Source organism: Cupressus sempervirens, chromosome 4 (assembly GCF_028749045.1).
Source record: "Cupressus sempervirens isolate cs-2001-9-10 chromosome 4, ASM2874904v1, whole genome shotgun sequence".
Taxonomy (NCBI): Eukaryota; Viridiplantae; Streptophyta; class Pinopsida; order Cupressales; family Cupressaceae; genus Cupressus; species Cupressus sempervirens.
In genome coordinates this window covers 687,388,343-687,460,431 of record NC_143121.1, presented here as the reverse complement: position 1 = coordinate 687,460,431, position 72,089 = coordinate 687,388,343, and the positions used below count along the sequence as shown (strand labels likewise).

At 32.8% G+C, this 72,089-nt stretch overlaps 1 protein-coding gene across 1 annotated transcript; it reads left to right on the top strand.

Moving 5' to 3' along the window:
• The first annotated feature begins 45,063 nt into the window (after window positions 1-45,063).
• On the top strand, window positions 45,064-46,386 carry LOC149563133 (cytochrome P450 750A1-like). The gene is made up of 4 exons (XM_089828073.1): window positions 45,064-45,348; window positions 45,797-45,864; window positions 46,072-46,154; window positions 46,217-46,386. The coding sequence occupies exons 1-4, from the start codon at window positions 45,064-45,066 to the stop codon at window positions 46,384-46,386; spliced, it is 606 nt and encodes a 201-aa protein (XP_089684199.1).
• The last annotated feature ends 25,703 nt before the right edge of the window (window positions 46,387-72,089 follow it).

Here is a 72,089-nt window from a genome sequence, read left to right as displayed (position 1 = left end):
TGCTGAGTGATAGGCAACAGGTGCCGAGTTAGTTCAGCACTCAAAAAAATAATAGTCGGCAACAATGGATGCCGAGTAAGCTTGGCTCCAAACAAAATGCTCGGCAACAATAGATGCTGAGTGATCTCGGCTCCAACTGAGAAAGAGGATGCCGAGTGTTTTGTTCAACTGAAAAATTATAACTTAAGAAATTCCAACGTGAATGCTTTCACCATTAAAACTAGAGAGCCAAAGCTTTAAGCTTTCAAAAAAATTACTCAAATGCAACATACAAGAGAAGAGCAATGGATTCAAATATGCTTGCTTGCCTTCTATTCAATCTTTGATTTAAACTATTACAAAATCTGAGAGCATTCGGCTTCAACTAGAAAACCCTAAAACATCCCTAAACTGATAAAACTTCAAACTTCAATAAACTTTAAACCTGCAACTCTAATGGCTGCATACAATAGTGCCTAGAGCAATCACTGCTTCAACAGGACAAATCCAAACAACAACTTACAGAGAGAACAGGGGAAACACGTGCAACTACAGGCACAAACTTCTTTTCTTCTTTCTTCTTCTATTCTGCTCTGCTCTGCAACTTCTGGTCTGCTTGATTTTCTTAAACTCTAAATGAATGAATAAACATTCTTTTTTGTCACATTTCATTTTTCCCCTCTTTTTTGATTTCAAAAAATCTCACCCACCGTATTTATGTTTCTATCTGTTTTGGGCGTTAGAGGTGATAGGTGAGCATTTGGCTCAAGGGGCAAACGTACGCTTCATTTAATATTCCAACACTCTCCCTTTATCCTGAGCCAAACAAACAAGGATCATTGCTAATCCAAATCAATTATACCAAGACACTATCTTAGGTGTACAAAAGGTCCAATGCCTAAAGGCTTAGTAAAGATGTCTGCTAGCTGCTGCTCAGACTTGCAAAAATCCATCTTGATATCCCCATTCTCCACCAACTCTCTGATAAAGTGATATCTGATCTCAATATACTTGCTTCTCCCATGGAAGACTAGATTCTTGGACAATGCAATTGATGAGATGTTGTCACAATAAATTGTGGTTCCATCCTCTTGCCTTTCATTCAAACCTGTCAAGATCCTCCTTAACCAAATAGCCTAACATGCTACTGCATTTGTTGCTATTTATTCAGTTTCTGCTGTAGATTGAGCAACAATAGGTTGCTTCTTGGATGCCCATGAAATTGCACTCGATCCCATATGAAACAGGTATCCAGAAGTGCTCTTCCTATCATCTAAACTTCAAGCCCAATCACTATCAGTGTAACCAACCAACTTGAAACCATCATTTGCAGTATATAAAATCTCAAATCCCTTGGTACCTTTCACATACCTTAGGATTCTTTTTCCCACTTGCCAATGGGAATCCTTTGGTGTTTTCATAAATCTGAAAATCAGACTTACTGCATGCATTAGGTCTGGCCGAGTAGCAGTCAAATACATTAGAACTTCCAACCATACTCTTGTATAATGTTGGATCTACTCTCTTGCTAGAGTCTTCCTTGCTCAACTTCAGACCTACTGCTATTGGTGTGGGGGTTGCCTTATTGTTCTACATTTTAAATCTCTCCAAGATCTACCCTGCATATTTTTCTTGAGAGATGAAAATGTCATTATGCATTTGTTTTACTTCTATGCCTAGAAAGTATTTCAAGAGACTTAAGTTTATCATTTCAAATTCACTTTTTATGGCCTCTTTAAATTCACCAATTAGAGCTTTATCATTACCAGTAAAAATTAAGTCATCTACATACAAGACAACAATCAATACATTACCATCTGCTGCCTTGATGTAACGAGTGGGCTCACCATTGCTTTTGCTAAAGCCATTGCTAATTAAATATGAGTTAATCCTACTGTACCATGCTCTTGGAGCTTTCTTGAGCCCATAAAGAGCTCCCTTCAATCTATATACTCTATTCTCTTCACTTGCAACTTCATAACCAGGTGGCTGCTCCACATACACTTCGTCTTCCAATACACCATTTAAGAAGGCAGACTTCACATCCATTTAAAATACCTTCCACTTGTGCTTAGCTGCAATTGCTATGATAGCATGCACAGCTTCCGTTCTTGCGACCGAGGCATATGTCTCATCATAATCTCTTCCATACTGTTGTTTGTAGTCCTTGACTACCATCCTTGCCTTATGCCTATCAACTTTTCCTTCAGCATTGCATTCGGTCTTATAGATCCATTTCACTCCAATCACTTGCTTTTTGGAAGGCAATTCAGTTAGCTCTCATGTCTCATTCCTTTCTATAGCATCTATTTCCTTATCCATGACCTTACACCATTTCTTTTCCTTAATAGCTTCTTCAAAATATATTGGATCACTATGAGAAAATAATACAAAATTAATACTCTCATCATAATCTTCATACCTTTCATCTTGGTATATCTCCCTAAGACTCTTGATCTTTCTTGGTAATAGGGAGGAGAGTGTGGGATCAGAATCTTCACTACTACTGCATTGCCGACCAGCTCGGTCTTCACTAGTACTCGGCACTAACACTCGGTCATGCCTAGAGGAGCTCGATAGTGACTGAACTTGCTTTCCTTTTCTTCTATTTGCTCCTTCTTGCTATTCATCAGCATCTTCTTCACTCATAATTGACACTTTACTTGATGTGCTCGGTGACTCATCAGTTGAACCATACCAAGACTGATTTTCAAGAAATTCCACATCTCTTGAAAGAGTCATCTTGTTGTTCAATGAGTCATACAATCTGTATGCCTTTGATTCTGAGCTATACCCTGTGAAGATGCACTTCACACCTTTGTCATCCAATTTTTTTCTTTTCTCTTTAGGCACATGTGAATATGCAAGACATCCAAACACCCTTAGGTGTTCAACTGTCCATTTTCCTCATGCCCATGCTTCCATTGGAATTTTATCATGAACTGCCTTTGTGGGACACGTATTAATTAGGTAAACTGTTGTTGCCATAGCCTCTCCCCAAAATTCAGTTGGGAGACTTTTCTCCTTCATCATGCTTCTTGCTATTTCAAAAATGGTCTTGTTCTTTCTTTCAGCCACTCCATTCTACTGTGGTGTATAGCTGGCTGTGAGCTCTTTCTTTATGCCATGTTTCTTACAAAAGTTTACAAAACAATTGGAGGTATACTTCCCTCCTCTATTTGATCTTAGGACCTTGATATAGTGTCCACATTCTCTTTCAGCCTGGGCTTTAAATTCTACAAATTTATCAAATGCTTCAAATTTATTCTTTAAGAAATACACCCATGTCCTATGACTGAAATCATCAATGAATGTCATAAAATATGTACTCCCCCCAATGGAAGTAACTTGCATAAGATCGACTAGGTCGGTATGCACTAACTCTAATGGATATCTAGCCCTCCTAGAATTTTTAGAATTAAAGGGAAGCCTATGTTGCTTACCCAAAATACAAGCCTCACACTTGTCACAAGAATTTCCTACACGTGGCAAACCATCTACCATTCTTTTATTTGATAAAAAATTTAAACCAGCATAGCCAAGATGACCATACCTGAGGTGTCATAGTTGTGAGGGGTCTTCAATCACACTCCTTAGAGCTGATTGTGTGGGAGGTGTAGCACCAACTTGAGATGAGGAACATGTCTCTATCTTCAATGAAAACATTTTGTTCTTTGTCATTTGAACTGCTGCAAGTGAGTTCTTGTTCCCATCCTTTTAGTGAATGACACACCTATCATTTTCCATCAGCACTTTGTATCCATTTTGAATGAGCTGACCAATGGTCATCAAATTGTGCTTCATACCAAGTAAAAAATACAAATTTTGTATTTCCTTCTTCTCACCTTTCTTGGTGTGGACCATAATAGATCCTTTGCTTGCAACTGGTAGGGTTCCATTGTTACCCATCTTAATTTCAGATTTGAAACTCTTGTCAATGAATAAAAATAAGGTTTTATTGCCACTCATGTGGTTGCTACATCCACTATTGAGGTACAAAACTTCAGGGCTTCCTTCTTCACCAACATTACACATGATGAAGGCAGTGGCATTATTTCCACTTCCCATGTTAACATCAGCCACATTTGCTTGTCCTAACTGATCACTTTGCTTCTTCTAGAATTCACTTCCATAATGCTCATATTTATGACAGTAGTAGCATTCTACATTACTCTTGTTTGAATTGTAATTTTTCTTACCTCCTCTTGAGGTATTTTGAGAGCTACTTGCTCCATCTGCTCTTCCTGAGCTTTCTGCTGTAGCATTCCTTTGTCGTCCATTTCCTCGGCCTCTACCTCTAGAGTTTCTGCTTGAGCCATTTCTTCCTCTCCCCCTTCCTCTTGGATTTTTTTGAGCCTTGAATGCTTGCTCCTGGGAAGATGAAGAAGTAGATCTATTGACCCTATGCTCATAGGTTTGAAGTGTACCCATCAACTCATCCATTGCCAAAATAGTGAGGTCTTTTGCCTCTTTTATGGTCATGACCAAATTTTCATAATTATGAGGTAAAGTCCTCAATATCTTTTCCACTGCTCTTGATAGTCTTTTCCATTTGACTTCAATTGGTTAATCACATTGGAGGTCCTTGAACTAAAGTCTGCAACTGATTCATTTTCCTTCATCTGAAGGTTCTCAAACTCCCTCCTTATGTTCTGTAGCTTTACTGTACGGACTTTACCAGTCCCCTTGAAATTTTTCTCAAGGATATCCCATGCTTCCTTTGCATAATTTTCTGCTACAATCTTTGGAAATATTGTCTCTGTCATTACTGCTTCAATAAGACTTAATGCCTTAGCATCCTTCCTCCTTGACTACTTCAAATGAGCCTTCTGTGCATTTGTGAGGGTAGCATACTGAGTTGGGTCTGTCACATCATTGAACCCATTAACAACAAACTCCCACAAATCATTTGCAACCATTATGGTTTTCATCTTCTTTGCCCATGTATCATAGTTTTGCCCATTGAATGGTAGTGGCTGCTGCCATATCTTTCCTGCATCTCCTGCCATATCAAATATCCCAAGAAAACAAATACCCTAACTCACTATGGATGTGGGGCCTCAAAGCTCTGATACTATGTGAGAAATATATTAAAATTTAATTTAATACTCACAACCCTAAACCTAAAAATCTTACTCAACACTTAAAAATTGCTCGGCACATGGTGCCGAGTGCTAGTTTTACTCGGCACTTGAAGGTGCTGAGTGACAGATTGGTCGGCACTTGATGGTGCTGAGTGGCAGGTTGCTCGGCACTTGATGGTGCCGAGTGACAAGCAACAGGTACTGAGTTAGCTCGGCACTCAAAGAAATAATACTCGACAACAATGGATGCTGAGTAAGCTCAGCTCCAAAGGAAATGCTTGGCAACAATAGATGTCAAGTGAGCTTGGATCCAACAGAGAAAGAGGATGTTGAGTGTTCTGTTCAACTGAAAAATTATAACTTAAGAAATTCTAACGTGAATGCTTTCACCATTAAAACCAAAGAGACAAAGCTTTAAGATTTCAAACAAATTACTCAAATGCAACATACAAGAGAAGAACAATGGATTCAAATATGCTTGATTGCCTTCTATTCAATCTTTTATTTAAACTATTACAAAATCTGGGAGCATTCCACTTCAACTAGAAAAGCCTAAAACATCCCTAAATTGGTAAAACTTCAAACTTCAATAAACTTTAAACCTGCAACTCTAATGGCTGCATACAATGGTGCCTGGAGAAATCACTACTTCAGTAGGACAAATCCAAACAACAACTTACAGAGAGAACAGGGGAAACATGTGCAACTACAGGCACAAACTTCTTTTCTTCTTCCTTTTTCTACTCTGCTCTCCTCTGCAACTTCTGATCTGCTTGATCTACTTGAACTCTAAATGAATGAATAAACATTCCTTTTTGTCACATTTTATTTTCCCCCCCTTTTTTGATTTCAAAAAAATCTCACCCACCATATTTATGTTTTTGTTTGTTCTGGGCATCAGAGGTGGTAGGTGAGTGTTTGGCTCAAGGGACAAACATATGCTTCATTTATTATTCCAACAACATGAGGAAGCAGTGCATGGTAGAATTGCTGAATGAGAAGAGGATCGAGTCATTCAAATGTATAAGAGAGGAAGAAATGCTTCTCCTTGTTCATTCAGTGTGGGAAAAATCTGAGCAGGGGAGGAAGCCGGTTAATCTCACTTGATTGTTTGCATCATTTACCCAGGTAGTCATGTGGCAGATCTTGGTAGGTACGAGAATATCTCTTGACAGTGACACCAACAAGCATGCTCATGTCGAAAAGTTAAAGATGATGGCTACAGATGTTGCGGTTATAGCAAGAACTATGAATATTGGAGAACTTGGATTGGATGGACTTGCAAGGAGTGAAGGGGCGCATGAAAAAGGTGCACAAGTCCTTCCATAAAGTGGTGAGTAAAATAATAGAGGAGCACCAACAACAGAAGGGGCAGCAGCAGTCTGATACAAAAGACAACATTGACCTTCTCTTGGAGATGAAGAGCCTCGATGGAGTGCCAATTGAAGAAGAAAACATCAAAGCCATCATTTTTGTACATTATATATGTCTACTTGTGATTCACAATACACTTATTTCTTTTTTTGATTTTTTTTTGGGATAGATTGTGTGATAGCTTTTAATATCAATGTAATCAATCGTTTTGATAGGTGCAAAGGAAAAGAAAATCTATTTTTTGTCTTTTTATGGAAGGCTTGAACATCACATACTAAGGCTTGATTTCTAGGCTAAAAGTGTTAAATGGTCAAAATTCACTTTTTTTTAGAAGCTTAATTTCTTCTTTAGTGTGTGATCTTTAGACTGGAAGTATTTTGATGATAATAGATCATATACCAATTTTTGATATTAAAAACCATCTTACAGTCAAATTCAAAACAAAGAAAATATTGATATGAATTGTAGAAATCTAATATTACTAATACATTTTTATAGGATATGTTATTGGGTAGAATTGAAACAACAACTACGATGTTAGATTGAACAATGAGTGCAATTCTAAAGTACCTTGTTGTGGCTGAGAAAATGTAAGATGAAATAGAATCAGTGATAGGTAGGGAGAGGACTATAAGTCAGAGTGATGTAGGAAGCATGGAATACTTACATTGTGTTATAAAGGAGGCAGTGAGGTTGTACGCATCGGCACCCTTGCTAATACCACACAAATCAATATAGGATTGTACAGTCAGTGGGTACTTCATTCCTGCAAGAAGCAGGCTTGTTGTGAATGCCTAGGCTATTGGAAGCGACCCATCGATGTGGGAAGATCCTCTAGAATTTAGGCCAGAGAGATTAATGGGTACACATGTTGATCTTGTGAAGGACAAGGACTTTTTTGATATGTTGTCATTTGGGGTAGGAAGGAGAGGATCCCAAAGGATAGGCATGGCCGTAGCAAATATGAATATTCTGTTGGCTTAGCTTGTTCATTGTTTTGAATGGAGTGTGGAAGGGGATGTGGATATGATGGAAGTCTTTGGAGCCGTCATGCCCAGGAGTGTCAACATCCTCGCTCGACCTACACTCAGAATGCCAACCTGCCCTTGAATTGAAAACCGTATCTACCATTTCCTTGTTCAATTTTTTATATTTGGCTATTTGAACTCTCTGCATTCTCGACTGATTTTCTCCAGTGTTTGATATGTCTACATGTTCCCTGGTCTTTCTGGAGATTGACTTTTAATAGTTTATGTAAGTTCCCAATGTTTTCCAAGAAATAAATATTGTATGGGACCTATGGCTATCACATTTTAATTTAATATTGATGCATAGTAGAATATAAGGATGCTTTTTTTCAATCGGTGGAATATATGGTTTCTTAATAGTGTTGGTGTTGATCATGTTGATCAAGATAATATTGAATGTGTGGATTCTCTTTTATATTTTGTTTTTATTATGTTGATATTTATAAAATATAAAGTTTTAAAAAATTTCGCTCTTTAAATTATTACTTTTAGTGACATAGATTATTCAATATGATGGGAAAGGTTGATTAGGAAAAAATATAACTTTATTTAAAATTTTATTCACTAATATTCATGGATTAAAGAAATACAATACCAATTAATTTATCATGTTTGATTAATACTTTACTTTTATCTCTAAGAATTTTTAGAGTATAAAAAGTAGCAAGAGGGTGGTAACTTGTGGTACAAACAACAAACACTAGACAATGTTAGAAGTAACAAAACCTAGTGCCGAATAGCCAAGTACAAGGAACCTCAACTAAAGTCTACCTCTATAAAAAACAAAGGCCCAAATGTGGAGAACCCACCAACCATGGTCTGCATTGCTAACTTGGATCAGCATAGGACAAGCCCGAACACTAGCAGCATTCTTAAAACAAAAACAAGAACAAAGACCCCAAAAGAGTCCTTTTAAACAAATAAAAACCATCCATAATAGTAAGAAAAGAAAAGGACGAGGAGACTATCCCATCCTCAAAATACTTAATAACCAATCACATGCAATACATAGTTTTTTCTTCTTTCACCAACATAGCTAAGTAATGGATAGCCCATTCTTCTTTCACCATCATACACAAACAAAGATGGTATATTCTTCTACTACCATTTTGGCCAATGGTCTATAGCCACGAGATCCACCGATTCCGATCAGCATTACCTAAAATTTCCACCCCTCAACATACTCCCTACCCACCTCAATAGTAAAGGGAATCGCCTCGATAGAAGTTTTGGGTGGAAAAATCAAAAGCCCATTTTTAGGGTAAAGAGACTATGCAAAAATTACATGCCCACTACCATCCCCTTCAACATATGTTATTTCAACCACCAAAATCACAAGTATGAACTCTAGCTTGACTAGAGTCAAAAGAAACTTTAGGGAAAACATAGAGGAAGAACCCAATAAACTCCTAATCCCCTACATAGGAGGAATATTCCTCACTAGCAGAAGAGTAATAGGAACAATCCATCTTGCATATCTCACTTCCACCTCAAAAGAAAGATATCCCACCTCAATAGGGATAATGTGGAGGAAGAGACTCCCCAAAGAATCCTTCTTGAGAAACCACTCCACCATCCAAACAACGACATTATGGGAAGGATTTCCCCACCCAATATCAACCACATCCACACAACATATCACCACCTCAATAGATGATATCTCAACCCCAATAAGAGTTGTGTAGTTGATAAATAATAACATGACCCAACCCTCAAAGAAAAAAACCATCTTAAGGTGCCTTTGAAACCCAAGGTGATATTTGAACTCAATAGAAACCTCCAGGGAGTAATGTAGGTGCAAGCACAAATTCCTCTAGAGAATCCAAAGGAGGAAGAATTTTCAACTAGGAAGCACCCCAAGAAATAAAGTTGCACTCAACCAAAAGTAAGGAGCCAAAGAGGCCCCCCTAAGGGCTAACAACAATCATTAGATAGCCAAAAAGAAGGCCAAGTAACAGTGCCCACTCAAGGATCTAAGAAATATGCACCTTTGAAATCATAAAAAGAGCATCAAATCTCAATAAATATATGGAATACATAGATCCACCACTACCAATTGCTAACCCATCAAAGGTCTTCGGATCTAAGAAACCCAAAAGCACAACATCCATAGTAGAATTGTGAAGGAGAAAAAATTTGACTTCTCACATGAAAAAACAAAGAGGGCATCATCAAGGAAGGTCACCCAATGTTCCAATAGGGCACCAATCATGCCAAAGATCCTCCCTCCATAAAGAAACACCTCTAATAACAAAGCATCCCTTGGATTAAAATATCCCCCAAAAGAAAGAAGCATCATCCCTATCTCTATAGAAACCACTCTCAAACCATGGCAGAACCAAGGAGGCATGGGTTTGGGAAGCACCCACCATTCATCTAGCTTGATATCATTAGATTCCTCACCACCACCATCTCTAAGAGTGTTATATTATTTAATACTTATAATTAAACTATTTAAATTTTAACTAGTAGTAAGAATATTTATACTAAATAAATTAAATTTTGATATTTTAAAATAAAAAAGAACAAAAATGTATGACATGTGGTATCAATAGAATTTGAAGTAAATTAATTTAGATTAATTGTATATAAATTTTATTCAATATTTTGAAGTAAGATATTTTAGATATATACTATTTTATTATTATTATTAATTGAGATAATTATAATTTTTATATAACTAAATAATACAAGAGCAGATAAGTTGCTTCTCCATAGTAAAGAAAATAAGTATCAACTCATCAACACACTACCCTTCAAACTTTGACAAGTTATGCATTGAAATTATTTAAAGTTTCAAAGATTTTTTTTGAGAACATGGAATCTATCCAAAATAATTTTCTCTATATTGGGACTGAGGATAAAAATCATACTCATTGGTGGTGTGGGATAAAGTAGATATCATCTTTTGGAGGCTTGCTAACTAGGCATTCAAAGAATTAAGGACATGTATACCTTACTCTTCTAGTCAAACAAGTGTTGAGATTACTAGAGGATACCATTCAAACAATTTAGATTTTATCTTCAATTATTATATCTATTCTTAAAATAATTTTGTGACTTCTTGGAAGCCCAAAATGTCTATCCTTTTAGTTTTTCTCTCTATAGTAACTTATAGAAATCTAGGAGTGTTGTTTCTAAGGCTAACAATGGAGGCTAAGGAATGGTAGCAATATGGTATTTTGGGATGATTTATGGGTTGGAAATTTGCCTATTAGGTGAATCCCTTAGGCTTTCCCTTTTAGAAATTATTTTATTAGGAAGTTTGACTATTGTCATTCTAATTACTTGGGGGATTGTAATTAAAGAATACTATTGAATATACGAATATTTCATTCTTATTGGTGCATCCTTATTTGATAATATTCACATTTCAATGTGTGTGTGTGTGTGTGTGTGTGTGTGTGTGTGTGTGTGTGTGTGTGTGTGTGTGTGTGTGTGTGTGAGTGTAGATATAATACAATAGATATCACCTTTTGGAGGCTTGCTGACTAGGCATTCAAAGAATTAAGGACATGTATACCTTTCTCTTCTAGTCAAACAAGTGTTGAGATTACTAGAGAATACCATTCAAACAATTCAAATTTTATATTCACTTATTATATCTATTCTTTAAATAATTTTGTGACTTCTTGGAAGCCCTAAATGTCTATCCTTTTAGTTCTTCTCTCTATAGTAACTTATACAAATCTAGGAGTTTTATTTCTAAGGCTAACAATGGAGGCTAAGGAATGGTAACAATATGGTATTTTGGGATGATTTATGGGTTGGAAATTTTCCTATTAGGTGAATCCCCTAGGCTTTCCCTTTTAGAAATTATTTTATTAGGAAGTTTGACAATTGTCATTCTAATTACTTGGGGGATTATAAATAAAAAGTACAATTGAATATAAGAATATTTCATTCTTATTAGTGCATCCTTATTTGACAATATTCACATTTCAATATCTGTGTGTGTGTGTGTGTGTGTGTAGAGAGAGAGAGAGAGAGAGAGAGAGAGAGAGAGAGAGAGAGAGAGAGAGAGAGAGAGAGAGAGAGAGAGAGAGAGAGAGAGATTGAAATGTGAATATTATCAAATAAGGATGCACCAATAAGAATGAAATATTCTTATATTCAATTGTACATTTTTATTTACAATCCCCCAAGTAATTAGAATGACAATAGTCAAACTTCCTAACAAAATAATTTCTCAAAGGGAAAGCCTAAGGGATTCACCTAATAGGAAAATTTCTGACCCATAAATCATCCCAAAATATCATATTGCTACCATTCCTTAGCCTCCATTGTTAGCCTTAGAAAAAAAACTCCTAGATTTCTATAAGTTACTATAGAGAGAAGAACTAAAAGGATAGACATTTAGGGATTCCAAGAAGTCACAAAATTATTTAAAGAATAGATATAATAAGTGAATATAAAATCTGAATTGTTTGAATGGTACCCTCTAGTAATCTCAACACTTGTTTGACTAGAAGAGAAAGGTACATACATGTTCTTAATTCTTTGAATGCCTAGTCAGCAAGCCTCCAAAAGATGATATCTACTTTATTATGTCTACACACACACACACACACACACACACACACACACACACACACAAGATGGTATAGAGTAATTTGAGTTGTATAATGATTTTTGAGAAGGGTGTTGGGACCAAAATCCATGGATATTCAATCTAATATTGTCATTGATGGCAATAAACTCTCATAGAGTTGATGGATTAACCATATTAGCAAAGGAATGAATCTAGTAGTTAGATTTATGAAGGGATCAATTTAATGATAATTTTATAGCCAGTTATAAAATTTGTGATGTACAATGAGGATTTTTTACATTCCAAAGTGTGCAATTGATATGGAAGCATTATTAGAGTGATATCATTGTATTTTTTGAATTGCATCATCTAGAATGAAGAAAAAACATAGATTTGGTGGCTAGAACCAATGTTGGAAGATATAACTGAGTAACCAACAAAGTCAGCTATGTTAAATTGATAATATATTAGGCTCAAAGTCAAACGAAGGATTAATTATTTAGTAAATTATGTTTGGTCAAAATCATAACAAGGAAATAAACAACTTGGCATTATCTTGAGAAGATTAAATTTCTTCTAGATCCACCTAATGATAGTACTTTAAGGTTTTTTTCCATTTCCTTAAGAAAAGTATATAAGGAGATGAAAGATTGAATTACAGGGACTTTTGGTGTGTTATGGCGAATTGTGATGTTAGTGAAGTAGTGCAAAAGTGTGTTTAATGAAAATAAGAGTAGAGAAATTAAATAGAAGTGTTTTAGATATATCAAGTAGTAGATTACTATTATTAGGTCACTTTCACTTGTTGGCTCTAATAAATTTTCAAGTAAAATCCCTTAACTAGGTCACTCCTAATAGGGTGAGAAGGGTCCTAATAGTTTTGAAGAACAAATCCTCTAACAAGATGACTCTCAAAAGGAGTTTAAAATCTCTTAATAAAGTAGATACTAATAGGTATTTCTAATATCTCTTAACCAAGATAAGATACTCTTAAGTGAGTATGTCCTTAACTAAGTGGATGTAATTTCTCCTATTATGGAAAATTTATCATTGCAATAGTGAGATTGAGATTTGTGGATACTAATTCCAATTGTGGTTTTTCCCTTTGATTAAGTATGTTCACATGAAAAATAATGGTGTTATCTTTTCTCATGTGTGGACATTTGATTTACTTTACTTTTATGCACTAGTTTTCATTACATGTTGTGTATTTTAGAATTTTTTTTATGGTTTTTGATTTTTAGTTACACTAATTCACCTAGCCACTCCACCACTCCCCCTCCCATAGTGCCTTATAGAATGAAAAATTGGTATCAAATCCAAGGTTTCTTATCAAAAAGCTATTCACGAGCTGGTGGCTAATCATTCTCTGGATATCCTTTGTATCTAAGAGACCAAGCTTTTAGTGAACTCCATGTTTAGATGTGCTCCTAAAATTTGGTTTCTAGGCCAATGTCACTATGTTGGTGCTTTGAGGAACTCTGGTGGTCTTGCCATTTTTTGGGATCCTAGGAAAGTTACACCACTTTATTGGGTGTCATGCCTCTTGGCTCTCTCAATGGTTGCATCCTCTATAGAAACTAGAGAGATGATTCTTGTTACTAATGTGTATTCTCCTATTGATCTCCTTGGCAAGCTTAAGCTCTAGGAACATATTAGGCATGTCAAAAGTTGTCATCCTTTCTTGCCTTGGATTGTGGTTGGAAATTTCAACTCTATTCTTAGTCTGGAGGAGAAGAGGGGTGGGCTAGCTCACTTGTGTCCTTCTAAACTTCTTCAACAAAATATTGATCTTTTACATCCCTCTGATGTCAAATCTATTAATGGGTTCTTTACTTGGAACAATTGAAGGGTTGGAAATGATGTCATCTTGGAATTCTTGGACATGTTCTTAGTTTATTGCTTTTGGAATTTTGGCTCTCTTTCTCTCTCTTCTAAAATTCTTGATTGGAGAGGTTCTAACCACTGGCCTATGTAGCTCATAGCTAGTTATGTTTCTATCCTCAAGAAGCCTCCCTTTAAGTTCCAGCTAATGTGGCTTCTACACCCTTCTCTCCATGATTTCATGGCTCACATGTGGAGAAGGGAGGCCCTTCCTATGAAACTACTATGTTCTCCTTCTTTAAAAAACTTTAGTATGTTATAAGGAAGTTGAAGCATTGGAATGGAAATTGTTTTGGTTATCTCCACATTGTGAAGAAGAGGGCTCAGAATTGTCTTCATGTTATTACCAAGCAGATTCAAGATTTGGGTTTTTTTGAAGCTCTTGTCATAGTAGAATCCCAAGCTTCTAGTGATTTAGCTAAGTGGATCTTAGAGAAGAAATTTATTGGAAAAAAATGGCTCAAGCTGACTAGCTTCAGGAAGTGGACAAGAACACTACATTTTTCCATAAATCTATGTAGGCTCAATGTAATAGGAGTTACATTTCTTCTCTTGTTATTTTTGATGGGACACATCTAACCTCCTCTCAAGCTGTATCTAGGGAAGCTATTCAGTTTTACTCTGCTCTCTTTTTAGATGATTTACCTCTAGCGAAGATTGAGGAGACTAAAATCTTGTCCTATATTCCCTCTACTATGACCAAGGAGATGAATGACCCTCTTATTAGGCTAATTTGTATGTCTGATGTGGAGGGGGTGGTCTTTAGCTTGTGTAAAGGAAAAGCTCCAGGGCTTGATGGCTTCCATGTTGAATTCTTTTAGGAATTTTGGGATATTATCAATCATGACCTTTTGGATGTGGTTTAGGAGTCCCATTCCAACAAAGAAATTCTCCAAGGCTTGAATGCTACTTTCTTAATCCTTATTCCAAATAAGGAAGAGGCTAATCAGTTGGACTTCTTTAGGTCCATTGCTCTTTGTAATGTGGTCTATAAAATCATTACTAAGCTCCTAGTAGAGAGGCTTAAGTTTTGGCTACCCATGGTTATCACTAAGGAACAAGGGGGTTTTGTGGTAGGAAGATAAATTTTGGATGGGCTGGTTATTGCTTCCAAAGCTATTCACTCTATGTGTACTTCTAGGGAATGTGTCATGTTCATTAAGCTTGATATGGCTAAGGCTTATGATAGAGTCAATTGGGGTTTCTTGAAGAAAGTTCTTTTTGCTTTTGGCTTCAATTAGGAATGGGTTAGATGGATTCTGAGCTATGTTACTACTTCTTCCTTCTTAGTCCTTCTTAATGGTGAACTTTCAAAGCTTTTTGAGGCATCTAGAGGTCTTTGCTAGGGAGATCCCTTCTCTCCTTATTTGTTTATCATTATGGCTAAGGGACTTAGAAAACTTGTCAAGTCTCATGTTTCCCAAAATTTGATTCAAGGATGGAAATGGGGAAATGGTTTTCTCACTTTTTCCCACCTCTAGTTTGTTAATGACATGGCCCTTGCTCGGAGAGCTCAAATTCAGGAAGCTAAAACCTTTTGGCTCACCCTAGATACTTATTTGGCTACCTCTAGGTAGAAAATTAATGACCACAAGTCCTCTATTTTTTTCTTCAACACTCCTAAGCCTTCTCAATGGAGGATTGCTAATATCTTGAGATTTTATATTGAGTCTTTCCCTCTAACTTACTTAAGGGTCCCTATTGTGGTGGGAAGACATCCTAGGTTTTTCTAGCAAAGCTTGCTCTACAAACTTCAACAAAAAGTCAATCATTGGACTCATAGGTGGCTCTCTACTACTGACAAGGTGACACTCCTACAATCTATGATTCAAGCCCTTCCCATATATGAAAGCATGGTTTAGGCTACCAAGATGTATTTTCTTAAGGAATTTGATGCTCTCTCTTGCCAATTTCTTTGGAGCAGCAATATACAAAATACCAAATGAAGCCTCATCAACTGGGATACCATTTGTTGGACAGAAAAGGAAAGGGGCCTTAGCCTTTGTTCCACTATCTTGTGTAGTCAAGTTGTTGCTACCAAGCTCTATCGGTGCTAGTGTTCTAGTCAGTCTCAACTTTGGGCCCATATCCTATCACACAAGTATTTACCTATGTTGAACCTTTAGATATTTCCAAGTTTTCTCTCGAGGGAAGAGGCTCTATGGTGTGGAATACTCTCAAGATTGGTGCTCACCTAGTGAAGAGAAGTCTATTTTGGATATATAACAGAGGCACTAAGGCTCTATTTTGGAGTGATTCTTGGAATGGGAATCCTCTCATTCACACTTGCAGTCTCTTTGTGATTTTTTCCTTTTTCCTAGATGGAATAAGGTGGTTCATTATAAGGAGGCTTATAACTTGGGCCTTGCTATGGGTTACAAATGGAAGAATTCTTCTGATTGGCCTCTAGGTGGCTCTCTAAGGGATTGGTTGGAACAATCTTAGATGTTGGCTTCTAGGGAGTGCAGCTCTTTGCAGGAACCTAATGTTTTGTTTGGGGGAGGTGCTTCTTATGGTAAGTATTCTATTTCTTCAGGGTTCCTTGCACTGACTAAGCAACTTTCTAGCAAGGTGTAGGTCTCTTGGTGGAAGAAAGTTTGGAATAGTTTTTTTTCACTTAAGTGCAACTTTTTCCTCTAGAATCTAGTTTAAAAGCATTGTCTTAATTGGGAGATCTCTGCAAGAGAGGCTTCTAGGGGCCTTCCATCTATTTTTTATGCCATAATAGTGAAGAGACTATTTCTCACCTTTTCTTCCAATGCCCCTTTACTAAACAATTTTGGTACTTCTGGTGGAATGTGTGGGGATGCACGTGATGGCATGTTTCCTCCTTTTCTAAATTCTAGGAACATTTTGGTCATCCCCTGTCCAAGACTTCTTTTCTTCAGGTTGCTTGGACTATTGGCCCTTCCCTAATTTTATGGCGTGTTTGGTTTAAGAGGAATAGGAGGATCTTTCATGATGTGTAGTTTGAAATTAGGCACCTATGGGGGAAAATTGTTAATTCTCTTCATGAAACTCTCCTAGCTAAATGTAGCTTTAGACGAGGTTTAGATCCTAGAGATGCTAGTATTTACTCATGCCTTTCCTTTCCTCTTTAGGGAGGCACTCCCTCGGTCCCCTACAACTGCTCTGGGAATAGAGCTAGGCAACACTCTCAACATGTTAATTGTGAGGCTCATTGGAATTCTCCCAAGGCTAGAGTTCTTAAAATCGACACTGATGGTTCTTCTAAAGGAAATCCTGGTTTGACTGGTATCGGGGGAGTTGGACGTGATAGTTCTAGTTATAATCAGTTTCTATTTTCTTCATACAAGGGTTACCATACTAATAATCTCATGGAAGCCCTAGCTATCCTGGTTGTAGTGGAACAGTGCTATCAATGTGGGTGGAGAAGAATTATCTGTGAGACTGACACATGGGTGGTTGTGAATTTATAGAATAGAAGGAACATTGTGCATGTGGACTAGCATTTGGCTCTAGTTATTTAGTAGATCACTTAGTTATGTAATTCTCTAGATTTTGCATCTTTTATGCATATCCCTTGTGAGTGGAATGGTATGGCTAATTGTTTGGCTAAATGGGCCTCCGAGAATGGGCCAACTTGGAACATTATTGATCATAGGATGCTTCCCCTTGATTTATCTCAGATGATGGATCAACTTGTGGACCAAGATAAAGCTCCATAGTTCTCTTTGTTTCTTGTGTTGTTCTACTCTCTTTGATATGCAATAAAAATTTTACCCCTCTTTTAGCTAAAAATCCAAAAGATATTAAGTACATTTTTTCATAGGAAAATATAAATTTAAATTAAGGTCAGGTTTATTCATCATATCAAAAGAGTAATTTAGTTTAATTGCATATCAAAATAATTAATTTAGATCTTAGTATTATATCTTCAATTGAAACACATGGATTGGATACTTATTCTTTTGGTCTAAGTATGATTAAAATTATACCTTTAGTCTAAACACATCAATTGAATAGTTATTCTTTTCGTGGATGATTTCATCAATAGCAATTTCTTAAGGCACGAGTTTTCTTCATTGGGTGAATGAGGGAAAATTAAATCATTGAAAAGGAAATTTATGATAAATAGTAAAGATTAATAAAAAAATTGAATTAAAATATTAATTTTACTATGAAAAATATTTCACTAGTAGAATATCTAGTATGCTTCTTAGTCCCAACAATTCTAAAGCATAGGTTGTTTATGCCACATTTTATAGATATACTCAAGAACACTTAAAAATAGAACCACTAATGATAAATTCTATGAAATTAGTGTACGATGGTAATGCAGCTCATGCACCACAAGTCTAAATATTTTCAGTAAAGAATTTTTGGGACAGACCTGAAGATGCTTTACAGTATAAGTTACACATGTATGATGACATTCACAAATATTGAGCAACATTACTAGAAAATATAACAAGTATGTATCAATAAAAGACAACAAAATTGGAACAATTATACACTTGATAGAATATAGCTGCTCCAAAACATGAAAAGCATGGTGAGAATATAGTTGTATCCTATTTCTAACAAATTTTACGTTATCTACATTTTTTTTAACCTCTCTTACTTATGCCTACTTATGTAGCTAGATTGTAATAATGGGGATTGAGATACCTCATAAAGAACATGCCGTTATCATAAGTCTAGTTGCTTTAGAGTTGGAGTGTGAGGATAAGACAAATGTAGATGTACCAAATTCTTCATCCTCAAGATCAAAATTAGGAATCTCTCCCATAGTTAAAATTACACCCAAACAAAAGAAAATATTTGGTGTAGAGAGACCCAATATAGAAAAGGAAATACCAACCATATTGATGCTTATCAATAACTTAAATCCATACTAGACAGGGTGGAATATTAAGGCAGATGTAACTATGAAGAAGGATATGCACTAGTATGTCAAAGATATTAGGCCTAGGCAAGTATTGGTTTTGACATCATCCATAATGAAGGAATAGAGACTCATGTTAGTTACTTCAATGAAACATCAAAAATTTATTATGCTAATATGCACATTGGAGCTGTCTACATGATACCCCATGGCATGTTGAAAAGTGAAAATAAGTTTTATTAAAAGCTCAATAGTGGGATTTAGATAACGTTATCAACATATTCGAAAGTTCTCTATTGTGAGGATGGCCTATCTATCCCAAATCATCAAATTCACTTTCACACCAAGTTCAATGCAATTATGAAGATGCCAACTAATCTAGACATTGATCTTGTTGGAATTGTCTCCCATGTACAAGAAACCTCAATAATTAAAAGAAAAGATGGAACAAAGGTACCAAGATGTAAAATCAAGATGATGACCAGGTCCAAAACTAGAATCAATGTAACATTATGGGGAGCAGTAGTTGAGTGAGAGGGTGCAGGTCTTCAACAAAAAATACGACCTCTAGGAAACTATAGTTCATGCTATTAAGAATGGAAGGATATGTGAATTTAATGGAATAATCATAACTATCTTAAGTAATACATCTTTTTTAATAGACCTTGTGATACATGAAATTGAACAACTAAAGCATTGGTATTAGAAAAACATTAACAACCTCCATGTAGACATGGGACAGCTTATTTCCACACCTTTACCAACCACACAAATGACAATTAGTGATATAAAACAATGTGGTTTAGAATCATCCAAAAAAATTCAATGCACATTGAAGCAAACACTAATATTCTTCAATCAAGAAAAAGTTTGTTACCCAACTAATTCTAAAATAGCTAAGAACAACTAGTGCAAAAAGGGGCTAGAAAAAGTAAATGATGGAAGTTGGTTTTTCCCAAAATGTAACAAAGATATTTATGAATGTAATTATAGATACATAGCTCAACTAAAATTACAAGATCACATGGGTGCAATATGGGCTTTGGCATTTGACAAGGCTATAATAAAGCTGATGGACATGCTATTAGAGGAATTGTATGACCTGCAATTTGACAACAATGATAAAAAGAGTGCCAAACAAGCCATTAGATCTACAACATAGAAAATATGTCTTCACAATAACATGTGTGCGTGAAATATGGGTAAAAGTACAAACATGTGTCACCCTTTTACAAAGGAAAAGGCTAACATCAAAAAAAGTGTTAAACTTCAACAATGCAAAAGTCATATTTCTATTTTGAATTTTAAGTTGGTGTAAACTGATGAAATGTGTATAAAAGGATAAAGTTTATGTATGTTATTTTTTTTAAATTAAAAAAAAAACAAAAATAGTATCTTTTTATAATTTTCAATGATCTTTTTTGACAATGTTAAAAATTGAGTAAATTAGGGGTTATAGTTCCCACCACATAAATAATTGCAAATAAATGTATTTTCATCTAAATTTGAACTATGTTGTTAACGACATGGGTATCTAGAAATATCAAAAAGAAATTTTCAATAATATTGTATATTTTGTCTATTATAGCTATTTAAAGTTGAACTTTTCATAATTCAATGGTTTTTGGTTACCACCACCTTTTCCCTAGTAAATCTATGTTAACAATTACAAATGTTATATATTATTAAAGAGGACTCTCTCCTCTAAAACAATTAATCATTTAAAAAAAAATTCATTATCATCTACTAATTTTTATATTTTTCTGAATGTGCATCATCTTCAATGTTGAAATACATACCTGCATTATTTTGCAATTATTGTAATCGATATTCATTCAACTCTAAACTTTTTTTTTTTTATATTGGCATAATTTTGACTACAAACTCTATCCAGTGGTATTTTAATTTTTTTTTGAATCCCTAATTCTGATGATGAAATTGGCCTCTAAAGTATTAAGTTCTTCAAAATTGCAAAAACCATGAAAGAAAGTGCCGCATAGGATGATACCTAGATAGTTTCGGTTGGATCCGATACAGTCATACCAGATCTGGCCGGATCCCATCTGGCCAGATTACATCAGCACAAAAACCCACGCAAGAAAGGGCACCCATATGACTTGGCTGGTAAACAATTGAAATAAAAATCTTGATTATTATTTTTTAAAATCTCTAAATTAAATTTAGTTAAATTAATCAAATAGTAATATATCTTTTATTTTTTTACTCTTATTTCTAATGTAAGTATTTCATGTGTTATTTCAAATATATTTGATAAAAATATTCAAGATAGAAAATATACAAAATAAATAAACATTTACTTAATATAATCATTTATATTTTTTAATTAAGAGATATATTTTAAAATATGTATTAATTTTGAATATTAAATTTAATTTTTATTATAACAAGGCCCCTTGTATTGTTTTATTTTTTTATTAATTCAATAAGATAGATTCTTTTATTTTAAAGCTAAAGTTTTATTTTTAAATTGTTAAATTTAATTTAATAAAGTTTAAACAATAACATAGGTTTTCTATTTGAAATGAAATGTTTTATGTTATTAATTGTTATATTTAATTCAATAGAATATGTTTATTTATTTATATTAAAGGTAAAGTTTAATTTTTAAATTGTTATATTTAATTGAATAAATTTAAAACAATAAAATAGGTTTTCTACATGAAATGTAATGTTTTAATTTTTTAAATTGTTATATTTAATTCAATAAAATATGTTTTTTATGTTATGAAAACTATATTAAATTTATTAAATAGTTAAATTATTTATTTTTAAAATATATTTAATAAATTGTTTAATCTAAATTTAGCAACATGGTTCAATGGAACTACTTGTCTTAAGATTTTGTAGTGTTACAAATAGTCAAATATAATAACCTTCTAATGTTGACAGTTTTTCTAAATTGTCTATGATCTACCAGTATTTATGTAATTTAATTTGGAAGTCTTTTGTATGCAGGTGATATCAAGCTCTCTATTCATGTTTTTGCACAATGGGGAATAAAGTGAAAAGAGCAAAAAGATATGATCAAGTCAGAGATGACCAGAAGAAAGGATGGACAAAATGTAATATAAAGCTAGCAATTGAAGATCCATTAATTGAAGTTAAAGAAGATCTTGTTGAAGTTCCTAGAAGAAGTAGGACATTTGGAAAATATGGTTTAGGATTGGAAAAGTTGATGGAGATGGATGAAGACTCTCTTTTAAGAGAAATTGAATCAACTGAACACATGATGCCGGAAAGTACAATTAAGGTACATTTGAAATAAATGTGGAAGGAATTTTTTTAAAATAAATCTCTAATTGGTAAAGCACAATTATTTGTCAAATTATTTACAAAAAGAGAAATGAGTCCTATCATAGAGTTGTTACGTGTGAACAATAAGAAGAGCTATGGAGATAACGTGAAGGCAATAATAGTTTAGAATTTGAGAGATTCATTGAATGTTGTTGATAATAGAAGTTGAGTAGCTAATTTAAGTGCTGCATGGAGAGCATTGATGACTATCATTATGAAAAAGGACTTGTCAAAAAAACACCAAGTTCAAGCAATTTCTAAAATGCTCAATCGATCTAGAAGAATTGTTCAAAGATACATAAAAAGGAAAAATTTGCTTGATGAGAACATTGAAAAGAATTGGGTTAATATTTGTTGACTTCCTCAAAAGGATAGAATTTTTGAAGATGTTAGAAGATAGGTTGTTGAATATTGGACCAACCAGTCATGTGTTTCTTCCATTAGAAGAGACACTATATAGATCAAAGATGAAGAGACAGTAATGAAAATAGCACATCCAAAACACTTCATAGACACAACACAAAGTGAATTATTTGAAGCTTTCAAAAAAGAATTTTCAAATGTGAAAATTTGCCAATAAATGTTTGAGAGGTTGCACCCATGTTTTGTATGCATAAATAAGGTACATGAAAGTTGTTGTTGTTGAAATAATTTTGAGTTTCATCTTTATTTGCAATCTTTTAGAAAAGCTATGGCAACACTTAAGCCAGATGTGATAATTCCTAGAAGCACAATATAATTTTTCAAGTCTTTGTTATGTGATAATGCTGAAGAGTCAGATGAATTCAATGTAGAATGAATAAAAAATGCATGCACAAATTGTGGAGAGTGTCAAAAATTTCCATATGAGATGGACAATATTGATGTTCCAACACTAGTTGTGTTGAATAGATTTGAGTATGAGATGTATCGAACAAGGAATGGAGAAGAATACAAAAAAATAGCTTTGAAGGAGAGAAATTTTCCATATGGTGAGTTTATGGATAAATTTAGAACTATAATTTATCAACACATTGAGCATTGTCATGGTGCAAGATGGCAAGCTAAACAATTTTCGGATTCAAAAAACTGTTTTCCACAAGGAATTATTCTATCAATTGTAGATTTCTATGAAAATTATACTTTTTCCCCTCAATATGAAATTCAAGCTAAATATTATCACTCAGATCAAATTGCAATTTTTGTACAAGTTTCCTATAGACATGCAGAATTTGAGGTGGATGGGGTAGAGAGTGTCGATCCAAATGAACACATTATCATCAAGGAGGTCTAGTTTTATTTTAGTGATGATAGGATTCATGATAGGAGCTTTGTAGGTCATTTTTTTGGAATTTTCTTTGATGATCTCACAAATCGTGGGATAAATGCTTCAGAACACTGGATTTGGTCTGATGGTTGTGCTAGTAAGTGTATTTGAAAGTTAAAATTTAAAATTTCATTCACATATTTGATTAACAAAACAATTAATTATATATAAATTTGATTACTCATAAATTTATTTCAATTTTTTTCCAAGGATAATTTAAGTCTGCAAAAGTATTTAATTGGCTTGCAACACAACATGCAAGAGGAAATGTTAAGTTTCTTTGGAACTTCTTTGAAAGTGGTCATGGAAAAGGAAAGCATGATGGAGTAGGAGCCTGTGTAAATCATACACTTCACCAACATGAACTTTCAGGTATAATTTATTGTTATGTACTAATCAAATTTGACATATATGACCATCTACTAGATAATTCTTTTATATTTTGTTAAAATTGATCTACAATTTTCTTTCCTATATAGGTGCAAAGATAGAAAAAGCAAATCAAGTTATTAAATGGTGCAAATCTCATTTTTCTCCTCGTGATACAACATATAATAAACATTTTTTTTGGGAAGTGAAAGGTAAGATTTCCATTTTTCTTTGGCATGATTACTTTAATATTTTGATTATTGACATAGATACTTGCCAATTTAATGTGTTACAGATATTGATCAATCAAATCCTTACAATTGTCAACCCATTGTTGGAATTATAAGATTGCATCAACTGATGACTACCAAACAAAAAAAACCTCTAGTAATTCAAGTAAGAGAAAAATCATGTTTTTCTGATGTCTACATTCAAAATAATGCAATGGGTCAATGTGAGAATATTGTGATTGGGTATGTCTCTAAATGGACATGGATAAACATAATCAGATGTACCCCTTATGAAGAAGATGACAATGACATAAACATTCATAATCCTATTTATTCAGCTGATTATGAACATGTTTTTGATTTAGTTGTTCCAGGTGAGTTTCTACAAGCATGTTTCATTTTAATATTAATTTGTCTTCATATATATTTATTTATAGTTTCCATTTTTTTTTACATTTGTATGCGACATCTTTGTTGTCAATGCAGATCCTGAAAATGTGGAAGGTGTGGATTATTATTTACTTAGATGCAAAAAAGTGAAAATCAAGTTGATTGGACCATGTAGAGATGATGATAACTAGTCTTATCCAACTAGTTCAATTATTATAGAAGGTATAGATTATCCTCTTATGAGATGTATAAAACTAATTAGAGAGTGATAGATTAATTATTCAAATAATTATTTCCTTTTTATGTTATTAAAAGTACTAAATGACTTGTATAAATCTTATTTTGTAGGCACCTATTATCAGCAAACAAAAATTGACCACAATGGTGTCCAATTTATTGAATACATGCCTAGCCAAAAAGTTTTGCATTACAGCCACTTGGTTTTAGCCACAAAGATTCAGTTTGACATTATGCCAAAAAAAGGACATAGCAAACCAAAGTGGAGGTTAGATATCGAGGACCATGAAAATTTGTTGGAGATTATTAAAGATAAAGAGGATCCCAACCATATGTATCAACAACTTCTTGAATGATCTAGATAGGCTTAATTAAACCTCCACTAATTTCAAATTTATATATACATTTATTGTTTTTCAATACTTATACATGTTTAAAGACCTATGCATAGATTATTGATGTGTTTATGCTTAACATGTTGATGACTTGTATGTGTCAAATTTATGATTTCACATTATATCTAAGATTCATGATTGGTATCTAGAGATTACTTATGCACAATGCTTATGATTTGACATAGATTTATGTATTTTCCAACATATCCATGATGTATTTGTTTGTGTCTAATATCTAGATTATTTATGCTTTTATGTTTGACATGTAGATAAATGGTTATGACTTGATTAAGTATTCTAATTATATGATTTGAATTTTTATACATGTAACGTAAAAGATCAAATAATGTAACTAATTCCATACATTTATATTTTTCAAAGATTTAATTGAAAAACAATTAATGTAACTAGTCCCATATATCTATTTGAAATCATACATGCAAGTTTAAAATTATTAAAATAAATGGTGATCTTGTTCTAATATCTAATTAATCGGCCATAAGTTATTGAACTAATATAGAACTAGCAAAGTCATAAGGAATCTTACCAATGTCATGAAATTCTAACAAAATATAACTAATTTTCCAAATAATCAAGACTTAATGTCATAATTAATCTAACTAATTTATAATTCTAGACCAAATATAATCTAACCAATCTAGAACTAATAGGTCATCATAAGTAACCAAACTAATGTCATAAAAAATCTAGCTAACATTTAACTAATTTTTTATAAGTAATCTAACTAATTTCTTAAAATAAACATGGTCACATAACTCATGAAAAAATCATATATATCAACTATAAATGTAAACGTTCACATAACTCATGAAAATATAAAATATGTCAACTATAAATGTAAATGGTCACATAGTTGTAAATGTAAAATGGGCAACTATCAAACATGTGTGCTATAAATGTAAATGGTCAACTATCAAATATGCATATTGTAAATGTAATATGTCCCATAGCTATAAATCTAGAAATGATATCATTGTAAATCAATATCAAACATCATGTATATGACACATATGAATATCAAAAATGATCATGTCATGCTCTATGATTTGATTGACTGAGATGAGATCACGAACCCTATGTCCAATATAAAAACAAATGTATCATGAGCATGTGTACAAATTCAATTTAAATAATAGCATAAGTACAATTAAATTTACCTACAACTCAGGATGAATAGGGTCGACAACTGTCTGTCCATCTCCACCCTCACAAGCTACAAATGTAGTCTATATGTAATAGAAGAAACAAATATGTCAGAAGTTTTACTTTAGTAAAGTTTTAAATGATAGGTCTGTAGGTCCAATTAAATAAACATGTTTGTAAAGTTTTACTTGTGTCTCCTTCTACACAGGATGTTTAGGTGTCTACAAGTCCCCATATGCCATCATCATTGCAAATATATGTCTACCTATCTCACTCAAGTTTGTATCACTAAAGTTTACATCTCCAATGTTAAGTGTAGGATCCATGAGCATATATGTGAACAATGAACGTCGTGGTGGGTGAAAACCTACTTCGGTAGGGGGGGTTGCATCCTCCTCAACTGTGGTCTATGGTGGAGTTGTAGCTACAACATATATTTCTTCCTGCCCTTGACCACCCTATGCCTCTGACATACCTCTAATCATACCAGCCACATATAATGGCACTGCAATAATTGGTTGTCCGATCAACAACTATATAGCTCGATAGGCTAAAAGAAGATCATTGGAAAAACATGTACCCATAGCCCTCAAGTTTTTTGTTGAAGACTCCACAGAGACATCTACTAGAGATTTGATGTCAACCTCATGATACATATCATCACCTAAGGATGATGTAGAAGTGTGAGCACCTGTAGAAGTAGATCGTGACTGTGTCATGTATCTATGAACTTGGTCAGAAGATATCTCATGCACCTGAGTAGTAATAGTGGCAATGCTCTCATACACATCTCTACGCATATCATCTACCAGTCTATATTTAGCTATAGCTAACTCCAAATGTTTTGGCATAACCATAAGGTTTGGACCAATCAATGCTCATTTATTAAGGAGCATAGGAGCATTTGGGTGTCTAAATTTATTTGAGAACTTTCCCTTACCCTACCCAACATGCCCAGGGGTATTAGTGTAATCAACCTCTCAATGAAAATGAAATTCTACAAATAATTGATTGCAGAAATATAAAGGGAACTCATCCTTTTGGGGCCACATGTGATGTGTGGCCAACCAATTAAGATACATGAAAGGTGCCACCAATGGATTAGTACACCTCATAGCACGGTACCCTCTAATCTTTTTCAAAGGTTGATAATGTGGGGAACATGTTTTTGACACTCTTCACTGAGACCATCTCATATATCTCTCTCCATTGCAAGCCACTACCAATAGATAGAGATAGAGCACTATAAAATGTGTCCAAACTAACACTATCATAAGGGTTAAAACCCTTGATAGTGAGCATCATGCTAATAAGCTCTTCTCTAATTTCAATCACCTTATCCCTATGCTATAGGATAGGTGAAGCCTATAAAATCTAAAAAATCCTATCAAGTGTGCTCTGTAAGCACTGAATAATATCATTGAATAATGTCTCCCTATCCTAGGTACTAGTAGTCAATCTATGGGATGAACCACTATGAGAACGACCATGTACACCGGCCTCTCTAGAATCAGTACCCCTCGATGCCGTAATGATGAAAGATATAAATAAGCAAAACTAGATAGATGATAATAGAGATCTACACATGCATGCATGCATACATACATACATACATACATACATACATACATACATACATACATACATACATACATACATACATACATACATACATACATACATACATACATACATACATACATACATACATACATACATACATACATACATACATACATACATATATATATATATATATATATATATATATATATATATATATATATATATATATATATATATATATATATATATATATAAAATTTGAATCAAAACACACTAAATGAATCTTTCTAAACAAACCTATTGTGCAACATATTAAGAAATGTTAACTACATTACATTTTTTTTAGGAGTTAGTGAGATATGAAGTTAAGGTTTAAAAAGATGGGGTTTAGGAGTTAGAGAGAGATAGATGGGAGAGATGTAGTTACATTAAGGATTACGGGTTAGGGTTGGGAGAGATGAGGTTATGAGAAAATGTGAGAGTGAGATATGAAGTTAGGGTTTACAAAGATGGGGTTTAGGAGTTAGTAAGTGGTTTAGGGTTCAAAGAGTGGTTTGTGGTTTAGAGAAATGGGGTTTACGAGTTAGAGAAAGATAGAGGGGAGAGATGAAGTTATGTTAGGGATTATGTGTTATGGTTGGGAGAGATGAGGTTATGAAAGAGTGAGAGAGTGAGATATGAATTTACGGTTTACAAAGATGGGGTTTAGGAGTTAGTGAGTGGTTTAGGGTTTAGAGAGTGATTGTGTTTAGGATTTAGAGAGAGATAGAGATGAGAGATGAAGTTATGTTAGGGATTATGGGTTAGGGTTGGGAGAGATGAGGCTATGAGAGAGTGAGATATGAATTTATGATTTACAACGATGGGGTTTGGGAGATAGTGAGTGGTTCAGGGTTTAGAGAGTGGTTTAGGAGTTAGAGAAATAGAGGGGAGAGATGAAGATATGTTAGAGATTATGGTTTGGGGTAGGGAGAGATGAGGTTATGAGAGAGTGACATATGAAGTTAGGGTTTACAAAGATGGGGTTTAGGAGTTAATGAGTGGTTTAGGGTTTAGAGTAATGGGGTTTAGGAGTTAGAGAGAGATAGAGGGGAGAGATGAAGTTATGTTATTGATTATGGGTTAGGGTTCAGAGAGATGAGGTTATGAGAGAGTGAAAGAGTAACATGAATTTAGGGTTTACAAAGATGGGGTTTAGGAGTTAGTGAGTGGTTTAGGGTTTAAAGAGAAATTTAGGGTTCAAAGTGATGGGACTTAGGAGTTAGAGAGAGATAGAGGGGAGAGATGAAGTTATGGGTTAGGATTGGGAGAGATGAGGTTATGAGAGAGTGAGATATGAAGTTAGGGTTTACAAAGATGGGGTTTAGGATTTAGTGAGTTGTTGAGGGTTTAGAGAGTAGTTTAGGGTTTAGACTGGTGGGGTTTAGGAGTTAAAGAGAGATATAGGGGAGAGATGAAGTTATATTAGGGATTATGGGTTAGGGTTGGGAGAGAAGGTTATAAGAGAGTGAGATATGAAGTTAGGGTTTACAAAGATGGGTTTTAGGATTTAGTGAGTGGTTTAGAGTATAGAGAGTGGTTTATGGTTTAGAGCAATGTGGTTTAGGAGTTAGAGAAATATAGAGGGGAGAGATGAAGTTATGTTATGGATTATGGGTTAGGGTTGGGATAGATGAGGTTATGAAAGAGTGAGAGAGTGAGATATGAATTTAGGGTTTACAAAGATGGGGTTTAGGAGTTAGTGAGTGGTTTAAGGTTTAGACAAAGATTTAGAGTTTAGAGAGATGGATTTTAGGATTTAGAGAGAGATAGAGGGGAGATATGAAGTTATGTTAGGGATTATGGGTTAGGGTTAGGAGAGATGAGGTTATGAGAGAGTGAGAGAGTGAGATATGAAGTTAGGGTTTACAAATATGGGGTTTAGGAGTTAATGAGTGGTCCAGGGTTTAGAGAGTGGTTTAGGGTTTAGAGTGATGGGTTTTAGGAGTTAGAGAGCGATAGAGGGGAGATATGAAATTATGGGTTAGGGTTGGGATAGATGAGGTTATGAGAGAGTGAGAGAGTGAGATATGAAGTTAGGGTTTACAAAGATAGGTTTTAGGAGTTAGTGAGTGGTTTAGGGTTTAGAGACTAGTTTAAGGTTTAGAGCGATGGGGTTTATGAGTTAGAGAGAGATAGAGGGGAGAGATGAAGTTATGTTAGGGATTATGGTTATGTGTTGGGAGAGATGAGATTATGAGAGAGTGAGATATGAAGTTAGGGTTTACAAAGATGGATTTTAGGGGTTAGTGAGTGGTTTAGGGTTTAGAAAGCTATTTAGCGAGAGAGAGAGAGGGAGGGAGGGAGGGAGGAAAGGAGAGAGAGAGAGAGAGAGAGAGAGAGAGAGAGAGAGAGAGAGAGAGAGAGAGAGAGAGAGAGAGAGAGAGAGAGGTTTTTAGATTATATGGTTAGAGATTGGTTTAGGGTTTAGAGAGAAAATTAGGATTTAGAGAGCAGTTTAGGTCAACATATTTGGATTTAAAGTTCAATAAATGGGTTAGAGTCTAATCTGATTCAATGTGAGATTTTTAGTTTGAATTTGATGAGGTTTAATGTTGTGATTTAATTAAATTTTATGTTAAGTTTTGCTCTTGCTTAAGGTTCAATGTTAAGGTTTCAATTAGAATTTATTTGTGTTCATGGTAAGAGGTAAATTTTGATTTAGTTCAATCTAATGGTTTAAGTTACCAGTTTACAGTTGTTTCTAAATTTTTATCTTTATAACAATTTCAAATGATTTGTAATAAATCCAATATAAAAAATGTTTAAATTCTCTAATTTACATCTAACTAATTTTCTATATATTTAATAATACTTTTCTATTGTTTTCTAAAGTTTCAAAACTATCTAATTGTTGTAGTATTTTCTAAATTTTCTAATATTTTAAAAAAGTTCTAATATTTTCTATATTTTCTAATATTTTCTAAAGTTTAAAATTTTTCTAACTATTATAAACTAATTGAATCTAAATTTTCTATATAATTTTCTACTATTTTCTATAAATAGTATTTTACAATTTCTCTAATAATTTCTATGTATCACTAAATTTCAATACATTTTCTAAAATTCATCAAATATTAGAGTACTTAAAAATATAAATGTATAATAATATTTAAAAAATTAAATTACTTAAAACAATCTACATTAACAATACACATTCAAAAATATATTTCTAACTAAGAAAACCTAAAATAAAACATATTTAACATATTATACACATTAAAAACCATATTCCTACCTAAGAAAACATAAAATAAAACATAAAACTTATTAAAAAATGAGGGAGAATTGCTGACATGCTTGATTCGGCCTAATATCTCCTATAACTCTTTTTGCTCTGCAGTTCCCAGAAGTTTAATCGATGAAAATGACATGCGGATTTGTCTTTATGCAAGTTATATAGTTTACAAGTTTCTGTCTAGACCTATTCCAACTGGATCCTTACCGAGTTGTACATGCCACTTGGGGTGCGGTCAAAGTTAGCTCCAAAGGTGACACAAATCCATACTTTCACCCATACATAATGGTGAATAATGCATGAAGGAAACAATTAAAGAGGTATGTACCATAGATTTCATAATAGATAGTAATGTATTGGTTGAAGAGTTTACACATATGTGCATTGTTCAATAGCTCAAGCAAAAAAGTTAATAGATTACACCAAACAAAACAAAAAGAGAAAGAATGCAAAGGTGTACTTCAATGTTTATATGTATGCATGATCAGTCATTTCCCACCAAACATGAGATGAGAAATGTCTAAAGTGTAGGTTTGAAATGAATATAAGCATAGTACTTTTTACAATCATTAAAATATGAACTCATTTGATGTACTATTATAGATAAACATGTTGTGTTGAATGATTGCAAATAAAATTTCATCATACATCTTAATTTACGATAAGATACTAGATATCTATTAAACCATCCATTTTTCAAATACACCTATTCTTCACAAAACATCCAATAGTTCCAACTTTTCAAAAATTGAAATCAAATTGATTAGGTTAAGTGCACATTCACAAGCTCATAATTTTATGTGTGATTCATACTTGTGGGTTATACATTGCTATGATGTTGTATTTTAAATGTAAATTAATAAACATTCAAGGCATCACGTTGTGCATTATTAAATACTAACAAACATGGAGAAAAATATTACAAAGGTCTCTCTAATAGATATCACAAAAGAGAGTAATGCATTAATTGAACATACTATAGTTTTGCCTACTACTCAACATCTTGAGAAAAATAGTCAACATACTTCATCATACAAGAAAAGAAAAGAAGGAAAATGAAAAGGTGTACACTACAATACTTATATGTATGTATCACTCATTTCCAACCAAATATGATATGAGAAATGTATGGATTGTTGGTTTGGAATAAATATAAGCATGGTACCTTTTACAATCATTAAAACTTGAACTCATTGGATTTGTAACTATACATAAATATGATATTTTTGATGATTTCAAATAAAAAGTCACTGTGCATCTTGATTTATGATAAGATACTAACCAATTATTACAATGACCATTGTTCAAACATGCCTATTCTTGGAAAAACATCTATTAGTCTTTTTAAAAAAATGTTATTTAAACAAAATAGGACCAATTCATATTGATAGGCTCATAATATTTTGTGCAACTCATACTTGTTGGTTTATATACATTTTATGATGTTGTACTCTGAATATAGACCAATAATGTTCAAGGCATCACACTATGTATTATTATATACTAACAAATAAGAGAGAAGGAATTTGTAGATGGAAGACACCAAAGTTGAGGGGAATGAAGCAACATCAAAATTTCAACCATCCACTATACAAAAATCCCATGAAAGGAACATATTTGATTATGTTTGGAACAAAAGCAAGTTATTGCCACATATAAAGGAAAAAAGAAAGCAGTAAAACCATATAAATCTTGGACATAGGGATAAACAGGGCCCTTCTACAAATGATCAAAAGGATGAAAAAATTGAAGAGCAGGACGGTCATAGGTAACGACCTTTTGAAAACAATCATAAATACTACATTCATCACAAAGAAGTGAATGTAAGAAAATACACAAGATACCAAGAGAGCCAAACATAGGAAGTTAATCAACATCTAGAAGATTGCACAAAACTAAATTTTTCATTCAATAATAATTAGAAATTTATAATAGAAATGAAGGGTGTTTTATGAAGATTGGATGCCCTATCTCACAAATGTACATGTACCATACATAAGGAATGATACCAATGAATGTATGTTTATCTATCAAATATTAATGCTACATGCAAAAGGTGTTCCAATGAGAAGGTAATTCACACATTTTTAGCACTCAACAACGTAGATTTAGGTGTGCAACAGAATATACTTAAAAGGCTAATCCAAGTAGAAGAAATGTTGATTGCTAGAGTGGCCCCAATATTACAAGCAAAACATGTTATTTGAGGTCAATATAAATATACTAGACATACAATAAATTTTCCACAATATATACAAATGATTGCAAATATACTGCCATGAAGAGTTGAAGAGATGGATATTTTGATAGCAAAAAGAGTACATACAAAGGTAAACATTTATTATTGTTATGTTAATTAGAGTCATGTTAGAGATGCACTACAATACAAAGTTAAATATGATGCATACTATCATGCATTCATATCTCTAAGTCTGGTTGTCTATTAGCTTCAAACACTTTATCATATATAAGACAGAGTCAGTCGGCCATTACTATGACAAAGTTACTCTATATAGCATGAGCCATGTAAAGACTTGTAAATAATCATGTATATGCTAAGCTCTAGAGGAGACAAGAACATCTTTGGTTGCTGATTACTTTCAATATAAGTCAAGCTTAGTGTATGTTGAGAAAACAAAGCACATAAATGTTGAATTATTCAAAAGGAGCCAAGTACAATTAAGGTTGAGCTACATCAAGAAGAACGCTTATGAATGAGCATCATAAATAGTGAGTGTCAAGTAATACAAAGAGTACTTAAACATTTGGAATGATACAAACTTTGAGGTAAACCATTTGGAGGTGACATCAAGATGACATTTAATGATAGTAGAGTTTGTTATAGAGTTTGTTATGTTTTTTGACATGGATTTCTTTAAGTAGGTAGATCCAAACCCTATTTCATATATATCAAGTGAGCTATCATAGAAGAGAATGTGAAGTGTCGAAAGGAAGCAAAGTATAGTGTGAAGGAGTTAAGTTTTGGATGCTGCATGCAAAAGTTGTGAAGAATTTTTTTTAGTAACCTAATGAATCAGTGAAGGACTGAGTAAAGATATATAGGATTGGAGATCATATCAAAGATTGGAAGGAGGAGATCTGTAATAAAAAATTATAAGTGTAGATTGAAGAATTAGGTATTGAATCAGTTTTGACAAATTGAATAGGGGAAAATCTCTTAACAGTGTGGTTTTAGTATACCTTTGTAAATCTCCTAATAGATTCCTTACTTCATTATAAGTGTTAAATCCTTCAATCAACGTAAGACCTAAAAGTCTTAAAATATTTTAACAAAGTAGACTCCTCATACAGTCGATCATGTGTAGTGATCAAAATTGTTACCCTAACAGGGTAACTTTTCTACTAGAGTAATGAAGATTTGTGGGTGTCATCCCCACCCTAGTTTTATCTTCATCTTGAAGTGTTTTTGGGTTACCAAATCTTTTGTGTTATGTGTTTAAATTTCATGAGTTTGATTGATAGTTAGATCTATTTCAAGATTTGATATCTCATGTTATGCTATGCATAAATTAGATATCAGATGATCAATATGGTGAATACAGTAAAAAAATTTTGAAGGATAAAAGTATTATAGATCTTGATTCACCCCCCCTCTTAGTATCTTAGTTTCCCAATTAATCTTACAACATCATGATGTCATTGTGAGTGCTAAAAATTTGACTAAACGTCTTGAAGAAAAGATAAACATTTCATCATTGTTACACATCACTGATGTAGGTGCCCATGGAAACTAACCAATTAGACTTGGGGTATATTCATGATGAGTTGAATCTAGGCTAGACCTCTTCACTCATACCCAAATTTCCAAGTAGGGAATGAGAACTCAATTGTATTAAAACAGAGCTCAATATACAAGATGTTGAAGGAAACACAATGGATTAGCCTAATATAGATTCATTTCCTATAAATGAATAGAATATCAAAGGATCTCTAGATCTAATAAAAATTTCATCATTTTTACACATCACTGATGTAGGTGCCCATGGAAACTAACCAATTAGACTTGGGGTATATTCATGATGAGTTGAATCTAGGCTAGACCTCTTCACTCATACCCAAATTTCCAAGTAGGGAATGAGAACTCAATTGTATTAAAAGAGAGCTCAATATACAAGATGTTGAAGAAAACACAAGGGATTAGCCTAATATAGATTCATTTCCTATAAATGAATAGAATATCAAAGGATTTCTAGATCTAGCATTTCCAAGCCTCTTCCTAGAGAAATTGTGTTATCAATGCAACCAAAAATACAAGTACACATACATGAGTATGCAGTTCACTTAATAAGATATCAAGATCAAAGATTTGGAAGACACCTAAGATTTGGATATTTTATTTATAATATAATAATGTGTCATTGTAGCCATAATTTAGCAACAATTTTTTTGAAAATTTTTTTTTTGAAGAATATATATGGATGATTATAGAAAATCTTTGTGCAAATTTAAGACAACTCCTAGATATGTAGCTAGTAGAAGAGCTTATGCATTGTGAATATACAATGCGAGGTACAATGTTGTATTGGAAAAAATGTTGTACTAATCTAGTAGATATGATCAACCAACTTGGAAAACTTACTATACTCTTAACATTAAGTGTTGTAGATATGAAATAGGGGGATTTACATGTATTTTTAATAGATGACATGGAGATGGACATGCAAATAAACAAACAATGAATAAATAATTTCTTTAATAATCCACATGTTGTAGCATTATGTCTTCATCTCAGGTTAATAATATTTTGAGAAGAAGTGATGGAAAAACTCCTTGGTACAATAAAATGGAGGTACAAAACTAAGTGGAAAAATAAAGGAACTAGGCATATACATGGGTTCATTTGGATACCAAATGCACCAAATATGGACAAATTTGAATTGGGAAAATAGTGTTGAAGTTAAATGTGCTAGAAATTTCTTTAATATGTGTGTTAGTGCATGGAATTTCTTTCATATAAATCATCACAATAATATAATATATAGTCCTCACTTGGGCAATCTTTTCCTTCTAGATACACGAGAGATATTGACTTCAGATCATGCACTTGATTACAAAGAGTTGGTTAATCAAGTTTAGAGACACAAAAAATGTATTAAGTTTTCAGGTTAGTGTAAGAAAAAATGAGTTAACATCTAGATATAAATCCCCTTGGAAAGAATACACAATATCCACATTATCATGTGACCATGTTGGGAAAATACAATAGGAGCTTACAAGAAATGATGATAGGTTAAATATAGATAATCCAATGATGCTTTCAATTTGGAGAGAAAATATAGATTGGAAATCTATTCTCTCTGAAATACGTGTCTTGAAATATGTTGTAAAATATACAACAAAAGTATAAAATTGATTAGAAACATGTACTCAAATGCTTTAAAAAACAACTACTACACAAAAAATAGATGCCTTGGCCCTATTTGCATATGAAAAATGATTGTTTGAAGTTATTATTGAACATGATATAGGATCCCAAGAAACATGTCATATGTTACAAAAACTACCACTTATTGTTTAAATAGTTGAGCTTTTATATCTTTGAATGTTAGACAGAAAGTTCTGCATCAAATAATAAAAGAACTAGGACATTTAGCTATCTCCATTCTTACATGAGTCATCCTTGAAAGCTAGAAATGGTGAATTTACTTGAATATGAAAGATCTTATTCATATGCTCCAACTCACAAAGGATGCAAATGAAAGAATGACCAAAGAAAACTATTATCAATTTCTATCCAAAATTTTACAAAATCCCAGATCTTGAAACAAAGTACTTTGAAACATTTTTTTTGAGTGAGCTACTATTATATACACACTTTTCTAATATATAAGTCGTAATAGGCCTCACACAAGAACAATTAATCAATAATTGATAGCAAATAAACACCAATATATATGACATTTTACTTGTGCATCACACCACTGACAAAGAGTACAACACTGTGGAGGAAGATGAAAATAAAGAGGGAAATACAATTCATCAAGGCATCGATGAAATAATAAGAACATGTGAATGCAAACTGTTATAATAAGTTGGATATTTTTGGAAGGCATGAATTTGACACGAGAAACAAATCATACAATATTACTATTTCACTATATTTATATGAGAATGCTACACAATTTATATATGTCAACAAAAGTGGTAGTTGTACTAACCCCATATAAGAATCCTAAAATTATCATCGATACACACTATCCCCAAAGAAAAACCTAGCACTATAGATAATTATAGAACATAACTAGTACCAGTAACATAAACCACTACACATGATTGTATGAGCTAAAATAGGTATAAGGAAAATTATTTAATTATAGATCCATTAAAGAGACACTTAATAATAAGGCACCTCAATAAAAAGGCAGCTACTAATACTCACTCCATGGGCACTGTTGCATTCAACATACATGCAACAACAATACATTCAAAGCTCAAGATCCTTATCAAAAAAATGAAACAATTACAATGCTAGACATTAATATCATTCCAAGAGTAATTAAAATATTTCAAGTGCATCCTTATTGATGAGATGAGCTTCAAAAGTCCAAATATTCTTCTTAAAATTGATAGCCACCTTTGAGAGGCCTTATCCAATCAACATGTATTCTTTCGTGGAGTGTTAATCATAGTTTTTGGTGGCTTGGCATAGCTTCCCCTTGTTATGCACAAGCCAATTTATACATCACATTCAAATACCAACCTACTTTGGGTGCAGTTTATAATAGTTGTTATATTACAAACAATTTTCTAATAAGAAGGTGATAATAACACTCAAGATAATATATGTGATACAAACCCTACACAACATGATTGGGAGTTTTCGATGAGACATATAGACATACACCTAAGTCAAGATGACAACAAAGAATTTGACAAGTCTATACATTTATTCACTACTAACAAAAAATCATAACAAAAAGATGTTAAAATCATTAAATCAACCAATTGTGATAAACAACAAAAAAAATTGTAATAAAAGATAACAAACTTATGTATGATGAACAATTAGAGAATCATGTGTTACTATGCCAACAACAATGGATAATGCTTACCATGAACATCTGGATAGAAGTAGACCTTGTTAATGGAGCTTGTGGTGAAATTACTAATATCATTTATGGGCTAGGTAGTAAGTGAATTTTTTTTCCCATGTATGTTATTACACATTCCAAAAATTATAATGGGCCACCATGGAACCATGAGGATACTAAATGTGTGCTAATAGTGAAAGTCACTCTTAGGTAGTTGGAGGTGGTTGTCAATCACCATGTCGTGGACTATCACTATACATAAATCTCAAGGGCTCACACTACATAAATTAATAGTGGATATTGGTTTAGTGGAGAGATAAGACCTTACTTTACAACTATGTTTAGAGTGAAATCAATAGACACTTGCTTTACATTTGATCGACTTTTACCTTTGACATTTACCTTTGAAATAAATAGACAGAAGAAATAGTGAGCTCTTGAGGCTATATTTTTTATCTATCCATAAACCATAAGGCCTTACAAGTAGGCATGTAAGCTAATAATTTGATGAATTGATAAAAGTATTTTGTTCTCTCTCTCCTTGGTGTTGTTCTCTATGTGTTTTCTTCTATTATGTTTACTTAGCAAGGTGTTTGGATACTTAGGTGTGCATTTGACCCTAATTGTTTCAATCCCTCCTTGCATCAATAACCCTGGTACCACTTCTCAAGAGGGCATCAACCACTTGAGTAAGAGGTTGAGAGAGAAAACCCCTTGATCAATCTTGGCATTCCTAAGTTTGACAATCCATAGAATAATTCTAGCCCTAAACCTAAACACATTGCCACTAGAAGGAATTATGGATAACATGACGAGGAAGAAACAAATAGTGAGGATAGAATTAAGGATTTTATGGAGGGAGGTCGAGATAGTGCTTTTCCCTCTAAGATTTCTGATACTTTCAAAACTGATACTATAAACCCAAATTTTGGAGAATGTAATAATATTGAAGAACATGAAACAAGCACTTTGCTACTTAAGATGGGTAATTTGGGTAGCCACACCTAGGCAAAGATCACTAGAGGTGAAAGGGAGGACAACAATAAGGTGCAAGGAGGAGAGCACACTCAAAAAAACTAGACCATGTTGGAATGGAGAACAAAATGCAGGGAAACCCGAAGGTACAAAAATTAGAAAGGTCCATTACTGATCTAATCAAAAGGAACACAAACCTGGAAGATAAATTTTATAGGGTTACCAATTTCTTAGTTTGAGTCATGAACTTGGTGGCCACTATGCTCTACCTATGTAGAAGGATGGTGTCATCGTTGATAAAGAAGTGGAGACTAACCATTCACTTTACAGTTTCCTCATTGATGATAGGCTTCCTCTACTTTTGGAGAATATGAGGAACCAATGATTGGTCCTACTTCTGGTGTATTTTCAATTTCATTTTATTCATGTTAGTTATTTATTCTCTAATTCCTTGGCCCTCCTTAGGTTTTTTTCTTCTGGACTGGTATTACAACCAATTTGTATTTGATGGCAAAGTTTATGTGTAATCTTAATACTTTTGATTTTTTTCATTATTTTTACCTTACTACTATGCTTATGGAAAGTGTTTTGAAATTTAGAAAGAGGTTTGGGTAATTTTATGGTAATGACTACCAACTAATCTTCAAATAGTTGCCTATGCTAGGTCAACCCCCATTTTAGCTTTTTCTTAATTTCAAAAACTTCCTTGATATGAGATAAATTTAACATGTTTCTTTTAATAATAAAACCAATAAACTAATTTCACATCAAGAATAAATGTCTAAAATATGTCTATATTAGCAAGATTATCAACTTCTCTATTACCTTCCCTATAAATATGTTTTATTAATGTTTCTTCAAATTGATCATTGATGGCTAGGGCATAAATAAGTTCAGCATTAAGGATCCAGTTTGGGCTCTCTATTTTTCTAAACATATTTAGGATAATTTGTAGGTCTCCTTCCCTATACTTAGAGTTAAACCTTCTATCAGGGCATCTAACTCAACTAATTTATTAGAAATTACTACTAAATGTTTGGTGTGTTTATATAGACATGAACCGTTATTTGAATAAATAATACATCATAAGCCTTGCTCCTTGATTACCTCTAAGGGGCCCATCAAAATTTTTCTTTGACCACCTTGTAGAAGGAGGTTCCCATTTACATTATTTCCTACCAATCTTTTTGAATTTTGTGTATATTACTGGTCAATTTATTATATTAAACTATTTTTTATGCATATTTGGATCCCAGTCTTAAATAGAGCCTTCTTTCTTAAATAATTTTCTAATATTATTGTTAGCTACCTCAATAATACAAGCCTCCAATTTAATAAAAGTGAAGGTTAGATCCACATTTTCATTACAAAAAAAATTCTATTCATTTGTTTCCATAATTTTGATAGTAGTATGGAAGAGGATATTTTCCATAAATTACTATAAACCTTAAAGCATTCATGTTTTGACCAACTTTATAAACAAAAATAAATAAATCAGGGAATATGGTTTGCCAATTTAATTTCTTACATTACCAATACCAACAATTCTTACAAAAGTCGTAGTCATAAAGTAAGTGTTCAACTACGTTAGACTCTTTCTCACATAGTGGGCATCTTAATGACCCCTCAAAACCCATTTTGGTAAACCTATTAGTGGTTATAATTCTCTTTTGAAGAGAAGCCCAAAGGAAAATGCTTTATTTAATTAAACATACTAGATCCCAACATAGATTAAGAGGGATGATGATCCTATCCCAATTTTTAGAATTTATTATCTTTTCATATCCTAGTTTGATTTTATAATTTTCATCCTTTTAAGCTCCCCATATTAACATATCCTCTTCTATATTTGTGATTTACTTATCTACTATTTAAAAGTTTTTTTAAAACGATCTCTTCTTATGATGAAAGAGGAGTTTCATTCATGGATTTCTATTGCCATCATCCATATTAAATGTCTTTGAATTTATTTTTATAGTCACTTACATTCGTACCCCAAGAGGTACAAAGAAACTTTTTGAGGTTAGTTGGAATATTTTCACTATCTAGAGAATAGAGTCCATCTCAAGACTATTTGGAAAATAAAGCATGACGTCGTAAACCAACATCCATAGTTAAGTTAAATTAGTTATTAATGGGCATTGATAGTTCAACGTGAAGTTTCAAATTCTAGATCCTTTTGGAGGGTTTTTAGTTCTAAATAAAGATAAAGGATTAATTTTGTTTAAGTACTTATGATATTAAATTTTGGCCCATTTACTATTATATTCTTTAAACATTCACTAGATAATTTTTGGATTCCTAACCCTCCATATTCTTTAGTTCTACAATTTTTTCCAATTTTATCAAAGGTTATTTTTTCTTATCTCTAGTACCTTGCCAAAATAAAAGTTTAAGCTTGAATCTAATTTTCTTTTTACACCTTTTGGTAAAGAAAGACATTACATATTGTATGTAGGGATTTCTAAAAGAGTTGATTTAATCATAGTCATTCTACCTACTTTTGATAACCATATTCCTTTCCAACTTTTCATATTTTTATCATTTTTTTCTAGAATTGTATCCCATGCTTTACCTTCTCTAGTTTCTTTTTCAAGCTGGATACAACCATATTTGGATGGAAATGTTTATTTCATTTTTGTGATGAGGGATTTATGTTTCTATTTTTGGTAACTTAATATTGAGATGAGAAGTTCTAAGATGATGCATAATAGATTATGTGTCATATTTATACCTAGATTTCTGATCAAATGGATCAATTTTTTTGTATAGACCATGAAAGAGGATAGGTGAAAATGTATAGAAGGATCTATTCGTAATCACATTGATTTAATTATAAACATCTTGGTATGTACCATTACATTAATTAATAATTTGACTTCATTGAAATCCAAAAAACATGTTTCTATACCTATCATGTCTCCTATCGAATTCCCAATGTGCTTTAATATTTGGTTATAAAGAAGCTCTATTGGAAGATTTTTTATTTCTACCACTGTCATGGCAATTTTATGATTTATATTGCCAATACTAAAATTGGATTTCTATTTATAATGTTTAAACAATATCCTTCAAAAAATCACATTGGTCTATAAAGGAGATCATTCCTAATACTTCTATTTATACAATGTAGGTATATCAAAATGTTAGAAATAGTGGTAATACTTTTCACCAAGGGTCACCTTAAGCCACTCAACAATATTTGGGATCTACATACCTAGCTCATTCCGAAGAGAAAAAGGCCAAAGGATTTTACAATTTTAGTAGCACTCTTCCACAAAATTATTGTTGATGATAATTATATCTTATAGATTGTCGTTTTCTTCTTTTGAATTTATCCTTCATACTAGTAGGTTTTTTTTTTATTGTGTTTGTATCATCATGGTTAATCCTATCCATCCTAATATCTATTGATTGTGGTGTTGGAGTAAAAGATTGGCTTTCCATTATTTTAATGTCCTCCTTATGGTTTCTATACCTCTTCTTTGGTTCCTTGTATGTGGATCTATCCTTGTTCAGTAGATTTTACAAGAGTTTACCTAAATTACTAATCATAACCCTTGAATTGGGTATGCTATTCTTTGAGCTTATCTTATAGATTGGTGTTGTCTTCTTCTCAATTTATCCTTCCTACTATTAGTTATTTTGTTTCTATTGTCATGATTGATCATACACATCCCAATATTCATTAATTGTGGTACAAGAGTGAAAGATTTTCTTTCTATTATTTTAATGGCCTCCTTATCGTTTCTATACCTCTCCATTGGTTCCTACATATGTGGATCTATCCTTCTCAATAGATTTCATAAGAGTTTAACTAAATTATTAACCATAACCCTCGAATTGGGTATGCTATTCTTTGAGTTTAATAGGATTAAGTTTGCTTGTGACACTATGAAGTATCTAGGCTTTATTTATTTCCATAATTGGGTTTGTCTTTCCATTTTCAACAATCTTCCATCCCTCTTTTTTATTCTTCATTGTTGATTGGCTCCAAAGTATTTTAAGGGGATTGTATATACCTAAGCTATCTTTTTGGGGTTGTGGTTTGAGATGAGTGCCTAAGAGAATTGGAGTTGATTTCCCTATTTCCATGCCTCTCATAGCCTCCTTCCCCTATTTGTGTGTAGTTTTATTAGCGCATCGAAGTTGTTTAGGTGCACAAGATCCATGGTGTTGCTATTTGCTTCCACCCAAGTTCTACATAGTAATAATGAGTGTTTGTAGTGAAAGGTGCAACTACCTATAGTTTTTGGTCTTTCCTACCATATCCTATACCTTTAGGGTTTGATGCTCCTTCTTTTTTTGTTTGTTTAAAACATATTTGAAGTTTGCATGATTCTCTTTATATCTTGCCCTAGTTCACAAAAAAAAGTTATAGTAACATCATATCCAAATCATAGTCCTTTCAAGTAAAAGGTACTACCTATAAATCTAGAAGTAGAAATTTTTGGTTATTGTGTCCACATAGCTTGTCTTGCCACAATGTTAAAAATGTGCAACAAGCTTATTTTTAAGTATTATTATTGTAGAAGAGGTGCATAGGTTCACTCCTTATTTTAAACTATAGCAATAATGCCTTAGATGGACTTGACTCATCAGTTAAAAATGACGATATCACTAGAATGTGAGTTTATAAACTTTAATTATCATCATTTTTTCTATCAACATTGTTTGCTAAAATTATTTACTCATAGCTTAAATCTTAGAAGATCAATTGATATTATATTTTGTTAATTAAATATTATTAATATTAATATTAATGTGAATGAATATTGAATAATATAATGGTTAATAAATAATAGTGATTGATTGCAAACTTCAAGCAACTCTAATTAAATTGTAATAATTTCTATTTTATTGACAAGATTATTGTGATCATATACCCAATTGCAAATAAATAGATTATTATGGTCCATCCCAACCATACATCATGTGCACATGATGATTAATTTTATTAAATTATAGCAATTAATATTTTATAGACTAGAACATTGTGATCACATAGCCCAAACCATACAAAAGAATCAATCTATGGGATTCGCTTTGCAATTTCCTAGAAAAGTCCAATATCGGGCAAACTGAACAGCAAATTATATTGCGAATAAAGTATACCAAAACTAAGCCTTTAATTATGTGACGGCGACATGGGCCTAGTTTCTTAAAACACGTTTCAGTCACCACCATATTAAATTCTAACTATATCTATTATTTTTCTATATAATTACAGTGGTCAACAGAGGAATCAAGCTATCTGAGCCGATGAAACGTCTGTTGATCATTAATTAAATTAAATTAAAGAGCTACAGCATTCGTTTTGGAATCAAATCACTGGAAATATTGAATAGCGTCCATACTGCACAGCAAATTATATTGTAAACAAGTATATTAAAACTAGCACATGCATGAGAAAACTACAAGCTACACCGCATTTTAATGACATTATCGCATCTATCTTGAATCAATCAAACAAATTGATAGCAACACTATCACAAACTTATCATCAAGAGGTCAGTGAGAGAGTTTCTTGCATCTCTGTTCAGTATGCTTTCATTGTCTGAGCTTCTTGCATCTTCGTTTACTATGGTTTCCTTTTCTGAATTTTCAACAACAACTACCGTATGTGCATTCGTTGTTTTCTTGTGGGTTTTGTATAGATTTACTGTGCAAAGGAAGAATGACTTAGGATTGAGACAGAGATTGCCACCTGGACCGTTTGCATGGCCTGTGATAGGAAATCTGAACCAGCTAAGAAAGCTTCCTCATCATGACCTTCACGAACTTGCGAAGAAATATGGACCAATCATGCTGTTGAAATTTGGTTCTGTTCCCACTATTGTTGTCTCTTTTTCTGCCATGGCAAAGGAGTTCCTGAAAACCCATGATTTAATTTTTGCAAGCCGACCTCCAACTGCTGCAGCAAAATACCTCTTTTAGAATGACAAGGATATGATATTTGCCACTTACGGGCCTTATTGGAGACACGAGGAAGCTGTGCGTGGTAGAATTGCTGAATGCGAAGAGGATCGAGTCGTTCAGATGTATAAGAGAGGAAGAAATGCTTCTCCTTGTTCGTTCAGTGTGGGAAAAGTCTGAGCAGGTCGGGAGGAAGCCGGTTAATCTCACCCGATTGTTTGCATCGTTCAGCCAGGCAGTCATGTGGCGGATCTTGGCGGGTACGAGAATATCTCTTGACGGTGACACCAACGAGGGTGCTCATGCCGAAGAGTTAAAGATGATGGCTATAGAGGCCGTGGTTACAATTGGACTTATCAATATCGGGGATTTCATTCCTTGCTTGGACTGGATGGACTTGCAAGGAGTGAAGGGGCGGATGAAAAAGGTGCGCAAGTGCTTCGATTAAGTGGTGAGTAAGATAATAGAGGAGCACCAACAACAGAAGGGGAAGCAGCAGTCCGATACAAAAGACATCATTGACCTTCTCTTGGAGATAGAGAACCTCGATGGAGTTCCAATCGAAGAAGAAAACATCAAAGCCATTGTTTTTGTACGTTATATTTATTTCTATAAATTTATTTATTGTGTGATAGTTTTTAATATAATGTGATCAATTGTTAGGATAGGTGTGAAGGAAAACAAAATCACACACTAAGACTTGATTCCTAATCTAAAATGTTAAATAGTCAAAGTTGACTTTTCTTCCAAACTTTGTTTGATGTTTGAAACTAGCTAATAGATTGCATGATACCAAATATTAATACTAAAAACTATCACATAATATACATTAATATGAATTGTAGAAATCTAATATTAGGAATACATTTTTACAGGATATGTTCTTGGCTGGAATTGAAACGACGGCTGCGGCGTCAGAATGGGCAATGAGTGCGGTTCTGAAGTGCCCTTGATGGTACCTCACGAATCAATACAAGATTGTACAGTCGGTGGGTATTTCATTGACCGTGGCTATACAGCCACGAAAATGCACTTCCTTTACATTGTTTTTTCAAACTTAAAAAAAAAAATTCTAAAGTCCTCTCCTTCGTAAGAAAGTGCATTTTCGTGACTGTATAGACGTTGCCTTTTTCATTCCTGCAAGAAGCAGGTTTGTTGTGAATGCTCGGGCTATTGGAAGAGATCCTTCATTGTGGAAAGATCCTTTGGAATTCAGGCCAGAGAGATTTATGGGTAAAAGTGTTGATCTTGTGAAGGACAAGGACTTTTTTGATATGTTGCCGTTTGGGGCCCAGGGACAGGCATGGCCGTTGCGAATATGAATATTCTGCTGGCTCAGCTTGTTCATTGTTTTGAATGGAGCGTGGAAGGGGATGTGGATATGACGGAAGGCTTTGGAGCCGCCATGCCTAGGAGTGTCAACAGCCTCGCTCGGCCCACACTCAGAATACCTACCTGCTCTTGAATTCAAAACAATATCTGCCAGTTCCTTGTGCAAGTTTTTATGTTTGGCAATTTGAGCTCTCCCGTATTCTCTAGTGATCTTCTCCAGTTTTGATATTTCTGCATGTTCCCTACTGTTTCTGGAGATTGACTTTTAATAGTTTATATAAGCTCCCAATGTTTTGCCAGGTAAATAGATATTGTACGGGATCTATTGATGCCTAGCAGAATATATGGTTTCTTAGTATTACTGTTGGTGTTGTACATATGGATATAGATTTAATATTGTATGTGCGGATTGTCTTTTATATTTTGCTTTTATTATGTTGATATTTGTAAAATATAAAGTTTTTAAAATTTTAGCTATTTAAATTATTACTTTTGGCGGCCGTAGATTATTAGTATGATTTGAAAGGGTCATTAGAAAATATATGACTTTATCTAAAATATTATTCACTAATATTCATGGATTAAAGAAATTTGGTACCAATTAATTTATTATGTCTTATTAAGACTTTATTTTTATATCTAAGAATGTTATATTATTTATAATTTATAATTAAACTATTTAAATTTTAACTGGTAGTAAGAATATATAAACTGATCTGAAAAAAATAAATATAAACTAAATAAATTAAAATTTTGATATTTTAAAATAAAAATGAACAAAAATGTATGTATTAATAGAATTTGAAGTAAATTAATTGTGATTAATTGTATATCATTTTTATTCAATATTTTGAAGTAAAATATTTTAGAGATATAAAGTTTGAAACTAATAAAAATTGAGATAATTATAATTTTTATATAATTGAATAATACAAGAGCAAATAAGTTGCTTGTCCTTAGTAAAGAAAATAAGTTTCAACTCATCAACATATTACCCTTCAAAATTTGACAGGTTATGCATTGATATTATTTAAGGTTTCAAAGATTTTTTTTAAGAAAATGGAATCTATTCAAAATTTCTCTAGATTGGGACTAGGGATAAAAATCATATTCATTTGGTCATGTGGGATAAACTCTATTGTCCTTTGTGTTGTGGCCTCACAATGCATGCCCCACTTTGAGTCATAAAATGCAAACTCTCTAGTATCAAAATTCCCTATAAGGCATCTAGTTTGAAATCTTAGTCATTTTGGACTCTCCCTTGGGTCTAAGTCAAACCCTAGTCACTGATTGGGAAGGGTTGATTAGTCAGACAGGTGAAAAAAGCATGTTTAAGACTTTCATGTGCTTGAAGTGCGCATGTGTGCCAAGTTCGCACATGCACACTTCACACGCTTGGAGGTGAGCACCTTTGAAGTGCACACCTACAGAGATGTGCACTAATGTTGACTCAATTTTTTTGTCAATTTGAGTCTTGTGAAGTCCTGTCTTGGGTCTTCCAACATAAGATCACTAATGTTTTCTTTTTTTGCAGATAAAAATGCATCGTTAACTTTTCGGGGTCATAACTTTTGACCTAGAGCTTGGAATTCAAAACCGTTTACACCATTGGAAAGAAGAACTAAAAATATTATTTAAGTCTTTAAAATAGAGAGCCTTTAGCTTCGCAGTTTCAAAGATTGATGAAAATTTCAACTTAAAATTTTGAGCATAAGACCTCCAGAAAAGCCAGTTAAAAATGTCTAGAAAACCTTGTTAAAAAAGATATGAAAAAGTTTCAAACATTTGATCATTTTGGATAAAGTAGATCACCTAGCCTTTGACTGAAAAGGATTGGTTATCAGAGAGAAGAAAAATCCAAGGAATATAATTCATAGTGCACATAACATGAAGGTGTAGCACATAATGCGCAAGTGCATAGATCATCATAGCATCTTCATTATCAACAACAATAGAGATCCCACCTAAGCTAGTAATCTTCACCTTCAAAGGAGTCACATATAAGTTTTGATTCATGAATTTACACTTAAGATCAAAGATACAGAGGTTAGACACATGAACTAGAACAAGTTCCTCATCATATGAAACTATTAATGATAAGATTCAACATGGGTGCCTTGAGATTTTAGATAGAAGAAGGAGAAGTAGTTCAAGTCTATGAAAATGTTGCACTATAAAGAGGGTATAAATCATCAAAAAGGGAAAAATAAGTACACAAGAGTGCTCCTAGATCTCGTTTGAGAAAAACCTAGAAACCATTTTCAGAACAAAGAACTTTGATTTTTTGGTGAATTGAGCACCTTGTAGAAATTCCCTAAAGGTGTGGAAGGTGCACAAGGTGTGTTTTTCATAGAGGTACACCAGTAATTTTTAAGAAGTAACAGTATACCAAAAATGAATTGTCAGTTGTTATTTGAAGAGCATTCCATGCACTGAAAATACCTTTTGACAGCAATTCAACTCTCAAAAACATTCAGAGAAGGCCAAGCTTCCTTTCTTAGAGCTTCTAGTGACTCTCAAATCCTCTTATAGCTTCCTCCATCTTATCTGCTTCTTCATTAATTGTTTTAAGACATGTAAAGGCTCATGCACCCATTAATTGATATAAACAAGGGTGGAGACCTACTTAGCACCATTTATAGAATCAGTTTTTATAAAATTAGATTTATTGTATTAGTTTCAAGCATATGTTTTCATTCTAAGACCTCTAACTCTCAAGACAAATTGAGGAGATGATTTCTTATAAATTTAGGAATGTAACATGTATTCTAGGCCATTATTTTGATGTAATAATATATGCTATTGGTGCTCTCATTGTAAGTGTAGTTATTCTTTCTAGAGTGTGTTATTTTTGTGAATTCTTGTTCATGAATAATAATGGAGCCAATGGTTTTTTTGTGTTCATTTGATTGTGCAATCTTTTAGTTCTGGTGTTTGCTGCATGTTGACAAATTTTACTAACATACTGAGTTGGAGAAGAGGTCACCCTATTGTTCATACATAGCTTCTTGTCTCACATGAGCACACTTTTGATGGCCTTGTGAATCAATGAGAATGGAAAAATCTTTCAATTTTTACTAAGTTTCCATCGATGATTGTATTAGGTGATTTGAGGAAGCACTACTCCTATTTTCATTGGTTTCTTACCCAATATATTCAACAATTTAACTCGTAGACATGTTGTTACCATGGTTTATGTCCATTAGAAATTTCCCTTTCATGCTATTTGCATTCATCTCTTATTACCTTATCTTTGTTATTTTCTTTGTTAACACTTGGTTAAATTAGGAATTCATATAGTTGCATTATTAGATTACATTCATTACAAAATAGAAAATACCAAAAATATATCTCTTTTGTGGTTACTTTTGAAACAACAAGCATATTGAATATCTTATTTGAAATTGGTCAGAACCAACAAAGACCTCCCTATGAACAAACACATTTATCTTTAACTAAGCAAATTTTAATAGGTCATATGATTGCCTGAAACTTTGGAGTTGATCCTAGATTAGCTTTACAAGAGAGGAATTTGAAAGGATTCTTGTCGTTAAGAATTGTGTAAAATGATAACTCGACACTTTGGAGGCTCACTGACTAGGTATTCAAAGAATTAAGGAAATGTCTACCTTTCTCTTCTAGCCAAACAAGTGTTGAGATTACTAGATGATAACATTCAAACATTTCAAATTTTATATTCAATGATTATATCTATCCTTTAAATAATTATGTGACTTCTTGGAAGCTCAAAATGTCCATCCTTTTAGTTCTTCTCTCTATAGTAACTTATAGAAATCTAGGAGTGTTGTTTCTAAGGCTAACATTAGAGGCTAAGGAATGGTAGCAATATGGCATTTTCAAATGATTTATGGGTTGGAAATTTCCCTATTAGGTCAATCCCTTGGGCTTTCCCTTTTAGGAATTATCTTATTAGGATGTTTGATTTTTGTCATTCTAATTACTTAGAGGATTGTAAATAGAAAGTTCTATCATGTAGGAATATTTCATTCTTAGTGTTGCATCCCTCATTTGATAATATTCACATTTCAATTATTTTAAAATAAAAGATGGTATAGAGTAATTCTGGTCACATAATGATGTTTAAGAAGGATTTTGGCATCAGAATTCATGGATATTCAATCTAATATTGTCATTGATCACAATAAAATATCCTAGATTTGATGGATTGACCATACTAGTAGAGGAATGAATCAAGTAGTTAGATTTATGAAGGGATCAATGTAGCAATAATTTGATAGCTAATTATAAATTTTTTGATGTACAATGAGGATTTTTTATGTTTCAAAGTGTGCATTTGATATGGAAGCATTATTAGAGTCGTATCATTCTATGTTCTGAATTGCATCATCCAGAATGAAATACAAACATAGATTTGGTGACTACAATTAGTGTTGGAAGATAGAATAGAGTAACCAACAAAGTTAGTTTTGTCAAATCAACAATCAAGTAGGCTCAAAGTCAAATGAAGGATTAATTACTTAGTAAATTGTGTTTGGTCAAAATCATGACACAAAAATCAACAACTTGGCATTATCTCAAGAAGATTAAATTTCTTGTGGATCTAACTAATGATCAGGGATAACTTTAAGGAACCACCCCCCACCCCTACCAAGATTTATAAAATTGTGGCGAATCACATGTCATTTGGGTGGAAAAAAAAATTAATAGTGTTGGCGAATTATGCGTCAATCGATAGATATTTTGTGGCAAATTTTTGAATAGTTTAGACAATTTTTATAAAATAATGGCAATTACAATTTTTTTTTTAAATAAAATTATTAATATTGATGGCGAATTATGTTTTGAAATGTAATTATGTTAAATATATTATTTGAGAACTTAGACCATTTGATGATCCAAGATCAATGGCTGATGTTTAATTTAGACCAATAGTTCTTGAAGGAAGAAGAATTGTCGAGGTAGTCACCAGAATGTTGACACGTATCAAGATAAGTTGTCTGTGGAGTACAAAGTCACTCATAAAAAAAAATAACATAGGAAAATGGGAATTTGGTGAATGATGATCATCGAAAGAGACACTCAATTAATTCCATGACGAATAAGAGTAAACATTAAAGAGAAATATGGGCGAAGAACCCGACTACCAAACTAAAATTACGTAATAATAGTGGCAAATGTTTCGACCACTATATGAGTATTTTATAAAATTTGGGCGAATTGGTCAACTAGTATACGATTTTTTTTTTAGCCAATTTCTATAGCCCAATTGGGACATATTAGCCAATTAGCCAATAATAGCCACTAAAAAAATCCCTGCTAATGATAATGATATGAAATATTAAAAGGAGACGAAAGATTGAATTATAGTGACTTTTGGTGTGTTATGGTGAATTGTGGTGTTACTGAAGTAGTGCAAAAGTGTGTTTAAAGAAAATAAGATTATATCAATTAAATAGAAGTGCATTAGATCTATCAAGTAGTAGATTACTATTATTAGGTCACTTTTACTTGTTGATTCTAACAAATTGACAAGGAAAATCCATTAAGTAGGTCACTCCTAATAGGGTAAGGAGGGTCCTAACAGTTTTGAAGAACAAATCCTCTAGAACAAGATAACTCTCAAAAGGAATTTAAAATCTCTTAATCAACTATATCCTAATAGGTATTTGTAATATCTCTTAACCAAGATAAGATACTCTTAACTAAGTATGTGGGTACTAATTCCCTTCATGGGTTTTCCCTCTAATTAAGGATTTTCACATAATAAAACGTTAGTGTTATCTTTTCTCATGTGTTGACATTTGGTTTACTTTACTTTTATGCTTTAGTTTTCATTACATGTTGGCTATTTTAGAATATTGTTGTTTATGATTTTAGAGTTTTAGTTGCACTAATTCACCCCCCGACCCTTCTCCCCCATTCCCCCTCCCATAGTTCCTTATAGAATTAAAAATTGGTATCAAATCCATAGTTTCTTAAAGAAGTCTAACAACTTGGTAAAGATCCTTGAGGTAGAGATGGAGACAACTAGGTATGTGAGACAACTTGAGAACCAACTTGTAGAGGTTGAAGATATCATTGATAAGTTAAAGAGGAAACTTAATAAGTCAAGAGATAAGAGGCAAAAAATTTCTTTTCAACTAGAAGCATATAAACATATTGAACATGAGGAATTTAAAGCCTTGGATGTTGTGTCCCAAGAGAATGAGCAACTACATGTAACAATACGAATAATATCAAGAGGGAATTGGAACCTTTGACCATGATGATAGGTGAATAGATGGAAGTAAGAAAATTCATAGAGGAAGCAATGAAGGTTGTGGAGGAAGTAATAAAGGCTATAAATGAATTCCTAAAGGATAGGATACATGAACTCTCCAAACCTCAACAAGAGGCTAGAACATTGCATGTGCAACTACATGAAACCAATGAAGAGAAACAAGAAAATCAAGAGGATCTTCTCATTTTTTTAAAAACAAATGAAATTTTGGTCAATGAGAATATGAGACTAAAAGAAGAACTAAAGTTTGCAAATGATTTGTCAAAGAAGTTCAATGAAAGTTCTACAAATATTGATGATAAAGAGTGAAATGATTCATGGACAGACCTATCACTTAGGTTATACTAGCTATGAAGTTGAAGGATCTTCTAGAATCCAAAAGGTCAAGGGTAAAAGCACAAACCTGTGTCACCTTTTATAAAGAAACGTGATATCAAAATGTGACAGTTCAACATTAATGACAAAAAAAATGGTATTTGTGTTTAAAATATGAAGATGATGTAAATTGATGAAATGTGTAGAATTTTATGAATTTTATGCCTATAATTTTTATAATTTTTTTGACTAACAATTTATTCATTTTATTTTATTTTGAAGTCCCTTTTTTAACTGTAAAAAATATAGGATGTAGTTCCTGTCAAACAAGTATGTGCAAATCATCTTTTTTTGTTTTGATTTGAAAATATTTTATAGATGACATGTATAGCTAGTGAATAAAAAAAGAAATAATTATTTTTGATATATATTTTCTTTGTTATAAGTATTCAAGTTCGACCTTGTCAGAATAAAACAATTTTTTCCTCTTGTCAAAACTTCCCTATCAAATCTATACCTTCTTGAAAAAAAATTACATATTTGTCAAGATGATTCTCTCCTCTAGTGATAAATATTATTTTTTTATATTTTTGATATGATTTACTATGTTTTTTCATTTTTTGAAAGAGCATCTTCTGAAATGTTAAAATATCAGCTTATAATATTTTGATATTATAACATATTATAACTAATGAAAACACTCAAAAATTTATATAATGATGATATTGAATCTGAGATCTATAAAAGGATATTTTTAGTTTTTGAAAAAAATTGAATTTTGATAGAGAAATGAGATTTGACCAAAATAGGTTTTTGTATCACAAACGGTGACACAAATCTGTGCTTTTACCCTCAAGTGAGATTAAAAATCACCGAAGGTACCTAAGAAAATTCTTTGTAAGAAAGCCTATACACCTATTTGCTTCAATTTTCACAAAGTGGGACATACTTCTAATATATGTAGGAATATGCTTAGTACCTACATAGTTTTAAAAAAAAAAACATGAGATGGGGTCATACTACTAGGGTTTGAATCAATAGAGCTAATGATTTTTATGGCCATTATTACAACTACAACAAGTTTAGTCATAAAGCTAATGAAAATTTGTAAGAATATCTTTTTTTTTAAAGTATTCTGGTCAAAATGAAATGGTAGAAAATATTTAGTAAAGAATGGTAAAGATCAATCCAATTCAAAAAATGAAAAACCTTAAATAGAAAACAATTCATTTAGAGAGTTTAGTATAAGCTATAAAAGCAATAATCCTAGTTGAAATACTTTAAAAATTAGAGAATTTGATAAAACACAAATCTTGTCCAAATAAGATGTGATAATTTTTTTAGCAAAGAATGGTAAAGGAAAGTCCCCATAAAAACATGAAAAACCTTGAGTAATGAACAATTCATTTTGAGAGTTTAATATAATCTATAAAATACTCTTCATTGAACAATAATCCTAATCAAAATACCTAAATATCTAGAGAGTTTGATATATCATTCCAATAATGATAAATTGAATCTCATTAGAATGCTTCAACATATTGAAAGTTTCCTTTTAACATTCCAACCATAATAAACTAGAGCTGATTTTTAATTTAATTTGTATGTATGTATGTATGTGGGTAAAATTACAAACATGTGTCACCCTTTTACAAAGGAGTTAAACTTCAACAATGTAAAAGTTATATTTCTGTTTTGAATTTTATGTTGGTGTAAGCTGATGAAATGTGTATAAAAGGATAAAGTTTACTTATGTTATTTTAAAAAAAAATTAAAGAATAAAATTAGTATGTTTTTATAATTTTCAATTACCTATTTTTATAGTGTTAAAAATTGAGCAAATTAGGGGTTATAGTTCCCACCACATAAATAACTACAAATAATTATATTTTTATCTAAAGTTGAAGTATGTTGTTGATGACATATGTGCCTAGGAATATCAAAAATGAATTTTCAAACATACTATATATTTTGTCTGTTATAGCTATTTAAAGTTGTACTTTTCATAATTTAACAATTTTTTCATTTCCACCATCTTTCCCCTAGTAAATCTATCTTGACCATCACAAATGTTATATATTATTGAAGAAGACTCTCTCCTCTAGAAAATTTCATCATTTAAAAAAAAATTGTTATCATCTACTAATTTTTATATTTTTTCGAATGTCCATCATCTCCAATGTTGAAATACCTACTTGCATTATTTCGCAATTGTTATAATCAATATTGTTTCACCCATAAAAAAAAATTATACTAGCATATTTTTGACTACATGTTCTATCCAGTGATATTTTTTACATTTTTTGAAACCCTAATTCTGATGATGAAATTGGCCTCTGAAGTGTTAAGTTCTTTAGAATTGCAAAAGATATAAAAGAAAGTGCCACATTGGATGATACATAGATAGTTCTGGCCAGGTAGAATTTGGACATATAAGATCTGACTGGACCGGATCTAGCATGATCCATACGACCCAAAAGTGGTTCATACATGGTTAGATGTGCGAGCACCTTTAAAAATAAAAACCTTTCTATTTGAAATGTAAAGTTTTACCTTTAAAAAATAAAATAAATATTTTTATTTGAATTGTAATTTTTTTATTTTTTTTAATTGTTAGATTTAATTCAATAAAATAGGTTTTTTAATATTAAAAGTAAAGTTTATTTTTAAATTTTTGTATTTAATTCAATTAAATATGTTTTTTTATTCTATAGGTGAAGTCTTTTTTTTTTAATGTAAAAAACATTTTTATTTGAAATGTAATGTTTTATTTTTTTAATTGTCAGATTTAATTCAATAAGATAGGCTTTTTAATTTTAAAAGTAAAGTTTTATTTTCAAATTGTTAGATTTAATTCAATAAAATAGGTTCTTTATTTTAAATGTAAAGTTTTATTTTTTCAATTATTATATTTAATTCATAATTGCATTTGTAATAGTAAAAAAGTAAAGTTTTACACAAAATTTTATTGAATATATATTTAGAAATTAGATTTTTAAAGTTATTTTTGTATTGAAATCGATTAACTAAATTTTTTGTTTATTTAAAATTTATTAATAAATTTGATTTAAATAAGTTTTTAGAATGAATTTAGGTGTTCGAAATACTATGAAAACTATTGAAATTATTAAATAGTTAAATTATTTAATTTATTTAATATACTTAATAAATTGTTTAATTTAAATTAAGCAATTCTTTTAATGCAACTACTTGTCTTAAGACTTTGTAGTGTTACAAATAGTAAAATATAATAAGCTTCTAAGGTTGAATGTGTTCTCTAAATTGTCTATGATCTACTAGTATTTATGTAATGGAAATTGGAAGTCTTTTCTATGTAGGTGATAGCAAGCTCTCTATGTAGGTTTTTGTGCAATGGGTAATAAAGTGAAAAGAGCAAAAAGATATGATCTAGTCAGAGATGACCAGAAGAAAGGATGGACAAAATGTAATATACAACTACTAATTGAAGATCCATTGATTGAAGTTGAAGAAGATAATGTTGAAGTTCTAGGAAGTAGTGGGACATTTGGAAAATATTGTTTAAGTTTGGAAAATTTGCTAGAGATGGACGAAGACTCTCTTTTTAGAGAAATTGAATCATTTGAACACATGATGCCTAAAAGTACAATTAAGCTACATCTGAAAAATATGTGGGAGGAATTTTTTGAAAATAAAAAACTAATTAGTAAAGCATAATTATTTGTTAGATTATTTAGGAAAAGAGAAATGAGTCATGTCCTAGAGTTGCTAGGTGTGAACAATAAGAAAATCTTAGAAGATAATGTGAAGGCAACAATAGTTCAAAATTTGAGAGATGCATTAAATGCTATTGATAACAAAAGCCAAGTAGCTAGTTAAAGTGCTACATGGAGAGCATTGATGACTATGATTATGAAAGAGGACTTGTCACAAAAATACCAAGTTCAAGAAATTTTTGAAATGCTCAATCTATCTAGAAGAATTATTCAAAGATACATAAAAAGGAAAAATTATCTTGATGAGAACATTAAAAGGAACTAGATTAATATTTGTCAACTTCCTTGAAAGAATAGAATTTCTAAAGATGTCAGAAGATAGGTTGTTGAATATTGGACCAACCAGTCACATGTTTCTTCCAATCGAAGAGACACTATATAGATAAAAAATGAAGAGATGGGTATGAAAATAGCACATCCAAAACACTTTGTAGACACAAGACAAAGTGAATTATTTGAAGCTTTCAAAAAAGAATTTTCAAATGTGAAAATTTTCCAAAGAATGTTTGAGAGGCTGCACCCATATTTTGTATGCATAAATAAGGTACATGAACATTGTTGTTATTGAAATCATGTTGAGTTTCATCTTTATTTGCAATCTTCTAGAAAAGATATGGCAACACTTAAGCTAGATCTAATAATTCCTAAAAGCACAACACAATTTGTCAAGTCTTTGTTATGTGATAATGTTGAAGAGTCAAATGAATTCAATGTACAATAAATAAAAAATGCATGCACAAATTGTGGAGAGTTGCAAAAATTTCCATATGAAATGGATAATATTGATGTTTCACCACCAGTTGTGTGGAATAGATTTGAGTATGAGATATATCAAACAAGGAATGGAGAAGAATTTTTAAAAAAACTTTGAAGGAGAGAAATTTTTCATATGGTGAGTTTATGGATAAATTCAAAACTATGATTTATCCACACATCTGGCATTGTCATAGTGCAAGATGACAAGCCAAATAGTTTCAAAATTCAAAAGATTATTTTCCACTAGGATGTATTCTATCAATTGTAGACTTCTATGAAAACTATATTTTTTCCCCTCAATCTGAAATTCAAGCTAAATATTATCACTCAGATCAAATTGCAATTTTTTTACAAGTTTCCTATAGACATGCACAATTTGAGGTGGATGAGGTAGAAAGTATCAATCTAGATGAATACATTATCATCAAGGAGGACTATTTTTATCTTAGTGATGTTATGGTTCATGACATTAGCTATTTAGCTCATTGTTTTGGAATGTTCTTTGATGATCTAACAAATCATGGGATAAATACTTTAGAACATTGGATTTGGTCTAATGGTTGTGTTGGTACATGTATTTGAAAGTTCAACATTAAATTTTCATGCACATATTTAATTAATTGAATAATTAATTATATATAGATTTGATTACTTATTAATTTATTTTAATTTTTTTCCTAGGGCAATTTAAATCTTTAAAAGCATTCAAGTGGCTTGCAACACAATATGCGAGATGAAATATTAAGTTTCTTTGGAACTTCTTTGAAAGTGGTCATGGAAAAGGAGAGCATGATGGAGCAAGAGCATGTATAAAGTGTGCACTTCACCAACATGAACTTTCAGATATAATATCATTATGCACTAATCAAATTTGATGTATATGACCATCTGCTAGATAGTTCTTTTATATTTTGTTAAAATCAATACAATTTTCTTTTCTATAGAGGTACAAAGATAAACAAAGAAAATCAAGTTGTTTAATGGTGCAAATTGCATTTTTCTCCTTGCGATATAGCATATAATAAATGTTTTTTTTTGGGATATGAAAAGTAAGCTTTCCATTTTTCTTTAACATGATTGCTTTAATATTTTGATTATTGACATAGATACTTGCAAATTTAATGTGTTATAGATATTTATTCATCAAATCCTTACAATTGTCATTCCCATGTTGGAATTAAAAGATTGCATCAATTGATGACTATTGGACAACACAAGCCTCTAGTAATTGAAGTAAGGGAAAAATCATGATTTTGTGATGTCTACATTCAAAACAATGCAATGGGTCAATGCGAGAATATTGTGACAGGCTATGTCTCTAAATGGACATGGACAAACATAGTCAGAAGTACCCCTTATGAAGAAGATGAAAATGACATAGACATTCATAATCCTATGTATTCAGCTGATTATGAATGTGTTTTTGATTTAGTTGTTCCAAGTGAATTTCTACAAACATGTTTTATTTTAATATCAAATTGTCATCATATTTATTTATTTACAATTTCCATTATTTTTGTACATTTATAGATGAAATATTTATAGTGAATGTGGATCCTCAAAATGTGGAAGGCATGGATTATTATTTACTTAAAAGCACAAAAAGGAAAATCAAGTTGACCAAACCATGTACAAATGATGATAACTAGTCATATCCAACTAGTTCAGTTGCTATAGAAGGTATAGATTATTCTCTTATGAGATGTATATAACTAATTAGAGAGTGATAGATTAATTGTAAATAATTATTTTTTTTCTATATTATTAAGAATAATAAATGAAGTATAAATCTTATTTTGTAGGCACCCATTACCAGCAAACAAAAATTGATCACAGTGTTGTTCAATTTATTGAATACATGCTTCGCCAAAAAAGTTTGCATTATAGCCACTTGGTTTTAGCCACAAAGATTCAGTTTGATATTATGGCAAAAAAAGGACATAGCAAACCAAAGTAGAGGTTAGATATCAAGGAGCATGAAAAGTTGTTGGAGATTATTAAAGATAAAGAGGATCCTGACTGTATGTATCAACGACTTCTTGATTGATCTACATAGGTTTAATGATTCATAAAAATATTTCAAATTTATATAGACACAAATTATTTTTCAATAGTTATACATGTTTTTGTGTTTTCAATATTTATACACTTTTACAAAACACCTGGAAAATGATGTAAGATGTATTTTCATTAATTTGAAGAACATGTAAATTTATTACACAATAACAATTGTCTAAAAGATAATGTATTTATTTCTAAATTTACATGTAAATTTTCTATACACTTTTATAACAAACATAGAAAATTATGTAACACATATTTTCATTAATTTATAGGACACATAAATCTATTACATATTAACAATAATTTTAGAAAATAATGTATTTATTTCTAAATTTACATGTACATTTCCTATACACTTTTACAACACACCTAGAAAATTATGTAACACATATTTTCATTAATTTATATAACACATAAATTTATTACACATTAACAATTATCTAAAAAATAATGTATTTATTTCAATTAAATGAGGTTAGAGAGTAGTTTAGGGTTTAGAGAGACGGGGTTTAGGAATTAGAGAGTGGTTTAAGGTTTACAAAGATGGGGTTTAGGAGTTATAAAGTGGTTTAGTATTAAGAGATATGGGGTTTAGGGGTTAGAGAGTGGTTTAGGGTTTAGAGAGATGGGGTTTAGGACCTAGAGATCAGTTTAGGTTTTAGAGAGATGGGCTTTAGGACTTGAGGGTGATTTAGGGTTTAAAGAATTGGGGTCTAAGCATTAGAGAGTGGTTTAGGGTTTAGAGTGATGGAGTTTAGGAGTTGGATATATATATATAAAGAGAGAGAGAGAGAGAGAGAGAGAGAGAGAGAGAGAGAGAGAGAGAGTTATGTTAGGGATTATGGGGTTAGAGAGTAGTTTAGGGTTTATAAAGATATATAGAGTTTACGACTTAGAGAGGGATAGAGGGTTAAAAGTTTGAGATCTAGAGATAGCGAGGAGTTTAGGTTTGGAAGTGATGAATTTATGCAAGTTAGAGAGAGAGAGAGAGAGAGAGAGAGAGAGAGAGAGAGAGAGAGAGAGAGAGAGAGGTTTTGAGATTATATGGTTATAGGGTGGTTTACAATTTAGAGAGCAGTTTAAGGTTTAAAGAGCAATTTAGGTCCACATGTTTGGATTTAAGGTTCAATATAGGAGTTAGAGTCTAATCTGGTTCAATGTGAGAGTTTTAGTCCGAATTTGTTTAGGTTTAAAATGTTGTGATTTAATTACATTCAATGTTAAGTTCCACTCTTGTCTATAATTTATAAGGTTCAATGTTAAGGTTTCAATTAGAATTTATCTGTATTCATTGTAAGAGGTGAAGTCTACTTTAGTTCAATCTAATGATTTTAGTTACTAGTTTATAGTTGTTTCTGAACCTTTACCTTTAGAACAATTTCAAATGATTTGTAATAAAAAGTAAAAACAAAATATTTAAATTCTCAAATTTACATCTAACTAATTTTCTATATTTAATAAATATTTTCTATTGTTTTCTAAAGTTTCTAATTATTTTAGTATTTTGTAATATTTAATAATGTTTCAAAATTTTCTAACTGTTATAATCCTTTCTAAATTTTCTATATAATTTTCTACTATTTTCTATAAATAATATTTTACAATTAATTTAATTTCTCTAATATTTTCTAAGTTTTACTAAATTGCAATACTTTTTCTAATATTAGAGTACTTAAAAACATAAACCTATAATGATATAAAAAAAATTGAACAATGTACATTAAAAATCCACATTAAAAACCATATTTCTACCTAAGAAAACATAAAATAAAAATTGAAACATGTTAAAAATAGGGGAAATTGTTGGCATGCCTGATGCAGCTCGATGACTCCTATAGCTCTTCCCGCTCTGCCATACTAGCAAGCTCGTATGATAGAAATGACTCATGGATTTTTCCTCTTGCAGCTTATATAGTTTTCACCATTTTGATTGGATTGGATCTAGTAGGACCTGATCTAGCCAGATCTTATTTGGCCAGATCCATGCAGATGTGTACATGCCACTTGGCATCTAGTTAGTGCCACGTGGTTTTTGCTAGGTCCATTCTGCCCGAAACCTTAAAGTTAGCCCCAAAGGTGACATAGATCCATACTTTCACCCATGTATGTATGCAAAATTTCAAGTGACATTGGAATTGATTATGAGAGCTACAAGATTGAATTGTAGTGATGATTGGGTGTAAAGAAAGGTTTTGGGGGACTACAAAAAGTATCTTAAGAAATTCTTTGAGAAAGGGGAAAATTTTGTGGTCGTCTCTTCTGATAATGCATGTGATAGATCCTCACTCTATTCTCTATATGCTTAGTTTTCTTATTTTTTATGATTATTTACATTAGAGTGTCATTTTACTACTTTTCATGGTATCCTCTACCTATTCTTAATTATATTTGTTAATGTGAAAAGATAAATTTCCTTTTTTTTAATATTGTTTTTCTCATAACAACATTAGTAATGGGGATAATTTGTTATTTAACTAGGGAATTATGTATGCCCTCTATCAACATATTTTTATTCATTCCCATTTTAGCGAAAGATGACGCACTTATCCTCAGCTAAATAAATGCTCAACCAACTTGGTAAGGATTGATCTTTTGAGTAATTGGTCACTCATTGATAGTCCCAAGTGTAATGCAAAACTAGGAAAAGTGGCAAAAAGTAAAATATCCCTTGCTAAAGAAAAATCTCATGCCTCTCTCTCTCTCTCTCTCTCTCTCTCTCTCTCTCTCTCTCTCTCTCTCTCTCTCTCTCTCTCTCTCTCTCTTTTGAAGAATATTTCTTGGATATAACCTTATGAAAATAAAATCTCCCACAAATAAATATGCTTATATCTCTTTTGAAGAAACTTTGTTGGATATTATTCCAAGGAAAGAAATCCCTCCACAATTTTTTTTGGAAAAGTTAAGCACAAAAAGAATAAACCCACTATGAGAAATTACATTGATATACACAAAAAATATTTAGCAGAGGAAATGGAATCCTAGGAAGGTGGGAGAGTGGAAAATTCTAGTGTGCAGAAATGGGAGGTAAGCTCAAGAAAAATGAGAACTTATAGGCTTAGGAAAAGAAGGATAGTAAGGCAAAAACCATTGAATAAAAAGTAGTCCTAGAGACTGATTAGGAATATAAACTAGAGGAGTCAAAGGAGAGTTAAGACTTAGAGGATGAGAACTACATGAATGAAGAGAAAGAAAGAAAAATATACTAAGGGGGAAAATTCTATTGACATTACTATTAATCTCAACGGTGTGCAAGAGATCATAAAAAATTATCATTCTTTTCTTTTTTCTTGAGAAGTGGGAGAAAGGAAGAAGGATCCCTCATGCCCAAAAATCAGAGGGGGTGAAAGAAAGGAGCTTGATGAATTATATTCAAGCTCTAGAAAGTATGGTTTACTCACTAGATAATGTCACTCACTACTAACAAGTTCAACATTGATATTACAAGAATGGAGGAATGGCTCAAGATTTTCTTAGATGAAAACAAGGGGATTTGGATCAAGGTTAAGAAGAAGAAAAGTAGAGACCCTTCTCCAGTGTCACCAGCAATGACCAAGAACCAAGTTTTTCTGAAGTGGGGGTTAAACCAAAGACACTAGGAAAAAAGAGTTTAAGCCAAGCCATTCAAGAGGAGTCTAGAAGGAATTTGGTTAATGGGAACCAAAGAACCATCAAGGAGTGCTCTGTTAAAAAGAAATGAAGATAATATCTTAGAATATAAGGGGGCTAAATGGAGCCCATAAATAGGAGGTATTAAGGAACATGATTAGAGATCGTAAACCTAATTTTATGTTGATCTAAGAAACTAAAATGAAGAAGGATCTGGTGGGTAAGATTTCCTTTAGTAACAACATGGGTGGAGAGGCCACAAATTCTGAGGGAGCATTTGGAGGATTGTTCAAACACTACAATCATAATCATTTCCTAGTAACCACCATTTATAATGAAGGTAACTCACTGTTATGTAATGTTTTGCATACTAATAGAAAAGATTCTTGGTTTCTTTTAAATGTGTATGCCCCTAATTCTAAGTAGGAGAGGAAGGATTACTGGACCAAGCTTTGTTCTATAATTAAAAATTGCAACTTTAAAAAAGGAATAATAATAGGAGATTTCAATACTCCCCTTTTTGGTGAGGAAAAATCTGGGGGTTTGGTCCCAGACTTGGATAGCAAGTTGGATCTCTCAAATTTCATTAACAGTTTGGCGCTCCTAGATGTTGATCTTTCTGGTGGGGTTTACACTTGGTCCAATAGAAAAATAGGGAGTGATTGTATCCAAGTCCACCTTGATAGAGCTCTCATATCACTAGATTGGTTGAATTCTTTCTCTTGTAAGCTCTCCCTTCTTCACAGATTTGGTTATGATCATTCCCCTATTTCCCTCTCAATAGCCCCTCTTGTGGCTAGGCAAAATTTTCCTTTTTTCTTTGAAAAGATGTGGATATCCCACTTGAACTTGTTATCTAGGATCTCCTCTGGGTGGAAAATTGAGGTAGAAGGGACTACAATGTTCATGGTTGCCAAGAAACTAAGAAATGTAAAATATAATATCAGTGTTTGGAACAAGAAGGACTTTGGTCATATTTTCCAAGACAAGGAGGAGAAGTCTAATTAGCTTCATATTATTTAGGATATAATACAACAAGAAGGATATAATGATCATAATAGGAACATAGAAATGTCAATTCTCTTTGATCTTTACATCATCATTAATAGATAAGAGAAATTTTGGAAAAAAAGATCCAAAATTAACTAGCTTAAAGAGCGTGATAAAAATACTAGGTTTTCCACCTTTTCACTCTTAAGCATAGAGCAAACAATAGAATTACCGGTACTAAGAAGGGCTAGTCTCTTTTGACTAATGATAGTGATATTTCTACTAAGGTTGACAATTTTTGCTCTTCACTTCTTTCTTGGGATCCTGCATTATCTGTGGAGGACAACAAGGAAATTGTTTAATCTCTTCCCCTTTTAATACAACCTCACCATAATGATACCAAATTATCAGGAAGTAAAACAAGCTTTTTTTTTCTCTCCTAGTTGATAAAGCCCCAAGGCTGGATGGTTTTCCTACTTTCTTCTTCCAAGTTTATTGGGAGGTTGTTAAGGTGGATGTTGTTTAAGGTGGTGTAGGAATTTTTTGGATCTAGGAATCTTCTGAAAGAGTTCAACTCTACCTTTCTATTTCTTATTCCCAAAATCCTTGGGGTAGATACTATTTTCCAATTCAAGCCCATTAGTCTCTATAATTCATTCTACAAGATCATTTCCAAAGTTTTGATGACCAGAATCCTCAAAGTTCTTCCTTTGATCATTTCCCTATAGCAGACAGGCTTTGTCCGTAGTAGACAGATCGTAGATTTTATTATGGTGGTTCATGAAGTTATTCATTCACTGGAGGCTAGGAAGAGGGAGGGCCTTCTCCTCAAATTAGATCTCTCAAAAGCTTATGACCAGATGGATTGCACATTCCTCGGTTTAGTTCTCTAGGATTTTGGCTTTGATCATCAGGTATGTAAACTCATCTCTCAACTTGTTTACCTCTTGGCTTGCTATCATGATTAATGGGATTCCATCTAATTTCTTCAAACCATCAAGAGGCTTATGGTAAGGAGATTTCCTATCTCCCATCCTTTTCATTATCATGGTTGAGTGTATGGGGAGATTGATTCAAAGAAAAAGACATGAAGGGATCTTGAGAAAAATAAAGCCCTCTTTAGGGCATGTTTCTTTCACTCACCAATAGTTTGTGGATGATAATATTATATGAGGAGAAGCTTTGGTTCAAGAGGCTAAATCAATGAAGAGATTATTGAATCTTTATACTAGGGGAATAGGCTAGCTAATTAATTGGCCAAAAAGCTTGGTTTTCTTTATCAACACCCCTCTTGATAAACAAAGGAAGATTATTTCTATTCTTGGGTAAGGGGTGGGAATCTTGCCTTCGAGCTATCTTGAACTTCCTTTTGGGACTAAGCCACCAGACTTTTTCTAGAATGGAATAATTTATAAGTTTAGTAAGAAGTTGGCAGCTCAGAAAGGTACTACCCTAAGCCAAGCTGGTAATTATCTTCTAGTGAAGTCCACTCTTCAAAATCTTCCAATGTATGCCATGAATCTCTTTGCGATCCTAGTAAAACATGCTAACAAAATGGAAAAGATCGAGAGAGATTCTTTGTGGTCTAGCTTGGAGGAACATAAAAGATACCCTCTAGTGGCCTAGGATAATTTATGTCTCTCCAAGTGCTATGGAGGGATGGGAATAAGAAAACTTAGGCATCTCAATAATTCACTTCAACCTAAGCAGGTATGGCATATATTTAATAGTACTAGGGAATGGAGGGACATTTTGGTGGAGAAGTATATTAGGAGGTCATCTCTAAGGTATTTTCTCAATAACTATGATATCCCAAATAGTTTGATTATTTGGAATGAGATCTTAAAGGAAAGAACCCTAGCTAACTCTAAGGCCAAACGAAAATTGAGAAATGGACAAAACATCCTCTTCTGGCATGATAATTGGTTGATTCATGGTCCTCTCATTAATAACCCTACATATGATAATTGGGCCAATATTTGTATAAGGTTGTTTGGAATGAAAGTAAGAGACTATAGAATAGACTAGGGATGGAGAGACCTATCTTTGATTTTGAATGATCTCAAGCCAATAATAGTAATGCTGAATTTTTTGGTTTTCAATAATAATTAGGATGAACTGATATGGGAGGGTAATCCTAGTGGATCATACTAGTTGGCCTTGGGGTACAACTCCTTTTGGATCTTGAAGGAGAAACCTCTTTGGGCTAGGACATGGTTTCCTAGCATTACTTCTAAAATTAACATTTTCTTCTAGCTGGTGCTTAAAGATAAAATTCTCACTCTAGATAATTCAACAAAAATAGGTCAGTATATCCCTAATAGATGTAATAATTGGAAATGGTTAATCACATTTTAATTCATAGCCCTTATTCAATGGAGGTCTGGGAATATCTCACCAACAACTATGGGGTAAGCTGGTGCAAGCTAGGAAATGTTTTGGGCTTCTTTTGTTAGTGGGAGAGCATGTACAAAGGCACAAACTTGCATAGTATTAGCATATGGACTTTTCCCCACTTTTTTTGGGGAGTTTGGAAGTAGAGAAATAATCAAATTTATAGAGATAGCGAGGCTTTGACTTATGTGCTTGTAGATAAAATCAGTAGCATTATGAGAAAAAAATATGTTATAAGGAAGGGCGGAGATATTGATGAAGGAGGTAAGAGTAAGGAAAGGGAAAGTTATAAGGGATTGGTTTGCCAATGAGGTAGTCAAGAAAGAATCAATGATGATATAGAACACCAAAGGGAATATTCCATCAGTTACAAAAGCCCTTTTCAACCAGGAGAGGATCCAGGGAGGTACAGGTGAAATCCCTAGTTAATTATGGGAACGATTGGAAATATGTGTGAAAGCCAATGCATTTATGGAAAATATGGGAGGAGTTGGTGGATGACACATTCAGTGTCAAATCAACATGCTTTATAGGTTTATTCTTTTATTTACCATTTCACTAGAATTGAAAGAAAAGGAGTTTTCAATTGAACAAATAGAGGACAAAGGAAGGAGAGGAGAGGACTATGTTTATGTGAAGGGGTATCTCTTAGTTTTTAGGGATGGTGGGAGAACACAATAGAAGAGAACCAGTGGGAGAGGTGAACAAATAGAAACAAAGAACCAAGGTCTAGGAGAAACTTGAAAAGGGTGGCATTGCAAACTACATTGCCAAGCTTCATGGGTATGATTCAACAATTACCAATCTCATGGTAGAGTCTTGGAATGATGGTAGGGTTAAGATTGATGGGGTGTTGAATCATGTAAATGCAAAGGTCATTTCTCATGTCACTAAAATACCTAATGAGGGTTTATAGTTCTACAAAGACAAAAAAAAATTTGCAAATGTGGTAAAGGATTTTTCCAAGAACATAGATGAGAAAAAGGAGTTGGTGAAGAGTGATACTTACTATGAGATGGACTAGATCAAGAAGCTGTAGAGGTATGTGTTGAGTGCAATCATTGAGTTTTTTTCTTCAAGGACACAAGGTTTGATAGGGTTAGAACCCATCATTCTATTTTTCTCAATCATTTCCATGATGGGGCTAAGATTTCTTTTCCTTTTTACCTATATTCTTCCATGGACAAGAATATTTTGGGGTATAAGAGAAAACCTAGTGCTAATCGTGCCTTGCATGAGGGTTTACTTCTTTTGCTCTATGAATATTTTCAAGCTCAATCTAGGAGAAAATTTGAGACTCATGTTGTGGTTGCTTCATAGGATATGGGGAACTCCAATTTCTCCTTAGACACAGAGGAAATCTAGAGGTTAAGTTTAGAGGAGGAGGAAGATTGTCATTCATCTAGGAAGACAACTAGGGGAAGGGACAAGGATACTCCTATTCCAAGTAAAGTTCTCTGTAGGAAAATCCCTAGGGGTCATGTGCCCAAAATAGTTGGTCAGGGGGAAGAAGAGTACAATGAGGAAGGAGAAGATACGTACATGGAGGATGAGAAAAAGGGGGAGGATGTAGAGATTACAAAGGAGCTAGTTCTTAACCCCAAAAAGAAGCAGAAGAAGAATAGAGAGGAGGACATGCCTTTGGAGGGGAAAAATGAGATGGGTCCAAAGATCTCTATGCCCCCCTCACCCTTCCAATTCCCTCACAGGAGCAAGAAAATAAGAAAATGGAGGAGGGAAGTGGTGAGGTTGTTATAAAAGATAGGCATATGGCTTGGAGAAATTTTAGTACTGGAACCTCAAAAATTGGGATTGTGAGAGAAGTTATGAATCCTCAAATCCTTGAAGAAAAAGAGGGCAAGATCAAATTAGAGGAACTAATAGAACTAACATTGGTGGCCATCATAGATAATGTGAGGAAGGTGGGTATGAATTTTCTCAATAATGCAAAAAATAGCATGATTGGTAACTTTAAATTTGTTAAATGGCTTTTTCATGAGTTGGAGGAGGTAAAAGATAGAATGGGATAGATGGAAAGATAGGAGAAGAGGAATGAGCAAGGGATCCTGATAGACCAGGGGGAATTGAAATAGGTTAGTTGAAAAAAAGATGTAAAACTTGGAGAATTACAACCATAACATGGCTAATGAGATGCTCACTATTCTGAATTCTCTCAATGAAAACATTGTTAGTCTTGGTGGTAAGCTAAAATCCAGGGGTTTTGTTGTGGAGAAGGATGAGAATGAAAATGTTGAAGATAGTGTTGGTATGATTTTTCACAATATAGAAAAGTTCTAATATTTGGGTGAAAAATAAGTTAAGTCTTTGTTTATTGCAGATTAGGCTTTTTATTTTTTTGTTGTCCCGAAAATTGTTTGATTACCCTAGTTACACCCTATTCTGTGGGTTGTGTCTTCCTTTTTAATTTCTTAGGGTTTGGCTCTCAAATTATCAATGAAAAGGCCCTAAGTGTGTAAAAAAACCATTATGCCTTTGTTTTTTGGTGCCCTCATTTTCAAATTTAAAAAAAAAAAGGTATTTTCTTCAAGTATTTTGGCGGGGCTTTTTATCCTAATGTTTTATTTACATCAATTTTGCCTTTGGTAAACCTTTCATGTACCTTTAATTGCGATATTCTGTTTGAAAGGATGCCAAGTTGAAGTGTTTCTCAATCACCGTTGATCTATCAGAGATCAAGGGTTAGCGCATCACCACATTATAGAGTTGTAGGTCTTTAAGCAATGCAGGGAAGTGCATTTGCGACACGTAGCCTCTAATGTTTTATGAGATCCAGTATGCCACAAAAGCTCTTGTATGTCAGATTTGTCAGTAATTTTGCATGTGTTTTGTTTTTCCTGTGATATCATTGGTGGATTCATTGGTAGAGCTATGAAGATTACTTATCAAGCAGCATCACCGTTGATCTTTTCTTGATCAACGGTTGGTGCATCCCCACATTATGAAGATGTAGTTTTTTAAGTAATGTGGGGAAGTGCATTTGCGATACGTGGCAAAGTGGGGTTAGGTATTTTTATTTCAATATGCTACACTGCAAATGACTGATGACGTGTACTGCTAGGTGTGCACTGAAGGATTTTTTGTTGCTGAATGAACATGAAATCTTATCACCGTTGATCTTATCTTGATCAACGGTTGGTGCATCCCCGCATTATGAAGATGTAGGTTTTAAAGTAATGCGGGGAATCACATTTGTGACATGTGTCCATGATGATGTCAAACACTTGCTTTCTCAGAAGAAGATACGAGATCCACTAGCATGGAATGTTGTCAGATAGTATGAGCTAATATGGCAGTTTCCTATTGGTCAGTACAGCTAGCTGGTCATTAATACAAAATGGATTATTCTGATCATCGATCTTGTCTTGATCGATGGTTGGCACATTGTCACATTATGAAGATGTAGGTTTTAAAGTAATGCGAGGAAGTGCAATGGTGACACGTAGCAATTTTCTAAAAGAATGTAAAGCTTGTTATTTTTAAATTAGGATTGTGCGATCTGATAAAATCTATGGATGGGATTCAAATTTGAGTTCAAATTGTAGGCAATAGTTACTGAGAGTAAATGTGATCTAGACCTGGTGTGTGCAGTTTTAATTCATAAAAAGAACCCACGATTTCACCATTAATGAATCACTAAAGCGCAAAAAGAACAGCAGGGCATTCAAGATTTTAGAGCTAAGGCACATAATTTCTCAGTTAATACTCTAGTAATTGTAGAAGACATCATATAGTGCAGAAGTGGGATTTCTGGAGGGTAAGTGCTCTGTGACCTTCTGAGTAAATTTGAAGCATCTGCTGTTGTGAATTTTCCAAAGCTTCATTAAAAATGTTGCCCTGAAAAGAGTTTACTGGACAAAAAGATTATCTAAAACATTCAGTGCATGATGATTTTCTCGAACAATTCCCCTTATCAGTGCATGAAATAACTAAGGGGAGGGAACTCATTCCAAAACACCCTAGATTAGTTGTGGTAGAAGGATTTTATGACAAAGATAATTGGATAAGAGATGCCAAGATTTCCATGGGAGGTTTGGAGTTGTTTAAGAAATGGTTTTCAGAGAAAAAATTAGACACTCCTATGAGCAATGTATGGGAATTTGACATTTGAAAATTAGTAGTCCCCAGTGTTTTCTTTGATAGTGATTTATTGATGGACCTGGCAAAGAAGTATGATCCTATCACGGGGTGGGTAAAAAATCATTCGGGGGTCAACCTTTTTAGGGTTTTCCCTAAGCTGTTTAGTGAGGTTTTCAACCTAAACCCTAACCATGATGTGCATGAAGTCATTGATATGGATGATTTGCAAGCTAGATATGATGCACAATGAATGTACTTGAGAACAAGGCCACTACAGGAGGATGCTGCTAGGGTTGGTAATTTGCCTGTGATCACAGCCAGTACTCAAAAGCCTTTGTTGAGAAGACATTTCAATTTGAGAGCTCAAGCACTATATTTTTCTCTTTGCAAGATCTTGGGGATAGATGAGGGTGATCAAATTCTAGGTTATGTGGTCCTTATAATTTCTCAAACCCTTAAATTTGGAATGAGTATCATTCTGGATTTTGCCACTTTCCTAGCAAAAGAGATTCACAATGGTCTTGGTGGAATAGAAAAGGGGAAAGTAAACAAACCATTATATTGGTATTCATTGATGATGCATGTATGTTTATACAAAGGATATACTTTCTTCTCCAAGGGTATGGAGTTAGAAACAACAAAGGATGGAGAAAGGAATCCAGTGTAGTTGTGGAGTGTGGATATGACTTCAGAGGCCACTGATGCTAGTTATGTAAGATTTGACAGGTATTTTGCATCAAAACATAGACTGTTTTTAAGAGGAGATAGCCCTAGAATCCCACAAGCATTATTAGAATTGGTCAGACCCAAGAACCAAGCTAAAGGGCTACTTGTCAGTCATAACTGGGGGGATATAATTCCCTACAATGTTTCAATAGTAATAAGAGTTTTATGGTTTCTTAGGAAAACCTCATGTGTTACCTTTTCATGTGCCTTTGAAGATAGGGATAGTTGAGTTCTTATGGCAGATAGGTACTATAGATGAGAGGGAATTGGTCAAAAAGGGCACTTTCTTTCCAATGGTTACTGTAGTGCATGATTTTGTTTTTGTTAAAAAGGGGTGGAAGCATTTAAATTTGTTTTTAAATAAATATAACATGGGAGAATCTCACGCTAGATTCATTGACCCTGAAGGATTCTATGATCTATTAAAAGAAAGGGTGAGAGCTTCCCATATGGTACATCAGGTTTACTATCCGTAAGATATAATTAGAAATATTTTCACATTGCAGGAGCAAGAATTAAGGAAAGAGAAATGGATAGTTTTCAGTAAAAACCTGGAATTCATTAATGCTTTTGACCCCCAGTACGACCTTTAGAAAGATAAGAAATACTGGGGAGCTAAAATTCAGGCATTAATGAATAATTTTTCCATAATAATTCAGACTATGATTGAAAAGAAAGCTATGTTTATTAAGGCACACCCAGACAAGGCCACAAAGATACAAGGAAGAATGAGTGGTAGAAATGTGGTAACTCTTGGCCAATATACATTGCAGAAAAGGGTAGGTTATGTCATGGTTCAAAATGTGCAACAGGTACCCCCTCATAAGATACCAAGGTCAAGAAGTCCATCTTCAGCCAGCTCTCCAAAAA

Bases quoted from the DNA above. Each gene is read 5' to 3' on its own strand.
- LOC149563133 (XM_089828073.1), top strand. From the start codon at position 45,064: ATGCTTCTCCTTGTTCGTTCAGTGTGGGAAAAGTCTGAGCAGGTCGGG. The intron at 45,349-45,796 runs GTGCGCAAGTGC...ACATTTTTACAG, and splicing joins TGAAGGGGCGGATGAAAAAG to GATATGTTCTTGGCTGGAAT. The intron at 46,155-46,216 runs GTAAAAGTGTTG...TTTGGGGCCCAG, and splicing joins CAGGCCAGAGAGATTTATGG to GGACAGGCATGGCCGTTGCG.